Raw genomic sequence first — 70,759 nt, 5'->3', positions numbered from 1 at the left:
GTTAAGCACGTGAGTTTGACTTTTCCCCAGTGGGAAAAGAGAACGGGTTATTCCCTTCCCTTCTGCAGTGACCTTTCACGTATTTGAAGCCTATTACTGTGGCTCCTCTCAGTCTCCCGTAGATTGGATGAAAACACAAGCCATGCTTTCTAGACCTCCCATTGCAGTCAAGGGGCAGCTGTGATGGGAAAGCAGCTGGGCAACCCTTTGTGCAATTCTCCCACTGTCTGTGATGGTGATGATACAGAGGGAGTAGATCAAACTAGGATAGGTCGAATGCCACCCATGCTCTGTACTCACAGAACTCAGCTGGGAGCAATTCACGTGCATCAGCACCAAGATGCCTTTTTGCAAACCATCCAAAGGCCTGAAGCTACGGTTCTGCAAAACTCCCCTTGTCCTCGTCAGTCATGGGATAAAGGAGCTACTGAATTTGGACTCTGTTACCTGGTCTGTACCCTCTACTGATATGAACCCTGTGATCTCTTCTGCTCTGACTCTTACCTCTTACACCACGGAGCTTCCAGAAGGGCTTGGACTGAGACTTAAACACCCGCTCTGCGAGGGCAAGTTCAGACACGGGTTTTTGCAAGCAGGTCTTTGCTTCACCCATGGACAATTTTTGTCGGGATGGTTTGCCTCCAGCCCCATCTGTTGTTGCGGCCTCACACATACAGCTCGTGGCTTGTTCTTGCCTCCTACTCCTTGGCCTGCCAAAGTCCCATCCCTGTTGCAAATACCATAGACCTGAAGCAGCCGGGTACAGCGTTCCCCTCATGTTACAGGAAAATCGATCATTTTCCTCCACAGAGAACTAGAACTGCATTTACCTATTTTCTGAGTCAGCGCCACTCTCGAAGGGAATGAAATGTCAGGATTTGGCCCATGGTTCTGCAAGGCTGTATTATGGTAAAGCTAGGCTGATCCCTTCTACGTAGGTGAGGCCAAACTTTGTTTACGACAGGGCATTGCTCCATATCTAACCTATTGCATGGACACACTTTCTATCTCTAGTGTTACTGTCTAACCCTCCTACGCTTAAGACCCAGTGTCACCCCGTCAATATTGCAGTGGAGTGCAATATTGTCTCGCTCTATTCAGCATGACAAAATCATGTTTGCAGGTAACATTTCAACAGCTCTCTTTAGCCAGGCTGAAGCCTGGGGCATGTTTGAGGTGTTTGGCTGACTAAGTGCAGATAGCTTCATTTTAGCATGCTGACAGGATCTAACGCTGTGGCCCCATCCTCCAAACGTTTCCGCTTAGCTGCAGTGCGGTGTCACAGCATCCTTTCTGCCACCACACAGACATCCCTAATGGCATGCCTTGAGCTTCTCCTGCAGCCAGGACCGTGGCCTGGATCACCTATGCATGCTTGTACTGGTATCATCCTCTTCGTGCACTTGGAAAGAGGAGCCTCTGACCCTCCAACAATGTGGTAATGAAATGGTGGGTTTGGTCATATAGGTGGCCTGGGAAATGCCCAGCTATAGGGTTCCCTCTGCCAGGTGTTCCTTGCCTCTACTAGAAAAGATTTTGCTGGTGTAGCTAGGCACGGCATCCGTGCTAGCATGGAAGTGCTGCTGCTGGAGAGTTTCTGCCTGTAGAAGGCCCTGGAAAGCCAGTCTGAGGCCTCTGCACTGGTGCTTTTGCTGGGATGCAGTTGTTGTTGCGTAGCAGACCTTTGTAATTACCCCCAGTACGTACTCACGCAAGCTTTCAAGAGCAGGTAAGTGTTTTTCACAACTAGAGCAATTGCGTGCTGCAAATCAGGGTGTACTTCATGTTGGTGGTTGAGTGCCCCCTCCCAATGGCAGTTATTGGTCGGTCACTGACACACGTGGGGACCTCGCCATGTCCTCAGCAAGTGGCACAGCAGTGCCTCTGACAGCTCGGCCTCTCTGTGCTCGGTGCTGAACGGCTTCACCTCCATCCCCAGAGCAACCGTTCCACTGGCCTCGGAGCTGTGGTCAACCTCACAGGTCCCCGCTTAGGGTGCATGCAAAAGAAACATCCTCAAAACCATAAATGATCATGTATTACTTCTATTGAGGGCACAACTGGGAGTCCCTGCCCTGAGAGGAGAGTTTTCCGGTGGAGCTCTGTGCAAACGGACATGCTCTGTGCAAAGTCCTGTGCTGGTCTGCTTTCCACCTGGGGTCTGAACAAGTCACATTGCTGCTGCAGAAATGCAGCTCTCCTCATGCATACAGACCAAACAGTGCCTGTCTTGTTGGGTTCCCGGTTCCAAATGATGATTTTTGAAGGCCCTGCAAAATTTATTCTGAATTCATATTCTGAAAGGGCAGAAACCATTCATGCATTTTCTTATTCCAGAAAAGGCGGAAAAACTCTTGGATAGCGACCTACCCTTTGACATGCTGCTTTTGTTTGGAGGGTTTCTTACACCAAAAGCCAGGTGTGGTGCTTGCTTAGCTGCTCTGAGCAGTGTGAAAATGTTGTATTATGTGGTTGTCAGAAAACCATGATGAGGCTTGTCCACTTGGGAAATTTTACTGACATAATTTCTTTGACTGTATGAATTATGCTGGCGTAGCTAAACAGATGATAGATATGACCACATATTATATGTCATTCCTTAGCTAACAATACCGTGCAAAGAACATGTTGTGGGCAATGCCCTATTTTGATGTCTCTGGCCTGCACAGACGGCGGCTTCCTCAGACTGCAATCAATTCCCAAGGTTGCACAAGGGTTATGGACTGCCTCCAAGCTTCCACTTGGGGACCACTGTTGTGTGTAGGGGTATAGTAATAGCTAAACTATATAATAACTTCTGATCACATTTACATCAGGGACTTCAGGACCAGGCCTTCGCTACATCTGCTATCAGTTAAGGCTGTGAAGAAGTGTGATCTTTTGCTTACTGAGCTGTGTCAGCAAGTCCCTGCTGTGTTGTACATGGAGGAGTTGAAATAAACTACAACTGGTAGTTAGTGTAAAGCCCAGTGTGTTTTGCTGTAGAATATAGCAGCGAGCTACCCTGAGTTTCTTAGCACAGACCTTGCAAGTGAGTGGCCAGCCAAGAGAGTTTTGCAGCTAGCAGCCTGCAATCAGCCTCACCAAGCACCTGCATGAAGAAAGGATAAGGGGTTTGTGGTCTGAAGGGCAGCAGAGGCAGGCGCCGAAGCAAACGAGTCCTGCAAAGTCCAAGCAGGGCTCAGATCTGTGCAGTGAGCTGTTTGATAGCAAAGCCTAACAAGTCCTTGCATCTTGTCTGGTCCTCCCTGCCCATGGACACCTTGCCAGCTTCACCAGCTGACGGGGGAAGCCGGCTCCCAGCAAAGAGAAGCGAGATAGCCCCCTTCCACACCACTCAGTCCCAGGTCACTTAGCCTGACCAGCTCCATCTGGACACCCTCATCTCCAGACACGGGCAAGACACAAACACAGCTAAAGTAGAAATGTAAAACTTTTTTTTTTGCTTCAAGGAACAAGTAGACTCCGGTCTTTTATGTTCCCTTATGCGAGAGGGCTGATTAGGAAAGGACAAAGCCGGGAGGCTGAGCGCCCTGGGTGTAACCGAGATCCGTGTTATGCTAACGAGGAGCTCTGCTACACACGGCGCCATTTGTTATGCCGCTGTTTGGCCAGGCTCCTGCTGCTCAGCCGGTCACACAACAACCTCTCGCTCTCATTAATGCCAGATTGGGTTCCCGCCGCCGCTCTCCCACTGCTTTTAATCATGTGGCCACCGGCCAAGGACTGCTGGGGAAAACCCTACCCCGTAGGCTGGGTGTCAGCTGATCCTAAATAAACCATAGAGCTCTCGGGATGGGGGGGCACATAAAGAAAAACAGCAGAAACGGGGACAATTCATGGGAGAAAAAGGACGAAGGTCATAGGGTTAAAAGTGCAAGAACAGAGAGCCAGGAGGGGGGGACAGAGCAGAGCCCCACCATTCGTGCCCACCTCTCCCTGTGAGCATCCAAAGTGCAAGGAGAGAAATAGTCTCTGTAGCCCCCCCTCCTCATCCTCCTCCTCCTGGGGGTGCGTGTGGTCAGCCTGGCCAAGGCCAAGAGGAAGCTGCCAAGGTCTTGTGACGTGGTGGGGCTGCAGGTGGAGGGAGTGTGAGTAGAAAGGTGTGGAGAAAAATACTTGGGCTTTGGGAGAGGTGGGAGAGGGGCTGGGGCATGCTAGGTGCATGTGTGCCAGCGTCTTTCTCACTCTGCAGAAGGGATTTGTGTCCAGAGAACCCATAAACCATGCTGTGACCATGCCTATGTCTGCTGCTTCTGCGAGGTGTGGAGCTGGCTCATGGAGCTTAGCAGTCCTGCTGGTGTCCTTCAACATCTTTTGAGGATAAGGGCTTACTCCACTTGAGGGACTGCGAAAAGGAAGCAAGTGGAGTCCAACCACTTGCAGTCCAGAAAGGCTGTGATTTTGATTAAACCTGCCAGGCCTGTCCTCTGGAGCAGTAGGGTCTCTCTGCCATCTGCACACAAGAGGCGGAGGATGCACAGTGGTCACTCACCAAGGACATCCCTCTCTGCCTCTTGGTGGTCGCAGGAGACCTGGTTGCACTGAAATATGTGCTCTGGGCTGGAGAGGAATCAGTGGCAGAGGCAGGCCTGGGCAGAGCATAGAGCTGGTGTTGCCCTTCAGCACGTGCCATGAGCAGCACCTACCAGCCCAGTTCTCAGCAGGAGCCCCCTCACCTCGCTGTGCAGAGAGATGGGGGGGGTCCCTGGCGATTCAGAAGGTCTGGCCCAGCAAGGCCAGGCCAGAGGCGCTTGCTGTAGTGGGGTACCGCTGTAGCATTGGTACTGCGGTGGTATTTTTAGGGGCAATGACACTTGTGTTCCCAGGCATACGGACACAAGGTCAGTCTGACCCTGGTACTCCTTCCTATTGCCCGGCCCCAGGCAGTTCCCCACACAGACCCTCTGAATTGCTCACCAGCCCCCTAAGTGTCCCTAACAATCCCTGCTGTCTGCAGATGGGGGCTCGGGAGGGACACAGGCCACCTGAACGAAAGGACAGTGGTGGTGTCGCGGTGGGCTGAGCATGGCCAGCTGCCAGACGCCCACCCAGACGCTCTCTCACTCCCCCTGCCTCAACAGGGGGAGAAAATAAGATGAAAAAAAAAACCCCTCGTGGTCAAGACAGCGACAGTTTAACAAGAAAAGCAAAAGCTGCACACAGAAGCAAAGCAAAAAGAGGAATTCATTCACTACTTCCCATCAGCAGGCAGATGTCCAGCCACGTCCTGGGAAGCAGGACCACAGTACGCATAGCGGTTGTTTGGGAAGACAAATGCCATAATCACGAACGTCCCCCATTTCTCCTTCTTTCCATGAGCTTTTATTGCTGAGACTGATAAATGGTATAGTCATATGGTATGGAATATCCTTTTGGTCAGTTGTGGTCAGCTGTCCCAGCTGTGTCCCGTCCCAACCTCTTTCCCACTCCCCAGCCTACTTATCTGTGGGGGGCAGCAAGGAGAGAGACAAAGCCTTGGCTCTGTGCAAGCACTGTTCAACAGTAGCCAAAACACTGGTGTGTTATCAACACTGTTTTAGCCACAACTGCAAAGCACGGCACCATACGGCCTGCTGTGAAGAAAGTTAACTTCCTAAATTCATCCCAGACAGACCCAGTACAGACAGTAGGCATGTCTTGGCTCTTTTGCACATCCATTTGCAATAGCTTTTTTTTTTTTTTTTTTTTTTGCACACTCTTGCCATCTCACTCGGACCCGGGTCTGCCTCCCCAGTGATACCCATTTTTAAAATGCTATCATGTCAGCTCCATCATGTATACAATGAACCATTCTCTGATTTCCTCAACAACCTCAGGAGTGCTCTCACCCCGCTTAGATGCATGCTACCACAAACACCGGCAAATGAGCCATCACGCACATGTGCACATACATGCCCATTTTTTCCTATTGCAAATACAGCTCGAACACGAATTTGAACCTCTGTGCTGTCAAGCTACTTAGTAACCCGAACTCTTAACACAAACTAGACTGACTGCACTAGTGAGCAGCACTTACTATAAAAATCACGTTAGCTTCCCTTCTGGCTTCCCAGCCGGACAACGTGGCAGCCTGGGAGTCACATTAGGTCAAGAGATGTAGAAGTCTGAACTAGCTGCAGCTGCCTCGAACAGCTCTGGAAGGATCTTTGTCTTTGTTCAGTTTAGATCCTGCTTTAATAGGCAAGAGTAACTGGTTTACAGCAGCAGGCTGAGTCCCCTGGAAACCCATTGCTAGAGCAGATGCTTGGCTTTGTCCGGCGCCTGGGCACCTCATGCAGAATGGAGACTTTGTGTTTGCTTTTAGAAGGTAACTAATTCATATAGGAGGTTCATGAATATTCAGCTTGTGCTTAGGGTTGGGGAGAACAATCCCTAAAACAAAGAGGCAAATTCTTTTACCCTTCATTTGGGGGAATGCAGTTCTCAGCCTACGGGCTCCGAGCAGCCTGTGGTCCCTGTCTGTCACAGTAGGATCCATTAATGACCTGTGTTTTTCCAAGCCTGAGCGTGCATCGCTTGTGAAAAACGGATGCAGTCAGCAAGGGCTTTGGAGTTAATGTTTCTGGATGAAGGAGAGTTTGGAGGTGAGTCCAAGAGCATAAGGAACCAGGCTGAAGTCAGTCGATGTAGCTGTTAGAGCCTCTCTGGTGTTGTCCCTTTCTGTGACTGTACCTGTCCTGGGAAGCTGTAGCAGAGAAGTCTCCCAGCAGCGTAGCCATGGCTTTTTCTGCATAGCTACTGTAGCTATTCTTCCTTGCGGTAAAAAACAGCCAGTGAAGACTTTGTCTTCACCAAAGAGGTTTGTCGGTAGCATGCTATTCCCAAAGTTGTATATGGCCTCCTCCCCCATTTTCCTTGCACAGCACACATTTTAGAGCTTAGACACACTGTCAACGTATTGATGCTAACAAACTACCAGTAAATAATGTTTGCACCTTGTTTGTCTATGTTCAATGACCCAGCAAGTGCTGCAAACTCAAAATTCTGTCCCAGGCAATATGCAGCTGATGAGCAGGAGTTTGCTATGCCACAGCGACCTGGGTGCGTATCCAGGCTCTCGTATACATACTTCTCCATACAAAGCAGTTGTTGACGTTGTTTGCAGGGATTTCCAGGTGAAATAAACTTTCCTGGTAAAAGTGCTCTTTTGCAGCGTAAATGTACATACACTTGGGTTGTTACTGCTCTGACAAAGTGCTGTCTTCCCTCCTTGTCCCAGCCCCCTTCCAAAGTGATTAGAATGGTAACACTTTTAAGTACAGCCCTATTTTCCTTGTCTTCACCCCCACAGACACTCTCCAGGCTCCTGTGACTGTTCCGTGTCGTCCGACCAAAGCAGTAGAACAAGTTGGGTGACCACTGTGTGACTGGGTTGCCACCCCACAGCGGGGAAGGCAAACAATCGGGCTGGAGCTGGGCAAAGCGGGCACTGCTTGCACCAAATGAAGGCGGTGTTACCTTTGTGAATCTCTGGTCTGGCCCCAAAACTCTGCTCCAGTGGTGGCAGGTGAAGATGGTTGCTAAATGTGTTCATCAGTGCTACCTCCTGGGTGTGCAAAGCACCTGCCTGCAGGTGAGCGTGTTTGGAAGGAGGCACTGTGTGACCTCTCCTCTCTGCTATATTTTCCCACTTGCCAGGAAATGTGTGCTACACCAGCTCCCATCTCCAGGCCTTCCTCCGTACTTCCACCTGTTGCCTTTCTTTTGCAAGGGTGTCTGTGTGCTCCTTTCTCCCCTTCCCTCTTTTACCCCAGGATCTCCGCTTTCTCCTTCTGCTCAGCTCTGGCTTTTCCATCTGACCCCATACTGAAATCCCTCCATTCCCCCTGCCTTCCACCAGCCCTGTCTTTCCCCTCCATCACCATTCATCTTTTTGTTTTCCCGGGACAGGGGACATCCAGGCTGTCCACTTGCTGACCAAGGAGGAGGAACAGTGATGAAGGAGAGACATGGTCTGTGGGCAGCAGGACCTGGTACAGCATAACTGCACGCTGCCTTTGCCTGGAGTGGTGATGGAGAGGGCTGTCACACCATTATTGTTGTGTTGGCATGGTAAAGGTGGGAGGGAGGAGGCAGAGGATGGGGAGGAAGGAACTTGAAACTTTGGCTGCTCCTTTGTCTTTTCACCTCCTCTGGTTTATCTGATGCCCTGTGGAATTTATGATCCTCCCTGAAAAAGGCTGTTGTATTTCAAGTCACAGAGTGCCTTCCAGCCGGGTGATAGGTCTCGCATCGTTCGGCCAGCTAGCCTGCCTTTTTACAGCCTCAAAGGGCTTAATAAGCAATAGCAAACTTTCTCCCAGCAACAGGTTTGAGGAAGACTGATTATCTCTGTTTTACAAGTGGGGAAACAGTGTCGATCCAGTCCAAGTCTCTGTGGCGGAGCTGAGCGATGGATACAGCGCACAATTTCTCATGCATTCCTCTGCGGCTGCTAACGATCCCTTGTCCTTTCTCCCTCTCCATGCTCAGCTGGATATTTGCCCGACTTAGGGAGAATAAGGATGTTAAATCTTGTCATTTGAAAAGGCAGAGAACAGGTAAAGCAGAGGAGAATGGGAGTGAGTCTGGCAGAAGTCAGCCAGAAAAATGCCATCTCAGCAGCAGGGGTTGTCATCTAGGTATTGCTTTTCAGGTAACCCAGGTGAAGCACCTTAGGAGCATCAACATTATGTGTTTCTTGTCTCATTGCTATAGTGTGTTGCAAAGGGGACAAGAGGCATGGTTTGACAGGACCTAGCCCCTGTGACATGCACTTGGAAATCACAGCTTCCGGAGCAGCTCTGCCACCGCTGGTTTTTACAGAGCAGCCCCTCAGTGAAGTCCCAGTGTCAGCAAGCACGAGAGGCAGCCTCCTGCCCCATCACCCCGTGTCAGATCATGACCTTGCATGGAGAAGGGAAGGTGAACTTTGAGGTCATATGTGGGATGGGCCCTGGCAGCAGACTCTTCCCAAGCACTGGGCCTTCTTCTAATTAAGGAGACACAGCTGAGAAGTGTTGGGAATTAGAGATGAGCCCCAGCACTGAGAACATATCTCCTGCCAGCCTTGTAGCATGGTGGGAGGGGTAGAGGAATATAGAGATGTGGATGTAACAGCCCCTGTGCAAGGTCTGAGGTATCCCCAGCTCTGGAGGAGGAAGGTGAGCTCTGAGCACCTGGGGATGTGGCAGGCTGATCAGAAGCTATCTGAGGACATGGGTGGATGCTGATGTGGTCACCTGCATGCTGGGTGAAGCACCAGGTGCCCCAGCTACTGGGGCAGGTGCAGGGATGTAAGGTATCATGTGTTGCTGGTGGCTCTGTTCCCCTTGCCAGCTCAGTCAGGGGTGGAAGGACACAGACCTCAGGTGAGCATGATGCCTGCCAGGTATGGCTTTCTCTCTGAGCATTATCAGCTGCCTGCTTTGCATGGGGACCTGGGGTGGTTTTGCTGTGCTGGTACAAAATGCAGCTGCACCAGTGCTGCTGTGTGCTCCCTTGAGAGCGCTGGGGTGTTGCCCTGCAACTGTCCCTTTCCCAAAGTACAAAGCAGCCTGAGAGCCCCATCAATCTGCTCCTCCTTTCTGTCTACGCATGTACAGTGCCTTCAGGCTGTAGCAGGCAGCTATAAGACTGTTAACACCTTCCTCCCCATCCTAAGAGTGAAATGTACAGATGCGTTCATGCCAGGCAGAGCTCCCATGCAGCTAAGACCCAGACTGTTGGCTTGACAGGAGTTGCCCCTTCTATATATCACCTGGCACTCTGTATGTGTCAGTCTTCCTCCTGGGTGCTAGGTTTCAGAGGTCAAGCTGATACCCATGAGATTCAGCTTTCTAGCTATTGCTTTCTTACATGTGGTCTCAGATTCTCAGAGACAGGGACACATACACTGCAAACTTGTTGGGTTTGCATTTATTTTGCTTTTTATATTCACAAAATGTAAAAGGCTTGGTCTTCAGTGGTCTCCAATACCGCTGTACTGACATCCTCTCAGTGGGATTTGCAACAGGATAGCTAATGGACTACATGTTTCTTGGATCAATTTCAGCTTGCCTTCCTCATGACTCTGCTACGGCTTCTCTAGTTACTACATGTAGATGTGCTGAAACCCAGACCAGTAACACACACCGTGCCTTCTGCCACCTGCACTTGCAAGAGATGGAGAAGGAAAGCCATCTGCAAAGGCTCCTCCACCTCTGCTGCCACAGAGGAGTCATGCAAGCTTTGGTGCTAAGACCTGCTACTCAATCCGTGGGCATGACCTTTTTGGTAAATCAAGCCAAGCGTCCCAAGTTTTTAATTCTCCTGCATTATTAATGTTTTGGTCAGGAATTAATGTGGGTCAGGCTCTGCTTATGGGTCTGTGTGCTCATTTCAAGTGTAAGCTTATCCAGAGTTTGGAGATGGCTAAAGGCAGGATTTTGGCTGTCTTTTTTTTTAAAAAAGACCCTATGAAGTTATGACCCAGGGACAAGTATCATCATAGACAGATGGGACTCATGTTTCGGTTTTGTTTCTGTTCCCTCACTAGGGAAATTGTTCACTTAGGGCCACAGGGAATTTTATGTTGGGGTCAGAATTCAGACAAAGTTTGCATTATATCAGGTTAAAGACTTGGAGAAGTGAGCAAAAACTTTAAGAGAAAGCAGCAAGCTGGGCAGAGGGCTCAGAAAACACAGCCTCTGAGGAACATGTGATAGTCTGGCATGTTTTCCTCTGGACATAACTGGGGAGTGACCAGAAAACCTGTCCTTTTGTAAAAGTTGTGATGCATTATTCTCCATGCCCACAGAGGCAAGGCAGGCCTGGCTTGATTTACAGTAAGGATGATTTATGGTAGGCATTGGGGAAATACTTTCAAGTTTTTAAGGGTTGCTAGTCCTCCAATAAGTACCCACAGCCTCTGCTGTGGAGCACCACCCATCAGTTCTTAAAAGTCTCTGCGGTTTGGGCAGGGTGGGGTAGGTAACCTTGATCCTGTCTCAGAGCAATGGGTGGGTTAGATCAGCATGAACTAATTGATGAGGCAATTGGGTACGGCCTATGCCCTTTTTCCTTGGAAGAAGGTGGCTTTTGGGGTATGCGTTCAGTCAGCATCCCGTTCGTCCAGCTGTGTGGGGCTGGGTGACGAGAGCCAGAGATCTCCCCGCCGTACCACTGTAGGAGAAAGCATGGGGGCATCCCGTATGCAAGTGCATGGCCCAGTGGGGAACTACAGTTTTCCATTTAGGATGTAGCTGGAGTTTCGTAGGCTCCATGGTGAATCCTCAACAATTAGTACATGGTAGTTTAGAATTGGTAGTTATGGCTAGAAGCAGGGCAAAGCTTACAGCCATGGTTCAGCTCTAAACCCTACCCTTTGGATCAAACTTCTCTTTCAGATTTAGAGTAGAAATCTAGTCTCATAGTCAAACTGGTGTAAAGGTCTAGTAAGAGTGAGTAACATTTCAGCTGCACAATGCTAAGCATAGAATTAGGTGCAGTACTTGGATTACCTTTTTTATTACACTACAATCTTCCTTCAAGGCATTCTCTTTTATAGTGGCAATGAACCCAGTTCATACTCATTAACTTGGATGGAATGACAGCAAGGAGCTTGGCTTTCCTGCCCCAACCACATCAAACAAACAAACAAACAAAATCCAGCATCAACAGAGGCACAAACACTACTTGCCAGCAGGAACCAGAGGTGTAACCTGCATCCACTTGCATGGTTGTTTTCCACCTCAGCTTTCTCTGACCATTACATTTGCTAAATGGCATTGCATCTGTGAGAGACCTTTTGCCATCTACTGCACTGTTCCCAAGCAGAGGAAATAAGGCTCCACATGGCACAACAGGAGAGTGGAAATTTAAAGAGGTAACAGCACGAGGTAGAGTACCAGTTATGCCCAGGTTCCTCTGCAGTCCCGAAGACCTTCAGGTGAAGAGGGGGAGCTGACAGCTTTCCATTGTGCTCCAGCTTGCCACAGCGGCCTCATGGCACCCTGCCTGAAGTCCCTATCTCTGATCACACACTGGTACTTCTTGTGCTGTGATTTTTTTAATTTTTTTTTTTCTTGCCATCTTATAGACTGATTTCAGGATTGCTAGATGGCCACGGATCATGAAGGCACCTGTGTTTTGCTGTCAAGGACTCCGGAAGTGCTGCTAGAATCTAGCTGACCCCTGATACGCTGCTGCCTGTGTTGGCAACATGGACAAAAAGTATTTCCAAAACTCAAATGCAGAGCAGACTCCCTCTTTGGAAGAGCAACAAACAAATCTCTCCTCTTTTATCCAAACAATTCCTTTTTTTCTTTTTTTTTTTTTTTCCTCTCCCTTCCCCTCCTACTTCTTGGGGGTTATGCCCTTTTATCACCCTGTCTGTCCTCTGTTGCCTGGGAGAGGCAAAAAACCCATCATGACAGAACCATCTTTCTTAGGGTGGAAGCTCTCCCAAAAGCCTCAGCATATTCATGAAATCCAATACCTTGGAGAACCACCCACCTCACTCATGCTAAAACCACTTCTTGAAAGATTGCATGAAACAGTCTGTTGCGCAACTCTCAGAACATCAAATAACCCCCTTATTTAGAGTATATACACTTACAACAATAAACCTCCCTTTTGAACTGCATTGGCCAATATAGATTTAAAAGGCTTTTTTACTTCTCATCAACATCTCAATTTGTTGTTTAAGCATTCAGTGCTTTGGCTTGAGAGGAGCTGGGTGACTTCCTGTAGGGCTAGTTGATTAGGTTTGCAAAACCTTCTGTTTCCTCTGCTGTGGTTCTTCAGGAGAAGATGGTACCACTCCAATTTAGTAACACCAGCTTCTTGCTCAATATGCTCATCCTGCATCAGGAAGCCTATGTTTTGAGTTTGGAAGTATACCTGGGAAATGTTGCCCTGAAAATGAAGGAAGAGGAAAAAGGATATTTCTTCAAGCTGTTAAGCAAGATATAAAAAAATATCTGTAAAATTTGGAGAGGCCCTTTCTGTAATAGCTCCAGCCTGTAAAGGCCAGCAGCAGAGTGTCAATCGCTTGCAAGCAGTCCCCTCCATGCCCACTGCAGCTCCTTTGGTCAGTCAGCTGAAATAATGTCTTTCTGCCAGTGCCCTGGTGTTGTGGTTTAACCTGGCAGCCGTTCGCTCGCTTCTCACCCCACCCCACTCAGTGGGATGGGGGAGAGAATTGGAGAAAAAAAAAGGTAAAACTCATGGGTTGAGATAAAGACAGTGTAATAGGACAGAAAAGGAAGATAATAATTATAAAAGAATATACAAACCAAGCGATGCGCAGCACAATTGCTTACCACCTGCAGACCACTAATGCCCAGCTAGTTCCTAAGCTGTGGTTGCCTACCCCACCAGCTTCCCCCCAGTTATATACTGAGCATGACGCCATATGGTATGGAATATCCCTTTGGTCAGTTTGGGTCAGTCGTCCTGGCTGTATGCACCCCCAGCCGCCTTGCTGGCGGGGCAGTATGAGAAGCTGAAAAGTCCTTGACTTGGTGTAAACATTGCCCAGCAACAACCAAAACATCAGTGTGTTATCAACACTATTCCCATCCTCAATCCAAAACACAACAGCACTATACCTGCTACTAGGAAGAAATTAACTCTATCCCAGCCAAAACCAGGACACCTGGGCACTAAGTCAGGTCCCAGTATACACATATTTCTCTTAGCTCCAAGCTGGTGGCCTTGGCCGAGGGCAGCTGTCCCTTGGCCAGATGAAGTCCCTCCGTGATGGCCAAGAGAGCCAGGCTAGCTCAGGGTGGGTGGCAGGTCCTGGCCAGGGACAGTACCCGAGCCACCCTGGTCCTGCTGGGTCTGCGGCACCCTGAGCCCATCCAAGGCCCACCGCAACTGATCAGGTTGGGGTGCACTGAGCCAGGAGGGGAGCCCTCTGTCCCACTCCCCAGTCCTGCTGGCCAGCACGGCGGTTTTGGCTTCTCCATCACCCAGCTCGTTCCAGCCCCCTGTTATTTCAGCTAGAGAACAGCCCATCCCCTCCACTTCTTCCCCAGTCTTTTCCATCTTCCATCTCTCTATTGCCGGTGACTTCCTCAGGGCAAGGAAATACCTTCTTTTACGCGTTGGTACAATACCTAGGGAATGATTTGCATGCTTTTATGGGTGGTTCGTGCCCTTGCCTGGAGATGCAGGAAAACAGGATTGCATGGGCGTGATGTGCATTAGCTCTTCAGAACATACCTGGGGGAGGCCGTCTGGTGAGTTTGGCAATGCCCTTGGAGAGCCTTGTGTGCACATTTGTGAGGGTAATAAGCTGCAAAGAATGAAGACAAGGCTGGTGGTGTTTGTTACTGCTGTCTTCCTACTCATCAGAGCATAAATAACAGAGAGGAAGCTCCCACTGTTTATGTAGGAACTGGAAGCAACGCACAGCTTTCTCACCTGTCTGCTGGGATAGACTGGAGGTGACTCAGGCTGTTTTCCTCACTACCTCTTTGCAATATATGTATATATGTTTATATGTATTTACTTCAGCAAGGTCTTATTCTTAAAATTTCCAGGTGTAAGTATTCCAGAAGAGCTATCCCAGCAAACCTTCCTCGTGGGAGTACTGCCTTTGCTGTCACAAGGGAGTTCTGTTGGTTTAGCTGATTTTGATAAGTGAAACAAAAATGACCATATATTGGCAAAAAGACTTATAAGTGGATTCAACAGCATTTGCACTAAGGCTTTTGCCATTATTAAGATTTCAACATCTCTGCCAAAAAAAAAAAAGGGTGAGGAAAAAAAAAAAAAGATGTTCCTTAACAATATTGCTATTCTGGCACAAAAAAAAGACTTTTACAGACCTGCCTTAAAATGATGAGCCTCTTCCCACTAAACATTTTAAATGTAACTACAGACTAGGCTTGAAACAAGCTAAGGCATCCAGCAGTCCTCCTGAACACTAATGCACAGGAACAAGACTCTGACACTGAGCCCCCAAACCAAAATAAAATCCTCAGGAGCTTTAGAACTGGGAAAATTCAGCTCTGGTGTTTTTTGCTTTTATCTGCAACAGAGGAATCTGCTGGATTTGAGCATTAGATCAGAACATCTTGAGGCTTAAGGGTGGATCTCAATTATACAGCTCAGGTCTATCACTAACCATAATGGGCTTTCTGCATTGTTTCTTGAGGACATGCCCGTGCAGACAATAGCTACGTGCTGGCAAGCCAAGGTCTAAACGTATCTAAACACTATATAATCATTAAAAAAATAATAATAAATCACACTGGGGGATAGGGAACTGGGCTGCTGTACTGTGTGTACTTGGCAGATACCTGTGCACTGTACAGAGCAATGTCACTGGAGGAGCAAAGCACGTTCTGGGACATGCTATTCCTCAAAGCTGCTCCCCTGGTCTACTGTCTCCACTGTAATTGCCTCTTGGAGAGCCACATGTTAATGCAATGGCCCCAGGGAACGCTGCTTTTTCAGCAGCCTGTGGGAAAGAACAAAGAGGGTGACAGGAGAGCACCAGGAGCAAAGCACAGTGGTAGGCACCTCGCTTTTCAGCAGGGAAAGACCCAAGCTACAAGTCAGCAGATTTACCACCATTTCAAGCACTGCTAAAATTTCATTGCAGTCCTGGTACAAGTATATGTGGCATGAAAATAAAGCTGCACTCGCCCAAAAGCAGCCAGTGCCAGAATGACATTGAAAAGAACCATTAGCTCCTGGTGAAGAGCTGGTATCCACCTAAGAAGACGATGGGCTTTTAGGTTAGCACGCAACTGGCATCCCAAGCAGAATATGGGCAGATCTTAGCTCTGCCATGAACTTTCCAAGAAGCTCAGGCAAGACAAGTTTTGGTGCAATTCATTGCCCCCCCAACTTTAGCTTATTCAAAAGTTTAGGTCTTTGAACAGGGCCAAAGTTGTTGGAGAAATATGAGGACTTCTACAGTGACTCACCTCACTCTAGGTTCGGTGGTGGATGTCAGAAGAACAAATGGCTCTTTGGAGAGGTGCTCTCTAGCGAGTACAGAAGCAACATGAATCCTACCCTTGCCCCTCTGTGCTGTGTTGCTTTCTGCCTCCTGTACAATGTAGCTAATGGCACGATGAGTCTCTTAGTGTGGGACTATACTTGGAGATACAGTTTGCCAGCTGGGTAAATCCCCAAGATGCTAATGCAGTACATTAAAGCATCTATGAGAGCATGAGCGAGCTCTCAGAAGGGTGTACACACGCACCTCTTGTTACTCATGGCAAATGGACAGCACCTTCCCCTCAGCAGGCATGGGGTGGGACACGTTATAAATCCATGTGATCTTCTGCCCAATAACTTCTTCCCATGTGCATGGTCTGTGCTCCTGCTGCCCAGGACTTTTGTTAATTTGGTTAAACTCAAGACCACATTCTCTTAACCTGGGTGTAATCCCTCAGACAGAGCCTATCACAGCCTCTGGCCTATGTGCAACTCTTTTATCTAGGGCAGCCAGAAGCGCTGCCCAAGAGTGTCATGGCTGCATGATAGTCTGCCTGGTACAATGGGCTGGAGATGGGCGGCCCCCAGCCAGCAAGAAAGGACCTGCCACCCTGTTCCCCTCAGCAGCACGGAGGGACCGCCGAGGTGCCTTGCTGGTAGAGGGGAGTGCCTGGGGCAGCCCAAAAGCACATCTGGACAGGGAACTTGGAGCAGCCTTTTGGCCATCTCAGCCTGCAGAGTCCCTTTTGGACTTTTGGAAAGATGATGAGCTCCTTGCTGCTCTGCTCTGCAGTCAGACCACGACTATGCTCAGCGTACGGTTGCGCAGGGGTACCAGGCTGACAGTGTCCAGTGGGTATGTCGTACATCTGCGCCCACTCAAACCCCTTCTTTGCAACACATGCTGAAGCTGATTAAAGTATGAGAGCTTCCATTTCCTCTGGTCTCTACACAGAGTAAGCAGCAATACAGACAACACTTGCTAGGACTTCACTCTAATTTTCCCAAGTCTGATGAAATTCATCCACGCTGACAGTGAAACTGCAGGTTTATGCAGGTTCTGAAACTGTAGGGGAACTACATCTTGTCCTTCCCATTGTGATAAGCAGCCATCCCCAGCTTATTTAAAAAAATGAAGCAAATACATAGGCATGCATTTGTGTGAAACACTGCTAGAAAAAATCTCAGGGCTAGCACTTGTCCTTGTGGACACCAGAAATCCCAAGGAACGCCAGTGACAGAGTGAGGGTGAGGCCACGCTCTTGTGACAAAGGACAGAATGGATTTCTAAGTATTTGCTTTTAAAGAGATGCTAAACCTCTCCACCACGCAGAGGAACCTGTTTCAAGATCTCACCTCTAGTTCAGGCTGCTTTTTAAGCTCTCTTGTTTGGGTTCTAAACACATACACACAAAATTTTTAAAATGACATTTTTGTAAAAGCCAGCAACCTTGTCAACTATGCCTGTTACCTGAGTTGTCTCTCTCACTCATCAATTCTCTTGTAATTAATTTCCTTACTTTTTTCCATTGGGTAATATTACAGACTGTTGTTAAGCAGCTCTTTTGCTCCAGAACGGTGATCAGCGCAAACAGGTAGGGTTTCAAATCTTTGAAGAGAAAGATGTTCTGCAAACAGAACTTGTTGCTGAATCAAAATTTTGTTGCAGATAAGGAGGACTCACAAACTGGAAGCACAAATCTATAGCTGGTCAGCACTTTGCTTGCTCATGCCTATTTGAGTTGCTCTGGGCAGTAAACACTGGGAATACAACACATCCTTGGGCTATAGGCCATCTGCATAGAACAATTTTGCTGCTGAATGTGCGTTTCTTACTAAAGCTAACTGCTCATCTCAAGGCTATAATGATACTGATGCACTCACGCCATGAACTGCAACCCACTGTTCTGGCAGTTCTCTTGTTTTATTTCCCCGCCGCAAAAGCTGGAATGAATTGTATTTGTTGGTGAAGCTTATTTTTGCTGGCTTTCCATCTCAGGCAGCAGAGGATTTTATGGAGCTATCTTGTCTGTTTCAAAACCTTTTTTTAATCATCCTTTTTCCCAGCAGTTACATTGTCCTGAAATAGCCCTGTATATAAACACCAATCATGCGTATGTGCTTCATGTTTCCCAGGGTACAAAACTCCCTCTACAAACACAGTTTAGGAAAACTACTGTGAGCCTTGCACCTTCTGGCCACCTGGCTGGCTGGCTGTAGCTGGTATAGGTGACATCCTTGCTTTTTCCTAGATTTCTTGTGCATCTCAGCTGAGGACACAAGCAATTTCTCTGCCATAAACTGCGGGAATCAGAAGTACTTCTGAGCTTCAGTGATTTGAACCATACCCAGACTGTCCCAAATCCAGACTGGGGTGAGATTGGGGTGTTTCCCAGCACCTTCTCCTGCTCCGTCACTTCTGCAGGACACCAAAGGCGTCTTACTTGAGGCCCTACCTCAGTGCCTTAGGGAGAGAAGAGCATTTCCTTACTACTTCCAGGTGGACAGAATGCTTTTCCGAACAGCTGTGAAGCACTTGGCCATTATAAGCTATGGGACCCATATTGGAACTATACTTGATACCCCCAGCAAATCTGGGGTCTCCTGGCTCACATGCTGTGATGGCAGTGCCAGTTTACAGCAATGCTGCCATGCGCTGGCACTGGTGTTTGTGGGGACCTGATGTGAAAGCAGATCCCTGAACAAAAAACTCCAAGGAAAAAAAAAATGGTGGATGCTTTCCACATGTTTGTTTCAAGTGGGATCACTTCTCCAATCCGTTTCACAGTGTTTGTCAGCAGCACTTGGGCCAACACAGCTGCTAGGAGAGATGCAAAGTGCCTGGGGATTATGGGCATAATGTAAAGCTTTTGCCCTGCTAGTGCTGACGGATGTTTTGGGACATCCAGGAACAGCCCCAGACTCCTGAATGATGAGATTACCCTCCCTCTTTCTTAGTGAGGCATCCTTTGAATCTACTTGGGAGATATGCCCTTTTTAATTTTGGTTTCCTCTTTACCATGCCCTGCTTGTTAGACAATTACATAGAAGTGCTATTAAAATGTCTGCTCTGTAGCACTTGCCTTTTCACAATATCCGGTTTTGTAGCTTTTTGCAAAATTCTTTGTGGGGGCTGGATCATCCCAAAGGTGAATCTGCACAATAGCTGACACTATTTCTGAGCCCAATACTTTCAATATTTTCTCTATAAGCCTGAGGCTCTATAGAAGAATTTCCCTGGTTCAGGGGGGAAAAAAATAAATCAGTGTCACTTCTAACCAACAACAAGTTCCTTCCCAAATCTCAAGCACTCCCATGCCAGTTTGATAACTACCAGCTGAAAAATGCATCTGGTGGAAGACCCAGAGTGAGAGGTTGGGCCTTGAGAACAGGGTTCTAATCCATAACCTATTACTGTGCGCAGCACTTGCCAAGAGAACCCACACAGTGAGGTAAGGTTGCACCATGCTCTCTCCTTCCTTGAATAAAAAGTGCCTGCTCTAATGAGAAGCAAGTCCCTGATTCAGCAAAGCATTTAAGTGTTTTGATGAACCAGGGCCAGACTGAACATCTTGTGCAGAACCCAGTTGTCTAGCGAACAATATCAAATATTTTATCGATGGATGCAGACTTAAATGAAAATTAAAGACGTGGCTATTTAAGGCTGTAGGTGCCCAAACTCATATTGTTCATTTTTTATTGTATTAAAGTAATCATTCGTACGGGAACAGAAGCAGCCACCTCCAGAAAATCCATCCCTGTCATGCTGGGAAGAATATTCTCAGTCCTCCCCCAGCGCCCTGCCAATTTCATGGCTTATGTAGCTTGCTTAGATGCAATTTCAGATCAACAACTTTCAGCCATATCCCCTCTTTTCCCACCAGGAACGCCCAGCTTTAGTACCCCTATTGGCTGCATAAGGTATGGGGAAGTGAGGCACAGCCTCCCGTAGGACAGATCAGATATTAGAAGGTATGATCGACATGGTGGAGCACCACTCAACAGGTCTCAAGATCCTGCCGTCGGTCAACAGGCAGGGTGCTGAGCTCTGTGCTGACCTCGGTCTCTGAGGTTGCAGCCAGTGAAGGTCCCTGCTCAGCCTGCTCTCCTTTCTCTAACACCTACGGCCATCCTGCTAAAAGGGGCTCTCCAACTCAGAGAACATTAGTCTTGGAAGACAAAGCATTATGGCAGGTGAAGCTAAACCTCGGTCTATTAAAGCTGGCTCCCCCTCATTCGTTGCACAGCGTTTCACCTGAAAGGCTGGATGCAGCAGCGGGTTGTAACAGGAGGCTGCACCACAGCGCACACAGGCAGGTGGAGAGAGCAGAGGTTGGACTTTGGCACATCCTGACTTCGGGGTGTTTCTCTTTGCAAACGGTGTATTTTTCTAATGAAAAATTTAAATGGAAAGTTAGCAATGCTTTTTATATGTGTGAAAACTTATCTGTAGCAGAGTAAAATGTCAGAGCTGTTCCTAATATGGCAATGTATACTTTATTTTTTCTCCTTGTCCACCCTAGAGCACCAATCTTCAACTCCCGTTACTTATCAATAATACACCCACTTGCCCTCTCAGCTAGGTAAAAACCAGTCAAAGTATGGATTAAAAAAAAAAGGAATCTGGCATTTTTCACCACCTTGTATATACTTAGCTGCAATCACCTCCCTGCCATGGAATACAGGCAGGTGCAAATAGGAGGAAAAGGTTTTGTTTTTTTTTTAAAAAAAAAGAACAGTGTACATGCAGACATTTCTGGCTCAACCTTATGCTCTTTTAGATATATTCCCATACAGCCACTCGTGCTCAAACGATTTACAGAGAAGGCGTAAGTTACATAGCACTCGGTTTATCTGCTCTGGAATGGCAAAGTGCACACACAGATATACACTGTGGTTCCAGAGAGTCTAGGGATTTCAAAGCTGCTTTATCTCCCAGATAACTCACTGGCAAAGAAGGGCGAATTAAAAACAGCGTTGGTAACTAAAAATGGAATGATAGATTATGATTATGGGCTTTAAAAAAGAAGTGTCACTTAAATGCACGTTACATATTTGTTCAGAGCAAGAGTTTAACCCTTTAGTTTTTTTTGATTGGAGGATTCCTAAATGTTTTTCCTGGAGAAGCACAAATCCTTGAATAGTGTACTTCCATCTATTGGCGATGGCTTTACTTTTCATGCTTTCACAGCATCCCCCCCTCCAAGTAGTCTTTGGGGATTTCTGAACCAGTAGTAAAAACCCGTCTCCTAGCAGTCAGACAGGAACCATGCTCTCCTAAATCCCACACGTTGATCCGATTCACTGCATGACTCCAGCAAGCCTCCACCTCCTCTCTGGTAAAACACAAAAAAATCTACAGTTTTTAAGTTCTCGGGCTGAGGCACTTTGAGCTTACTATTGAGAAAGGCTGAGCAGCTGAAGTTCCCACCTACGGAAGTGCCAAGAGCCCAGGAATTTTGTACAGGCATAGCACTAAGGCACTTGAAATGACGGGAATGCTGCATATTTCTGCCCTTCGCCTCTGCAGCCCGCAACACCATCGCTCCGAAGGAAGGTCATACCATTTATATGCAATGGCGAAGGCCAGAGCCCTGATTTTCACAGGGCCTTTGAGAAACCTTTCTCATGTTTTTGGCAACAGTATTTGAATGACTCGGAAGGCTTCCGAAAAATGCAAAATACTGTCAAAAATGCAAAATGTTTGTATCCCTCAGACAAGGGGAAAGAGAAAAAGCATAGAAAGAAGCTTAGCCAAGCCTGACCGGGTGTAGTGGATCTTGATCTTTGCTCACCCCATAGTTAGATATTGTTTTCCTCCCCCCATTTAATGGAGTCACTGCCTTATCTCTTGAAAGTGATCTCATTAAAGACAGGGGAGAAGCCAGCAGGGGGTGTGAGACCAGCAACTACAGGGGGAACGTCCATGGAAGTATAGCTACGTACAATCGCCTTGTCTTCTCTGGGTCCCTTCTTAAGGGAATCACCCTTCAAAAACCACAAATCCCTTTTGACCGCCTTTCTGAACCACACTGATCACATCTCCCTTTATCTGCACTGCTGCTGCTTGCATTGCCTGCTTTAGACTGTGCTGTAGGTAACCCCATCCTCTGGAGACTCTTGAGATAAAGTACAAGTGGATGGGGGGAAATAGCTTGCTTGCGCCCAGCTCCATTCTTTTTTTGTTATTTTCTGAGTAAGTGGGAGTCTCTGCTGTGAAGGGCACTTTACTGTTCACAGGCAAACTGCCCCAAGCTGTGGATATGAATTGCCGCTGAAGAAGCAGCTGTGATTTTCAACCAAAGCGTGGCTCTTGTTGCAACACATACAAAATGCTGGATGTGGGAGATGTCACAGTAAGAAAAACCAGCTGGGGGATGACGTAGTATCCACTACTGGGTTCTAACATTCCAGTTTTCCCAGCAAATGCAGCCAGTCATAAAGGGAAGATTTGCTTCTGCGAGTCAATCTACGTGTACTCTGTTACTGGAAGCAGGAATATACCAGGCAGAAGCTGTCGTATCTAGCAGCAAGAGCAAAGGGCTTTCAGACCCTTGGACTCTTCACCTAGAACCTGCTAAAGCTTTTCTGCATGCCTGCCTTCCCTCTCTGTGATTCCATTTTCCCATCCTTAAAACGGCCATAATAAAATTCCCTGATGTAAAGCACTCTCAGCATGTCAAAGTGAACAACGCTGCAGAAGGGCCGTGTGATGTACAGAGCAGCAGGCATTCACATAATACCCTGCACTGTTTACCTACGGCCCACCCTTCTCCTTTCATTGTGTCCCGTGCTACCTACCCCTGGAATTCGACTACTGTTCAGCAGCCCACAAACGCACCACAGTGAGAGGTCTGAAGAGAAACATGACATATTGCTGCAAATCTGCAAAATAGCGATTCACAATTACTCCTGGGATGGGGACATACAAGCCAAAGAGCAGGAATTTTCAGGTATTAAAACCTGATTTGGATCTGACCCGCTGGCAGGAATGAAGTTCCTTGTATGTTATCTCTGCTTCTCTCAGTCGCCCTGCCAAGGTATCAAAAAGAGTTTGTAATTGCTTGTAGATACTGAAAACAGAGCTCTCCTGATTTTTCCTAAACTAATCTCTCTGATACCTGTTATGGGAGGAGAACGCAAGTACTCTACCCTCCCTGCCTGGTTTGACATCATAAAATTTCCTTTGACCTGTATGGATTTGTTCTCTGTTTAAATCACTGCCAGTAACAGAACTGAGATGCATTTTTCTCTTGATAGACACACTAGGTCTGAGTTTACAGCACCATAGTTGCATGCTACAGTTTCAGGTCATGAAGAAAAGGCTACGTATCAACTATCCCAAGGCAAAAGATGGATCAAATTGATAGTGTGCCCAATCTTCTGCACTGGTTAGATAGCACTTCAAGGGGGAGTATGGCTCAGAAGTTGTCTGGAGGTCTTCTTTTAGGGTCCTATTGATGCTGCTTCACCACATTGAAAGAAACCCAAGCTTGGTACAGTGGATTGCTCTTAAGGATTGAAATACTGTTAAGGAGCGAAAATGAAATGAATAGGTAATTTCAGGCTCTGAAATTTCTACCCAGTTCCTAATACCTACCCCCTTCTTCCTGCCTGCTGGCAAGAGCCAGGACTTTCATGAGAAGTCTTAAAAGAAAACCTCAAAGATGAGTAATGAGAGCTAAATGAGAGCGCTGCCTCGGGCTCAAGACAGTGTAGCTTGAGAGGGAAGACAGCTGCCCAGGTGCCCTGTATTTTCTAGGTAAACCGAAAGCTTCAGTCTCCCAGTCTGTCAACACAGTGACAGAGCCAATAAAGACCATCAAAGGCACAAAACGGAGCTTATGCAGAAGACTAAAAAAGTGTCTCTGAAATGCTGGCCTGCCATCTAAAATTGCATCTGATCACTGCTGGTTTTTACTTTAGAGTTCACTACAGTCAGACCCAGCAGCACCTCAGTACTGAGCAGGTCGAGCTGTTTATAAGTCCAGCTGGAATCACAAAGATGGGAGCGTCCTGCACGTCTGCAAGCATCAGATCCATCAGAAGCTCTGAAAGCAGTCACAGAGACAGGACCAAGCTCCACCACCGATACGGTGCCTCCACCACCTTTTAAAAAACTCTGATGGTTGTAGTGACATCCCTTCCCCTTACATGGGTCTGTGGGCAAACAGTTTGATGAGCAAGCTCTCGTGCAGGATGTTTAAGGCCTGAATTCAGTCCTCTTCTCCTGTGGAGGGGAATTTCAAGCCCTGCTTAGCTGGGAAGTGCCACAATTGCATTCCTCCTCTGCAAGAAAGTTCCTAGCTAGTTTTTGGGGCCCTCGGCAGGTGAAGCCTCCTGCAGGGAAGAGGCTACTGAAACACTTTCTCATTTCCAAGCTCATACAGGGACTTGAGAGGTTCTACTAAGCTGTCGAGAATGAAAAAGAGCAGGAGCTGATTTTCTGTGCCAGAAAATCTAGACAGAAGTAAAAACCACAGTGATCACACAGTCACAGCTCCTGCATCCATCTTTCCCTGAATTTGAGGCGTTAAGGATGACGGGTCCCTTAGCCAGGCTCCGTGAGCAGCTGAGGGCACAGAACGATGCCCTGTAACTCTTCACCAAGTCCTTGATCACCAAGTGTAGCGATCGCCACGCTTTAAAGCAGTTTCTGGCAGGTGTGCGCCCATCTCCCAGCGTACGGAGCGAGCTTCAGCCTCGGCAGGTTTGAAGCACCGCGGGCACCATGCCACCCACGCCCCCCCCCCCGCAGCTTTACCAACGCAGCCCCCCACACAGCGGCGCGGCTCAGGTTTGGGTGGCAAAGCGCCTCCGAAGGTCTTGTGCCCCTCCGTGAGGGGCGGCAGTGACAGCAAGACCCGCGGGAAACCCACGGGGCACGCGAGACGCGACGGTCACGAGGGCTAAACCACCAAACCCTCGGGGGGGAGCACACAGCGTGGGGCAGGCACGGCGCCCGGCGCGGCTCGGCATGGCGGCTGCGCTGGGGCCCGGCCCGACGCCCCCCCGGCGGCCTCGCCCCCCCCGGGAGGACGTCGAGGCGCGGCTGGGGCAGGCGAGGTGAGCCCCAAGGGGCACCCTGGGCAGGGCCCGCGGGCAACGCTCCCACCCGCAGCCCCGGTCCCATCGTCGTCCCGTCCCCGCCTGCCGGCCAGCCAGCCAGCCGCCTCGAAGGGGCGGGACGACGGGCCGTGCCGGGGCGGGGCGGTTAAGGCTCTTTATCCGGCGGGAAGCCGGCGACTCTCCGAGCTGCGGGTGGCTGCGGCGACAGAGAGGAGCGATCCGGCCGGGGGTAGAGTGGGGCGAGGCGAAGGAGAGAGAGAGAGAGCCGCGGAGGAAGGAGGAGAAGGAGGAGGAAGCCGAGCGGCGGCCGGGGCGCTGCTATTGTTCCGCACCTGCCGCCGGCCGGGACACGTGGCGCCGCTGAGCCCCGCTTCTCGCCCCCAGCCGCCTGACCCGCACGCAGCCGCCCGGCACCATGGGCAAGGGGGTGAGTGGCGGGGCCCGGACGGACGGGCTGGGGCGGAGCGCATAGCCGGGGTGTGGGCGTGCGACCGGGAGTGGGAAATTCAAGGAGCCGGACCGTAACCGGTCCCCCTTCCCCTCCGGCTGGGGCGGGCGGGGCTCCGCTTTGTCTGTGCCGGGCCGGGGGAGGGGGGAGTAGCGGGTGTCGGCCACGTCGTGTGTGAGGGCGGCGGGGCCGGCGCGGGTGGTAACGGCCGTTGGAAGGCGGGGCCGGTGCCGCCAACCCCCGAGCAACGTGCCCTGGTAGCCGCCCGCCGCCGGCGGGAGAGGAAGTAATGTGCCGAGGGGGCGGGAGGCACACACGGCGGAGCGAGGCGCCGGCGGCCTCTCCCCGCGGGCCGGGCCGCAGACATGGCCGCGGAGGGGGCGCCCTGTGCCGGTGAGCCCGGCCGGGGGGGGTAGGAGGTGGCCCAAACCCCGCCGCCTTCTCCTTGACGTCGATTCTCCCCGAAAAGGGGCCTCTCGCCCCCGGGCGTGTGGGGCCCGCAGCCCCCGGGGCCGGTGTTATCTGATGCCCTCTTGGAGCTGAGCTGCGGAGCCTGGCTGCTGCCCTGTCTCCGAAGAGTACTTTAGACTTCTTGAGACACGAGGGCCCGGGGGGGGGGGGGGGAAGGGAACGGGAATTGTCAGGATTATTAGGGCCTATTAGGGCTAATTTGCCTATTAGTAGTATTGAGGAGGTGATGGGAGTTGGTGGCAGGAGGAAAGTGATCGCCCCCCGACTTGATGTGTCTATCCTGTTAATTAGGGTGATAAAAACTTCGCAGAAGGGTCGTGCAACAGTTTCTACCCTCTACCAGCATTGTTTCTACCTTATAGCCCGCAAGGAGAAGTCCTTAATTCAGATTGCATCCTTTAACTAAAGAAAAGTGTACGTGAAGGCTCTTGAAAACGGGAGTGAAGACTTTTTGAAGTTGGACGTTGCAATCGAGCGCCCATGTGTGGAGCACAAATGCCTCTTGGGTTGCTCCAATTTTATTTTATGTTGAAAAAGTAATGACCAGTTTCTGGGTTTTATTGTTTGGATGTTTTGGTTTTTTCCCTTCAAATACTTCCCTGTGTATTTAGTGTAGTTGGAGGTGTGTAGACCTGTATTTACTTTTGGTTTAGATTCATTCCTGGAAAATTCCCAAATTTCTCTGCTTCTCGAGAAGAGGGTGACCACGCAGGGCCTTGAGACACAGAGGCAGTAGCTGTCCCTGCCTACAGGTGCTCTGTGCTTCCCAAGTGCTGTTCAAACATTGACTTGACTTTGCATTGTCCTCATTGGTGCGGTACAACAGCGGCGATGTGGACATAACTGCATGAATAGTAGGGGAGCTGCAAGAGCATGGCTGAATGGACAGTTACATGGAAAAGGGGGTTGACAAGAGTGTGGGGTGGGTTTTTGGGACCCTTTTTTTGTTGGTGTGTGTCGTCGCCCCCCCCAGTGAAGTCCTCTTGATGCTTGGCAGCTTAGCATGGCATGTTTCAGTCTGGTAGGCAACAGGCAGTGTGTGCAGTAAGAGGTCATCTAAGAGAAAAAACATTGAGGGGGGATTTAATGGTGTTGCAGTCTTCTGGGTGCTTTAAATCATCAAAGAAACCTTAGAGTTGTGTGTGTATACATGAGTGCAGTGCAAAGGGCTTTGGGGGCTTAGGCTACTTTAGCTGGACTAATAACAGGAGGTACAAACACCTTCTAATATAGAAGGCTGTTGGCTCTCTATTCCATTTCAGATTTCATAGGTTGCATGGATAATAAAGCAAGTGGCCTGAAACTGAAGTGCCGACACGAGGAATAATTTGGCAGTGTACGGCTGCCTCAGGCTTTCTGGTAGCAAGCCACAGGATTTGTTCATTTTGCGGTGAGAACGCATGCGGGTAATTGGGGACCCCCTGAAAAAATGGGGATGTGAGAGAGCAAGGCTGTGAAAAAGGCAGTGTGTGGATACAACGCTGAACAAGCATGTGCCTGCCTTGAGTTAGGGTGCCTGAAAAGGAAGCCTCTTTCCCATGGGAGCATGGGATGGAAGACAAGAGTGTAAGTGTGAGAGAACCAAGTTTCTTGTCTCTGCGGCTGCGAGGAGAAGCCGAGCGGAGCGTCTGTTTTACTTTAAATGGTAACGGGACGAGGGGAGGGCCGTGAGCTGCCCGTGTATGTTGTTCAGCCCAAAAAGCAGATTATCCAAGGGGGTGTGTATAGTGGAGGAGAGCAGACGGGATTTCGTTTCTGTTCAGAGCTGCCTGGAAGCTGTCTACAGACAGCAGCATGTTTAACTCCATCTCCCTCACTGCACAGGCACAGCACGCAGTTGTTAGTGTGCTTTGAGTTGCTTCTGGACATCAGTGCTAATGCCTGAACCCCAATTAAGGTTTGTTTTCCTGTCAGAAACTAGGAAGGCTTATTGCATAGTGGACCAGCTGAGGGAAAATTATGCAAATCAAAGCAATCCTTATCTGATGCAATTAAGAAATCTTAATATATTGTTCTTTCCCTCCCTCCCCCATCTTTTTCATTCCCACTTTTTATTACTATGGCTAGAGGATACTCCTTTTGCCAAAGAAAACCCTGGGCCTAGTCAACACACGTTTTTGCAAAAGTGGTGTAATGGGATGAAGGGTCTCTGGCCCTGGTCTCTGGTGTGTACCTGCGGGTTGCAATCCCACAACCCAGTGGGATCCTGACCTGCTGAAAACTGCAGAAGGTCATGCTTCACCCACGCCTTTTCAAGGTGTAGCTGAAGTCACCAGCCCTTCTAGGGGAGAACTGTGTCCAGTCCACTCATCTTCATGTGTTTGATGACTACTGGAGATGTCCGGATTGATGGTAAAGATGCACTAATATTCCAGGCAAAGTGTGGGAGATGACACTCCGTAGTTGGCACAGCACCAAAAAACCAGGAAGGGCTGCTCAGCTGTGCAGTGGTGGCATTTGGAAAGCCAGCTCTGCACTTGAGTCTTCGAGCAGCTCCACAAGCAGTAGCGATGTTTGTCCTAATATCCAGAGAAGACTTAAGGTGTGTGGGTAGTCCTGTTTTTACCCTGATGGTGAAAACTCTTGCAAGGTTTAGATACCTTGTCATGGGAGAAGAGCTTGTCCTTCCGTAATTTGGGAAGCAGCAGTCTGCTCACAAGGAGCAATTACTAGCCGTTGAGTAAAAACTGCTTTGTACTGTCCTAGATGCTGAGAGTCTGTTCAACTGATGCAGTTGATTAGACTTTTGATTACAGATGGGAGATTGAACGCAGCTCTTGGGAAGGAGTGAGAAGGATCCAGAGAAGGCATTAGCATCCCTTGTAAGATTACGAAGGGTCATGGAGCTGTGTTTCCAGTCCAATAGGCATAGCCCGTATCATGCCTTGTCTGGTTAATATATTTACTGAAGACTGTCTCATGAGGCAGCAGGACAGTAACTTTTCTGTTTTCTCTGCACAGTTGATTATAATGACATAAGTACTAGAACAGACTAGGCCTCCAGAGACTGCGTAATTTATTTTGGCTCTTACTTGACATTTCTTGTTGGATTAGGTGATGTTAGAATAGGGTACTTCTGAGCTGTCTGCTGATTTGTACCCCTCCCGTTTCCTGGTCAATCATGACTTGTGTTGAGAACATCAGCCATGAATGGCTCAATTAGTCCAGAGCGGAAAAGCATAAGCTGTATCTGAAAGACAATAGGATTTTCCGCGGGCTGTATAAAACTTCTTACACTGGTGTGTACAAATGTTGTGCTTAAGCCAATGGAAAAAAAAATCTTGCATGGAAAAAAAAACCACCCTGTGTTGTTTTTTCTGTGGCAGTTTTGATGAGTCAGAGTTCCTAGGCTATGTCAAGTAATGGGTGACATTTCTGATGAGACAGACCTTCCTTTGTTCAGGCCATGCGATTAATTCTTGGTAAGATGCGGATCTGGAGTGCCATCGGCCTTCTTATTGTACGTCGGGAAAAGGAGGGGAGAGTGGGGAAATCCTACAAGCTGAGGGGTGGGATGAACCCCTTGTCCTCTGGCAGTCCAGCCAGCACAAGCCTTTGTTGAACAGATTGGGCTCATCTTGTCAGAAGAGAGGCAATGGCCCTAAGGCACAGAACAGGGGCAGGGATTTGACTTTAATCTATGTGTCAAGTTCAGATTTGAATGATGGAGCAGGAATTTCAGACTCTGCACGAAAAGATCCAATGCAACCAGCACTCCTGATGCACCTTTTCTGTAAGGGTGGGATGCAGTACTAAAGCAACAGAAGGGAAGGTATTGTGCTTTTTTGTTTCGTGAGGTTTTTGGTTGGTTGGTTTTTTAAACTGAGGAACTCTGAGCTCCTCAGTAAGATGGACTCCATTAAGACCCAAATACTTAGATGCTTAAAGAAACAAGTAACTCTATCCGCTTTTTGTTCTGACTGCTTATCGCCTGGGGTTTTTGTTCAGGTTTTTTTTAAGCAAATCATGCTTGAACAAGGGCAGTGAGCCTTTTCATGTTTGCCCACTTATAGGTTTTTCTCTGCAGCTGAAAGAGCTAAACACGCTTATATTCTTGGTCTGTTCATTGCTGCCCCTGATAAGCTGAGTAACTGTACTTCTCATGGAAGTTTCAAAGAGCCAGGAGGCTTCAGATCAGCTGCAGGAGCTTGCTGAGCTTTTCTAGGGGGAAGGGGTGAACCTGAAGGTGATGGACTGCTAGTCAAGGCACCAGCTCCTTCGCCTTCATTAGAAATCATTTCTCATCTCAAGCAGTAATCAAAAAGCATGTGTTTTGTGCAGGACCATGTTGGAACTTGTCTGCTAGAGCTCTAGCAGAGAGATGCTTCATGGTGACTTTTTGTGAGTTGCCCTGTGGCAAATTCTTGTGATGCTGGAATGCGAGGACTGTGCTGGTTTAAGTTCTGTGGCTTTCTTCTTTTTTAAGAAGTGAAATGGGAGTTTAGGTGCAGGGAAGAGAATGCCAGGAATGCTGACAGTCTGTGGTTCTGTGTCCTTTTCCTGGACAAGAGGAGGCAAACAGCTCGGCTCTGCTCCACTTACTAAAAACTGTTTCCATTGCACAGCTCTGTAGCTGCATGCAAGGATATGGGGGATGCAAAGCCTGCCTTTACTGTACAGGGCAAGAGAGGGCTTCGGTGTATGTGAAATGTGTCACTGTGGCTGCAGAGTGGTGTGCACAGAGCTTTCTCAGAATAATAAAAATCCTTGTCTAGATATGACTGTGTTCTTTTCTAAAAGTGATCTTTTTCTTTTTTTTGGTGTAGTTTCACTTTTGGTTTTGGTTTTTACTTCTCTTGGAGAAAATAATAAAGATTTCACATGCTTGCTGCTCAACAGGACAGTTCTTGGATCCTAACAATAGTTTCCGTGTCTAGATAGCTCTCAGGATTCCAGTTTGTGATTTGAGGTGCTCATGCAAAGATCAAGCAAGGCAATGCCTTTGAAATGTTTTCTTCATCTTGTTAACGGTTTGACTCTGGTGCCACTAACTGCTGTTTAATCTCAAAATACTTCTCGAGGATCTTATTGGGTGAAAATCTCATTGCATAAAACTTGGCAGGGATTTAATAGGTCCCATGCAGAAGGGAAGGGAGGGATAAGCTGCTATTGGAGGCTTGTGAGAGTCTGGAAATGTATGGAGTCCTTAATGAAGGAACTGCACTGTGAGGCTCTACTGGTGCCTGGTTTTGGTACCTTACTGAGTGTCCAGAGTTCTTGCAGTTTGAGATTATTTCTGCCTGTAACTCTTGTGTACTTTTTTTCTTGTCTTTTAAGTAATGTTTATATGTGCTACATCATGATTTGTTTGTCCTTAGATGCTTGTTTACCCCATCATGACAAGATCTAAATCTCTGCATGATTTCACATAGAATTAACCATAATGAAAGTGAATGAAAATCCATCTGAATAAAGAGGCTTTAAGTGCATCATCTGCACTGTGAAATGTAAGCAGGACTGAGCACAGATTGAATCTGCGAAACTGTACTGCTGCTTTGTATACCTTTCTCGCTGGTAAAACTACCATAAATTCAAGGCAGATTTCTGTTGCGTAACCAGCTAGCTAGAGTGCCAAACTGAGAATGAAAGTGTTGGAGCTTATCCTCCAGATTCGTCCAGTCAGAGATACCACCTCTTACTTATCTTACTTATATCAGTTCATAGGCTGCTGCTTGCCAGAGGGTGTGGAAGACTGAGAGGGGAAGGAGGAGTTAATGCTTTGAAGAGAATATATGTATGCACTCAGGAATTGATTTCTTCTGCTCTTCATCACTTTTTCAGCTTGATCTGGGGCTCACACATCCAGACTGAATAGCATGTACCTTGCTTTCCTCTTAGCTAGACTTGCACAATGGCTGTAATCTGTGTATCGGGGATGCTGTTGAGCAGACCTGTCTGCTTGCTAGTTCATTTTTTTTATTTATTGAAGTGGCATAACTTTAATAAACCATAATCACTTTGTCTGCCTGGCAGTCTCGTGTGCATGTCTACTGCTGTAGAAGTTGACCATAAGGTGTTGCTAACGGTACTGCATCTTCTCTTGCAGGCTGGAAGAGACAAGTATGAGCCCACTGCTACATCAGAGCATGGCGCAAAGAAGAAAAAGGGGAAGAAGGAGAGGGAGAGGGACATGGATGAACTTAAAAAGGAAGTCTCAATGGTAAGAGTGTAGAGCATGGCAAGAGCAGCTTTAAGAATATTCACTGCCCCCAAAGTCCTGTGCTTCATATGACTGAAAGAGAAAAGACCTGGTGTCCTGACAGCATGGTGTGACTGAAGGTGCTGATCTCCCTTCTGGTCCCCCTCTGTCTCCAAGCCAGACATGCTGCAAGTGTTTCAGCATCGAGATGATCATACAGCAGCCCTAAAAACATCACTTCTCAAAAGGCACTTGACACAGAACCCAAGTCTCTGCTTGCCTGTGTTATCCATAGCACAGTGTAGCTGCATTTCCTCACCCAGGCAAGTGCTGTCTGGATAGCAGCATTGCAGGCTTTATTGTGCTGTCATGTGAGTGAGACTGCTGTTTTCATTCCAGCTGAGGAGTCGAGCCTGTACAGCTCCATTTACTGCTGGCCTCTGCTCAGACTGACCTCAGTAGTATTATTGCTTCTAATCATGTTTGAGGCTGTGGGGAGTGTCTCCCACCCCCATCTGTGAATGCTGGATGATGCTATACATACATGTATGCACATCATCCAGCTTAGATCTGCTGTCCTTGATGTTGATAAAGATTTTGTTTCTGTTCTGTAGTTTTGAGTCTGGGCTCTCAGGTTTTGGCCCCCTCTGTTAGGGAGAGGGCATACTGAAGCTTGCTTGAGATTTTTGTGTTCAGTAGCAATGCTAACTTAGAGCATCTGCTCCCTCCTCTCTTTGGGGGAAGAAGCACTGCTTAAGCTTGCAGAATTACTTAAAAATGTGTAAAATTATGGGTTAAACTTCTGTATATTCCTACCTTCCTTTCCCATTCCTTTCCTTTCCCCTCCTAGCTCACACCCTCCAAAAAAAAAAACCCAAAAAACCACTGAGGCTTCACAGAATGCTGCGAGCATAAAGACTGCACTTTGTTTGAAAAGTTGTCATGTCGTACCCAAGTAGTCACAAGAACAATAAAGATGAGACTGCTTTGAGTTGTGGAATGAGATTGAGATTCTCTTTACGGAGAATATGAGCTAGAGTCTTGCTATCTCACTGAGCTGTTACAGATAGGAAACCTGGGGTGGGGAGTGCAATTGCTGAGCTCTTGCTGATCGGCCTGCAGGGACCGTGATCTCTCCCCCTGCCCCCCCAAACAATTTCTTGTCTTTCAGGATGACCACAAGCTGAGCCTTGATGAACTTCATCGTAAATATGGAACGGACTTGAGTCGGGTAGGTAGACTTTGTTTTCCTTCACTCTTTGCCATGATCTAAAAAGGAACAATCTCGGCTCAGAGCACTTCACAAAGGGAGATCTGGGTGGTCTGGGTTTTTTCTTTTTTTGTTTAATCTCCCATCCTCCAGTTAAACTTCCCAGGCTTTGGGAGAATTGTTGAGCTTACAAATACTTCTCTTTGTCCTTCCACTGTACAGCCTGGCTGCAAAACTTTAGTGACTTTATTTCTAACAAAGTCACTGTTATCTGCCCCTGAGTTGTTCCAAGGTCAAGTTGATTCTTGGATTTTTTTTTTCCTGAGGAGCTTGCAATAAAGGCAAATGTTTGTTATATTGCAAATGTAGTCCAGTGAGCTAGCACGTGGCCAGAGACTTAAAGATGGCTAGTAGCAGTTAAAATTTTACCCTTTTATAGTAAGAGGTGTGCAAATGTCCTAGCTAACCTCAAAGTCCAGTGCAGAAGCACTGCAGTGATTTTGCACCTTTGCTCTTGTTTGCTTTGCTTAACGCATTTTTTGCATGATTGTATATAGCAACAAGTCTGTTCTTACTCTATAACAGCACAGAGATTTGCTTATTTCTGTCAAAGACCTTGGCTTCTGAAAGATGAACTTCCTGGAAGGCCAATCCAAAATGTCATCACCTTTATGGCCCCCAGCTTTCACTCATTCCATAATTTGATAGCATAGGCTGTTCCTCGGAGCTCAAAGTCTGCTGCTGCAGCCTTCTTGTCATGCCTTTCTTTAGTGTTTGTAGCCCCATGGCCTGCAGCTCCTCAAGTAGCATCCAACATCCCGTAGCTCCTCTTTTGGCATTCAGCTTTCACATCCTGCACTTGTGTTGCAGAGCCCTGGCAGCAGCGGAGATCTACGTTACCTGTTAGCATCTCCTTACTGCTGTGGCAGGACTGCCTGCCTTTTTGAGCAGAACATAGACAAATTCAGAGCTACCTTCCCTAGTCAGTCTTGCCACAATGCCTATAAAAGGAACCTCTCTTCTAGGGTTTAACTACTGCACGTGCAGCTGAGATTCTGGCTCGTGATGGCCCAAATTCCCTCACACCCCCACCCACCACTCCTGAATGGGTCAAGTTCTGTCGGCAGCTCTTTGGAGGATTCTCGCTCCTGCTGTGGATTGGTGCTATTCTATGTTTTATGGCTTACGGCATACAAAGTGTGATGGAGGAGGAGCCCAACAATGATAATGTAAGTAAAAATGTCTGGTTTACCTCAAAGGCAGGGTGAGCAGCCTCTTTGGCTCAAAGTAGATTAACTTCCTCTAAGCATTTAGTCCAGAAGCTTTTTCCCATAAGCACGGGAAATTCAGTGGGTGAGCTTAACACAACTTGGAGTGTTTCCACATAATGAAATGAACAGTCAACTTCCTTCATGTTGTGTTAACAACACTAGCTTGTGAATGGCCTTTGTGTACAAAATGTACAGAGACTGCAAGCACCCCCATGCTTTGTAATGGCACACTTAAATACCAAGCAATTTACCTGGACAAACTGGAAACCTTTCAGGCAGATCATCCTCTGACTCACTTTCTCTGCTCCTTGTAGCTGTACCTGGGTGTTGTGTTGGCAGCTGTGGTTATCATTACTGGCTGTTTCTCTTATTACCAAGAAGCAAAAAGTTCCAAGATCATGGAGTCTTTCAAGAACATGGTGCCTCAGGTATGGAATACCTCATTTCCTTGATCTGCCAACCTGTAGCTTGCTCAAGGTTATTCACTGTTATAAACATGGACTTCAATTGCAAAAGGCCTGGCTGTGAATGGTATGTATTGGCCTTTAGCAGACAAGACGTCTCTTGTGTCAAGCTGTTAGTGTGGGTTAACATTGAGGGGTCTATGAGACTCCTTTCTCTTTATGCTCCAAGTAACTATGCTGATAGTCCAGGGCAGTTCCTGGCACCCCATGAGTTCTGCCAGCTTATTAACATTCATAGGATACTTTGTTTATAGTCTAGGGAGTTCAGTAACTGGTGTGATAAGCAGTAAAACTCAGATTCCTTCACAGACAGGGTCTGTATCATACCTAACCATCTTACTGTCACCTTGGCAACAAGAAAATTTAATATTAGAAAATAAACATAGCTACTTTTCTTAAATAACGTATGTATCGGAGATAAACATCTTGGTACAAGTAGAAACCTTGTGGAACCATAGCACAACTATTTTAAGATACTTGGATCTCTTAAACCCCTTCTTAAGAGTTGCTTTTGACACACATTGTTTCTTTACTGTTTTTCAGCAAGCTCTTGTAGTCAGAAACGGTGAGAAGATCAGCATAAATGCTGAAGGTGTTGTAGTTGGAGATCTAGTGGAGGTGAAAGGAGGAGACAGAATTCCAGCTGACCTTCGGATCATATCTGCACATGGTTGCAAGGTACAGCAGTGACAGGCTGTCTGAAAACTTCTTTATTAAGGATGATGAATTAGGAGACATTCTTTGAAACCAGACTATACTGTGAATGGGTGGTGGAGTGGAAGAGAAGGGTAGAGGGGCAGTGCCTAGCGTTTTATCTGCTTTCATTTCTGAAGGCATCTACCTGCTTGTGTATGACAAAGTACTCTCTTTCATGTAGGTGGATAACTCCTCACTTACTGGTGAATCAGAGCCTCAGACCAGGTCTCCAGACTTCTCCAATGAGAACCCACTGGAAACCAGGAACATTGCTTTCTTTTCCACCAACTGTGTGGAAGGTATGTGGCTCTCCTGCTTCCTTGAAATACTAACAATGCTAAGGATTGAACTGCATAGGTAGTAATGCAGATACTTTGTGAATTTAGTGTATTAGTTGGTAGCCTACTCCTACCATGCAAGAGCAAAGGCTTCGCCCGTTCCAGCTGCAATACTGTACAATGGGCAAAGAAGACCTCACGGCACTAGTGTGTTTTTTCTTTCTTGCTCCTCCTAGAGGAATGTCTATTTGGTGTATCTTCATAGGATCATTTGAGCATGACTGCCTTCTAACAGCAGTGTTAAAGTGCAGATAACATAATGTGACCCAAGATGGTTAGGCAGAGCTATAAGAAATACTACAGCTGCTGCAGAAAGCAGGAATTTCAGACACCTCTGGCAGAACTTGCTGCTGCAGTTCTCAGTATGGTGGTAGGTACTCTTTGTGCTGAAGCCCAGAGCATCTTTTCTACACCCACGGAGTGTCAAGGTGTAACTGTTCAGTGACTGAACTTCTGCCTGACTTCTATTGTGTCCTCTCCTGACAGAATCTCACCAGCAGACTGTCCCCTGCTCTTCCTCCCACCCCCAAAAAAAGCCCAACCCAACAAAACTGAAGGATATTTGTATCAGAAATAGTGTGGCTAGCAGCACTAGGGAAGTGATCATCCCCCTGTATTCGGCACTGGTGAGGCTGCACCTCGAGTCCTGTGTTCAGTTTTGGGCCCCTCCCTACCAGAAAGACATTGAGGTGCTGGAGTGTGTCCCAAGAAGAGCAACAAAGCTGGTGAAGGGTCTAGAGCACGAGGAGCAGCTGAGAGAACTGGGGTTGTTTAGTCTGGAGAAAAGGAGGCTGAGGGGAGACACATCACTCTCTACAACTACCTGAAAGGAGGTTGTAGCCAGGTGGGGGTCAGTATCTTCTCCCAAGTAGCAAGTGCTAGGATGAGAGGAAATGGCCTCAAGTTGTGCCGGGGAGGTTTAGATTGGATATTAGGAAAAATTTCTTCACTGAAAGGGTTGTCAATCGTTGGAACAGGCTGCCCAGGGAAGTGATTGAGTCACCATCGCTGGAGGTATTTAAAAGATGTGTAGATGTGGTGCTTAGGGACATGGTTTAGTGGTTGGACTTGGCAGTGTTAGGTTAATGGTTGGACCTGATGACCTTAAAGACTCTTCCAACCAAAATGATTCTATGATATTCTTGATCTTTAAGAGCCTCGAGGAGAGAAAATGGGCCTCCCATTAAAAAAGGGAAGGGAATACTTGTCTACTTCTTGAAGATGGCTTCCTCTAATTCCCTGCAATTAGCATGTGATTCCCTGGGATAGAGGGGAGAGGGCACACAGCTTGATTAGTCACATGAGAATCCTGTGCAGCACTTGTCTCCATTTATTTCTCATGTTGCTAGAGAGTAAAAGAAACTATGGTAGGAGACTTTGGCCATTGGAATGCCTACCTGCATTATCTTAGGCAAAGCTTGCTGAACTCTAGGATGGGCTGAACAAACTCAGTGTGTTTTGGGAAGGGTTTTTGTTTTCTAAAACCTGTCTCTCTTCTAGGCACTGCCCGTGGCATTGTTATTAGCACTGGGGATCGCACTGTGATGGGCCGTATTGCCAGTCTGGCTTCTGGACTGGAAGGGGGGAAGACTCCAATTGCAATGGAGATTGAGCACTTTATCCATCTCATCACTGGAGTGGCTGTGTTCCTGGGTGTCTCCTTCTTCATCCTTTCACTCATCCTTGAATACACGTGGCTGGAGGCTGTAATCTTCCTCATTGGGATCATTGTTGCCAATGTCCCTGAGGGGCTGCTTGCAACAGTCACGGTGAGTGAAGTTGGAAAAAAATATTGAATGAGTTAAATGTGTATGTGGTTCTTGTGGAGTGCTTCATGCTTGGTGTGTATTCAGAGGTAAACACTAAAGTAATGGAAGGTACTCTGTGGTGAATGTGTAAGGCTAGGCTTTATAAAGTTGGTGTATTCAGGCTAGTTGCCCGAATCAATGTCAAGTTCTGCAGCTGTTTATCTAATGAAGATGGGCCCCTGAGCTAGACCTACAACGCCAAGCCTCTGTGCAGAACTGAAGTGAGCAAGACTAGGAGTTCTGGACTGGTCTTGCCTTTTTCTGTGGCAAGAAGGGCCACAAACTGTTCAGGGTTTTTACACCCACGTGCACACCAACCCCTCCAACTCTGAAGGGCTCGCAGGGCATCCAGCAAGCTTCACTCCAATCCCAGCTTTTGATCAGGGACCTGGCAGAGGTTCTTGTAAGTTTGGTTTCCCGAAGAGATGGTGGGGAGTATCTAGGTGTGCTCAGTTGTCTAGAGGGTGGTGGTGGACAAGGCTAGAGGCTTCCACGCAGTCTTAAGAAGCAGAGCAGCAACTGAGTCAGGGAATGAACAGTTGGGAGTGGGAACCAAATAAGAGCCTGTGGCGAGAAAGGGTAACTGGTGCTGCTTACTTCCTACACCAGTAAGTTGCAGCCCTATCATCAAAGCTATTTTGGGCCTTCTCATATGTGTCCTGCGTCCACCTATTTTGAGTGGTCCTATGATTAAGGAACTTTAACTATTAGTCCGGGGCATGTTATTTCCTTCCTGATGTGCTGAGAAGCAGGAGACTGAAGCCTTGCAAGTTATTTTCTGGAGATTTTGTTACGAGGAAAATGTGAGTTGGGTAGCAGTGTATTAGTGCACAAGCACATGTAACTTGTTGTCATCTTCCTTGTCTCCAGGTATGTCTGACACTAACAGCCAAGCGTATGGCTCGTAAGAACTGCTTGGTGAAGAACCTGGAAGCTGTGGAAACCCTGGGCTCCACATCCACCATCTGTTCTGACAAGACAGGCACTCTGACACAGAATCGCATGACGGTTGCACACATGTGGTTTGACAATCAGATTCATGAGGCTGATACTACAGAGAACCAGAGTGGTAAGACCATCTCTTTGTGTTTGAGGCATTTCATTAAAAAATGGCTTTTTTCTGGGTCTTCCTGTACACCTGTACTTCTAAGAACCTGTGTCTAGTGCTCCAATCCAAGTGAAGTTCACTGTGCAAGGACTTCTGACATATGATCTACAATGAGCATTAAAATTGAGGCAACACATAGAAAGCTTTGCACTGTACTACGGTTCTGTTTAATCCTTAAACTCCATATAGGCTGATTTTGCTCAGAATTACTCCATTGGAATTTGAACCTCTTGAATGTTCAGCCCCTTATGTTTGTCCTGTACATAAGAATATTTGCTGTTCTGTACTTCAAAGTACCTGATTATTTTTGCCAAAATGTATCTGATAGAATTGCCCATCTTAAGTCTTCTGAAGGTGTGGACAGCAGAGGTATTGACCCTAATAATAAATTACTTGAGACTGGACATAGACGGAAATTTCCCATGTTGAACTAGGTGGCAGCCCTTCAGTGGGGGTTTTCCCAGAACATTCTGGTTGCGTTTGCAGAGTGGTAGCAATGAATGAAATGACTGTAAGACTTCAACAGGAAGTTTCTTTTAGATATTGATAAGAATCTGAAATCTGTGTGCTGTGCAACTGAGAGAGGTACTTACCTCTCCAGAACTGTTCAGTACAACCAAATTGAGGAGTTTCCTAGCTGTCATCTACCTTTTGGAAATGCTGTGCTTGCAACATGTTACTAGCATAAACTTTTTCCAGTGTTGCTGCTGCACCCTGCCCCCAACCACTCCAAAACATTGTGCTTGTCTGAACCACTTCAAGAAGAGTAAAGCAGCTTTTTTGTCTTTAGTGTAAAGTACCAAGCTATAAATAAAGTGTTATTTGGAAGCACTTGGTTTTGGCCTGGCAACGGTTGGCTTGGCTGCAGTAGAAATAAACCTAGAAGATTTCACTTCATGGAAAGTACATTAGCTTATCAGTTAACTGTCTGTTCAATTCATCTCCCTTCAAGCCAATTTAAAAGCCAGCATGGGAGAAAGCAGTATCTATTAAAGCATTGTTCCTTTGGGAGCTATTTCATCTAATTCCTGGGTGATGGATAAAGTGAGACAACCTGGAGGTGGAACCCAGCATCCCTTACTCAAGCCCCTCAAAGAATGTTATCTGTCCAGAATTCTCTGGCTTTGTCAGCATGGCCTCTGCAGTTACTGGAATTTTGAAAGCAGAGGTGTTTTCTTGCGCTGTTGCTATTTCACCCTCAGGTCTTAAAATAATCAGCTGCTTGTCTTGATGGGGAAGGGAGGCGGATTGAAAGAGATGCAGTGTGCTAACATACTCTAAGTGTTTCCTATTTCTGAACTAAAGGCTTCTTGCTCTTAAGCCTGTGGGATTTGGGGCTTATTGACATTCTTCCTCTGCTTTCAGGTGCTTCCTTTGACAAGAGCTCAGCTACGTGGAGTGCTTTGTCCAGAGTTGCAGGTCTCTGCAACCGTGCTGTGTTTCAGGCCAACCAGGAAAATGTACCAATTCTTAAGGTGAGTTCCTAACAGAAACATTTGTCCTGTTCCCCACCACCACCCTCCCATAATGGTAGTGAGATAATGTCCTGTGGGTCACAGGAACCTGCAAAGTAGAGATATCTGCCACTCTTAATCTTTTCTGCAGTCTAGCACTCTTACAGGAGATGTGCTATGAGCAGAGGAGATAGGACTGGGAAGACATTTCCCACAGCAGACTCCCTGCCATCCACTAGCATCTAGTCTGTTTGTGAGGGCAGATACTTCAGACAGGGCTAGGAAAGACCAGAAAGCTTTCCGAGGCATTTCCCAACGTCTGGCTGTTCCAAGAATCGTTATCTCTGGCATTGTAGCTTTTAAGTGTACAAAACACCCAGTTCTGGGAGCTGGGAGAAGTAGGTGCCAGAGCTGGGGGAGCAACGGGCGTGGGAGGCTGTCTCTAGCCAGCCTGTTCTCACTGGTAAGCCTTGGCTTTTTAAGCTTTTGCTGGTTCAGCACTGGTGCATATGCCGGCATAACATCAATTCAGATTCCTGCTTCTGAACTGTGACCCAGCCAGGGCTGAAATTAACTGTACAGTGCTTATAATCTGTCAGATTCTAGTCATGTTGCTTAGTAAACTTCTTCCCAAGGGTGTTCTGATGCTGTGGTAATAGAAATGATGGAACAAACTATTTTTTTTTCCCTAGCACTCATCTGACTATAACTTCAGGTCATGTTTTTTAGACCTAAGATAAAAAGCTGGAGTTCTTTCCATCTAAGGAAGACTTGGGAGGGGGGAGCTTTGAAAAGTCTTTAGATACCACAAAGCAGTATAAAAAAAGAAAAAAATAAATTTCTCATGGACAGACAGACCAGAAGGGCAAGAAATATTTGGTTTAAATTGCAGCAAAGGAAACTCAAGCAGGACACTGAGCACACACAGATCTCCAGGGCTGAGAACCCCCATCTACAATCTTGACCAGTGCTAACCTTATGGGGGAGGAGGCATGGACAGATTAAGTCTTCTCTGCCAGAGGCTTGATAAACTGATGTTATATTGCAGTGGGAGAGCACGCACAAGTGTTTCTGCGTGCATGTCAGTCTTCATCTCACACTTGCTTCATGGCAAGCAGCTTACTGCAGTTCTTCTCAAAGTTTACCCTCTAGCAGTCTACCTGACTGCACCTGGTTTTCTGAATTTCTCTGCTCTTCAAAAGGGCTTCTTGACTTTGGCAGCAGAAGACTGCTGCTCTCTCAGGCTGAGAGGCCCAACATTCTGAAATGCAGTATTTGTGAGTATGAGATAATAGAATTATTTAGTCTTTGCTCTCATATCATGTTATGTAGAATCTGGGACTGAGCTGTGTACACTTTTTTAAAAATATCTGATTTGTGGTGAGTCCACTGGGATGTACGCTTTGATAGTTGTATCTTTCCTCAGAGAGCTGTGGCGGGAGATGCATCTGAGTCTGCACTTCTGAAATGCATTGAATTGTGCTGTGGGTCTGTCAAGGAGATGAGAGAAAGGTATCCCAAAGTGGTGGAAATACCATTTAACTCTACCAACAAGTACCAGGTAAGCATAAGTCCTATTGAGGGAGAGTCGCTGTGTGAAGTATTTGCATAAATTTGCACGCAGTGTGCCTCAAAACTTGTTTTGGCACCGAAATCTTGTCTAGCCATTACTTGCTTGTGGACTGCTCAAGGCTATAAATTTAAGTTAATGGACCATACTTAGTTACACTGTGTAAGAGCTTCTGGAGCTGCCTTGATGCTAAGGTGTCAGCTGCTGAGGAAAGACCAAACATGCTTCCCACCTGTGCAGCAGAAGTGCACAGAGAATGGAAGAACTCAAACCTGGGAATAGGAATGAACTGCTGAGGAATTACCTTAACAGGTGGAACATGGATACAAAAAAGGGTCATTGCAACACCTGTGGTTATGTGTTAATGTTAAAGAATACATAGTAATTCCTTAGTTTGTGAACATCTTTAAAGTGCAGGTGAATTAAAACTAGAGCAGAATATCACAAACTATCCTGAGCTACTGTAGGCACAAAACACTGAGTGATGGTGATTACGTACTGTGAAGGTCACAAGTATCTATAAACCAGTTTCATTTCTTCCACCCTAGCTGTCTATCCACAAAAATGCAAATCCATCAGAATCCCGTTACTTGCTGGTGATGAAGGGAGCTCCAGAGAGGATCTTGGATCGCTGCAGCACCATTCTCATTCATGGCAAAGAGCAACCACTGGATGAGGAAATGAAAGATGCTTTTCAGAATGCCTACCTTGAGTTGGGAGGCCTTGGAGAGAGAGTGTTAGGTAAGAAAAAACAGCCTGAATAAATTGGAAAAGATTTGTCCCTCATGCTCCTATGCAGAGTCCCCACAGATTAAGTGGCAGGCTGTACTCTGTTCTTGCAGTGCAACCACAGTGTTGATTCAAGGTCCCTTCAGCAATTCATATAGGAACAGTCCTGCCTTTAATCTAAGAGGCAGCCTGCAGGGTTTTGTCTTGCCCAGCAGCTGGGTCGCCTAGATCAAAATGAAGCAAAGCATTTGGGGCCTTCAGTCTCCATGGGGCCACGTGGTATTAGATTTGCTCCACTGCATGTGAACCAAGCTGTGTCAAGGCACCTAGCAACAGCTATTAGTTATCAGAATCTGAGTGTGACTCCTGCCTCAATAGCCCTGGTCAAACCTCTGATGATGCCCTATTATTCTTGCATAGCTGTTACAGAAGCAATAAGCATTTGCACTCTCTCTGTCTCTTGATGTGTAGGAGCAGAGTAAACATGGGTTTGATGTGTTACAGGATTCTGTCACTTGGCTCTGCCTGATGATCAGTTCCCTGAAGGCTTCCAGTTTGATACAGACGACGTGAACTTTCCTGTAGACAAACTCTGCTTTGTAGGACTGATGTCTATGATTGACCCTCCTCGTGCTGCTGTGCCAGATGCTGTTGGCAAATGCAGAAGTGCTGGGATCAAGGTATTTTATTCCTGGGTTGAAAATAGCCTTGCTTTATACCTGTGGATATAAAGGGCTTCCCTTACTCTCTGTGTTGCTGTAATGTGAGTGAAGTGTTGAACAGGATTTAACTAGTACTACTTCAGGCTTCATTTCTGAGTTAAATATAAAATATTGTATGTTAATGCACTGATAAATGAGTTATACCCCATACTGCTAGGGCACTGGCAGGTGCTGATGGCACAGTGTCCCAAAGCATGTGATCTGGCTTGGGTGTGTTCTGCATGTCCCACAGTACTGAGATAAGAGAGCAAAGCATGGGCTGGAAACGGAACTGGACCTGTTGATTCAGGATTAACAATTTCCTTTGTCTCTCATCCACCTTAATCCCTTGCATGCTGGTAACAGGTTACTGCCTGTATCTCGGGCTTGCTCTGTGCCAGGGCTCACTAGTAGAACAAAAGCCACGTGGCCTTTTCAGTCTTCAGGGACCCAGCCTTTTGGGCAGTGTTGCTCTGCAGTACAGGCAAGGCTTTCATGGCAGTCTGTTTTGCATTTCAGGTTATCATGGTTACTGGAGACCATCCGATCACAGCCAAAGCCATTGCCAAAGGTGTCGGCATCATCTCTGAGGGCAATGAAACAGTAGAAGATATTGCTGCTCGGCTCAACATTCCTGTCAGTCAGGTCAACCCTAGGTACTGACTGGTGGGGAAGGCTGTTCAAAGAATTAAGCATTTGCCTCTCTTCTTGCCTGGGATAATCCCTCGGCATCTCTCCCTAGACATGAAAAGCTTGGCATCTGCTTAGCTCAGTGTGTTGTGGCTCTTCAATGTGTATCATGAGTTATGTGAAGAATGCACAAGACTCTTGAATGTGCATGGGAAGTGGTTAGCCCTTACAGAGAACTTGGGCAGTTTCTCTGTCCTTCATCTGCCCTGTAGCTGCCTGTCCTGATGGCCTGTCCCCACACTGGGGGAAAGAAACACAGTTGGCTGGGTGGAGTCTTGATTTCCCCCCCCCCCACCCCCGAGCTGAGCATTTGACCTGCCTGGTTCATGTCACTGCACAAGCAGCATGTACTGGCCAAAGTAGCAGGCAGAAAAAGTATCTGAAGTGGCATGGGGGAGGGAGGTGGCTGTTTGGGGACTGCTTTGAGCAATGCTGCTGCAGAGCCTGAAACCATGTACTCCTGTAATTCCAGATCTTTAAAGATAGGCTAGGTCTAGTTTTGCCCCCAGACATATACTTGGTCAAGCTTATTTAGTAAGATAACTGAGAGATTCATGGGAAAACTCTGGTAAAAAAAGACATCTAGTTTGTTAGTCACAATCCAGACTGAATGAGCTACCGAAAGTGAACTCTGTTTAACTGTTCCGTACTGTTTAGAGAAAAGACCTGAAACGCCACCTGTAAACTTGATCACTTAAAGCCCAGTTCTGCCCCTCTTGCTCTTAAACTCTCTTCTGGGTCTGACTGCAGGTGGGTGAATGGAGCAGGACTTGGGCTGAGTAGAATTGACAGTAGTCAATGGCTGCAAGCAGAATGAATGTGAAATGGAATTCCTTTCTCTTAGGACTTAATGTTTGCCCTCATAGCCTAGCACAGAACTGAGGCATCCTCAGAAAATGTGCTTTGGCATAAGCAGGCTGTTTGCATTGCTTAGCTTGACCCAGCCTGTGTTTGGGCTGGAGGGTAGCCATGTAGCTTATGAACTGTGAATAGAGACACCCTGTGGAATGAAATTGCTTGGGGAAGACAAGTATTGTGGCTGAATTCTGCCCCTCTTTTTTGAGGGTAACTTCACAAGCTAACAATGCAGGCCAGGGATCACTGGGCTGTGTGATGGAGCAGGTCAGCAGCTGGCCATAAAGACAGGGAAGGAATTTCCCTGGCTAAACTGGCTGATGTCATGAGCTGTGTGGATAGTCTCCTAGACCTATAAGGGATGGTATGCTGGGTTAGAGAGGTGGTATTTTGCTGTAGCGTGCAGGGTACCAAACCAGTCTAAATATAACGTTGCATGCTTTTGTTGCTGAAGAGTGTAAAATAGTCTGAACTGGCATAGCGTGAGCTTTTTCTGTGAAGAGCCACGTGTAGATCATCAGTCTGTTGCAGAAAGGATTGCCTGCAGAAGACCACAGCATCTCGTGATGTTGGAAGCTAACTGCCTGAGCCAGGGGTTCCTTTCTTGCAGAGAGGCCAAGAGCTGTGGAAACAACTAGTCTTTACCTTGATGCATTTTAAAAAGCCATAGAACGAATTAGTCTGCTCATGGGGCTTTTTGTCTGTTGCTTGGCACTGTTGTCCTCTCTCTTTCTTTGTGTTCCCCATCTACCTTTTAAACATGGAGCATCAAACTTCTGTGCAGAGGCTGCCTGGATTAGTATTTAGTCACAGCAGGAGTTGGTCTTTCCCTAGAGCGCTAAAGAGTTATATTTTTATGGGGCAAATACAACTAATGAGAAACTTAGTTTAACTTGTGAAGTAAAACATTGTATTGTCTCTTGATTGCAGAGATGCCAAAGCTTGTGTTGTTCATGGCTCAGATTTGAAGGACATGACTAGTGAGCAACTGGATGACATCCTGATGCATCATACAGAAATTGTCTTTGCCAGGACATCTCCTCAGCAGAAGCTTATAATTGTGGAAGGCTGTCAGCGACAGGTAAAGAGAGGGAGTCCAAGGATTTCATATTGGAGAAATCCCCAGACAAATATCTACAAACTACCAACCAGTGCTGCCTTCTGAAGTGGCACAGCTTAGTCTTCTCGGTGCCCTCAGGTAAAGGGCCAGACTAGATCTGAAGTCTGTCAGCAGCCTACAGCTGCTGCTGTCAGACCACTCTGCAATACATAAATATAAAGGTCTTGCAGGAAAACAGTTTCAGCTTGTACTGAGGCTTTCTTCTGATCCTAGGGTGTTTAACACACCTAATTCCTAAATGCTCTGGAGGTGCTTGGGAGAGCAGGATTCAATGTGTTTATATAATATATTGTCCAACATCTCCTTTGGAGAGGGCAGCATGGTTTTCTGATAAGCCTGATCAGAACGGGCAAAGGGGTAAGGGGAGTACAGGGAGAGACTGAGATCCCTTTACAGCGAAGTGAACTAGTTTTTTATGCTTCATCTCTTCAAAGATAGGAGAAAGCTTCTCTGCCCAAAACATCTTAAATGATGATTTCAGTCTTTCTATCCTTCTCTTTGTGACTAGGGTGCCATTGTAGCAGTCACAGGTGATGGTGTGAATGATTCCCCTGCCCTGAAGAAGGCTGACATTGGTGTTGCTATGGGTATTGCTGGCTCAGATGTCTCCAAGCAGGCAGCTGACATGATTTTGCTAGATGATAACTTTGCCTCCATCGTCACTGGGGTTGAAGAAGGTGAGTTTGTAACTTGTGTGCAGTGGTGGCGAAGTGGCATGCTTCAGCAATGTTACTTACTGATTCCCTCTGAAGTAGAGGTCTCTGGAGGGCTCCCTTTTTGTTTGACCTTGTCTCTGTGACAAGTGTTTTCAAGGAGGACAGCACTTTCCTCCTCCCTTCAAAGTCTTCTCCCTTTCCAATGGGACGTGCGTGACCCCTTTGGGTTGGGTAGCAATAGGAAGCAGCTGACTAACAAAAGCTGCTTTGTCCTTTTGCCTAACACTGACCCTACAGTCATCTTTGCCAGCTGAGTCTGACATGTTTTGCTCCCTGATGGAGCAATAGCTCTCAAACAGGAGCAGAACAGAGAGTACCTCCAGTGGTTCCTGATGATCTTCAGAAACCAGGGCTTAGTATCCTACTGCTGTATGCAGTGAACCCTGAATGCTGTGACAAAAATATTACTCTGTATAGGTGATGCCATGCATGGAGCACACAATTTCACTCTTACATGTAAGAGAACTCTTCAATTTGCTGCACTAGCATTTTCCCTTTCAGTGTTACTGCCTGGAGCTACTTGGCTGCCTTCTGCTGCTAAGTGTGAGTTCTGTTGTTCTCTCTTCCTTGCTCCAGGGCGTCTGATCTTTGATAACCTGAAGAAGTCCATTGCTTACACCTTGACCAGTAACATTCCTGAAATCACGCCGTTCCTGATCTTCATCATTGCAAACATACCCCTTCCACTGGGAACAGTCACCATCCTCTGCATTGACTTGGGCACTGACATGGTGAATGTCTTTTTTTTGTCTGAAGAAATATGGGTGTTCATAAGTACCCTCAAGAAAGGACAGGTGGAAGGAACATGCTTAAATACAGTTTTCTCTAGTGTTCTGATTTAAAATAAGTGACCATTTGATACTCCCTTAACCCACACTCCCTATCTCGTGGCTCTCCAAGTCTGAGGATCCTTTAGTTCCACGTAAGGACAAATTCAGGATGGGGAGGTGGGGTAAGGTCCTTCCTGAATACTACAGCTAGGGTTTCTGGGCAGTGCTCTTTCTCAGGCTGAAAACATGGGGCAGGGAAGGCTATATACAGTGGAAAATTGAAATGGTTTTAACAGCAGTCCTACTACCTCCAAAGGTCCCTGCTATCTCCCTGGCATATGAGCAAGCAGAGAGTGATATCATGAAGAGGCAGCCCAGAAATCCCAAAACAGACAAGCTGGTGAATGAACGGCTGATCAGCATGGCCTATGGGCAGATTGGTAAGCTGGTCTGTTTTCTCTGGCACTGATTTGAACTCGGCGGTAGCAGGGGTTATACACCATCCCAAATCAGCGACTGTCCTGCTTATTTTGGTAGAGTTGAGGTTTGGAGATGTATAAACCAGAACCTCAGGCTGTTAAGAACTTGCCGTGATTCTGCCCCCATGGCACATAGCAGTGGCTTGTGCAGCTTGATCCATTGAATCGCTTTCACAGTAATTTTGTTTAATTGCATGGCGCTGTAAAGGAACTGGCTGACAACCAGGTCTCCTCTGGTTCAGACTTGTTCAGCAAGAACATAGATCCCATTGTTAGTTTAATTAGAAGTAAAGGATTCTCTCCAGCATATCCCTAAACACACAGTACTGGGAGGCTTGATTAAAGGCAGCTACAGAGACATGCCCAGTTCACAGGATGGGAGCTCATACTTAATTGCAGCAGACCTTGGGAACCTTCTTGACTGTATTTTGCAAGGGTTGGGGGTGGGCAAGACTTAATGAGAATACAAAGGGAGTTTTATCTTGTGTCCTTGAGTACCATGCCATCGCAGCACAGGGCAGAACAGAAGTAACTGTACAAAGCTGGGAGCAGAAGCTGCTCAGCAAAAAGGTTGCAGCTGAGTTTGTTAGTGTGAACTATTTCTATAGCTGCTGCTCAGGAGACTGAGCCCCACAAGGAGTAATCTTTTAGATGGCTGGGATCTCCTGCAAACTGCTTTCTGTTATAATTGCACTGCACGGTAGCTTCATCAGTTTTATCATCCTTTTTTTATCTGCTTAGGTATGATCCAGGCCCTTGGAGGTTTCTTCACTTATTTTGTAATCATGGCAGAGAATGGGTTCTGGCCTTCTGGCTTGCTAGGGCTCAGAGTTCAGTGGGATGACCGATGGATTAACGATGTGGAAGACAGCTATGGGCAGCAATGGGTAAGTTTTTGAGGCACAGCTTAAAGGCTGCCAGCCAGAATACTAATGCCTACTGAGCTTGATGTGAGCACCAGAGAGCAAAGGCAGCATCTCTGAATGAATGCTCTCTGCTTTGTCTGCTTCCTAGACCTACGAGCAGAGGAAAATAGTGGAGTTCACTTGCCACACAGCCTTCTTTGTCAGCATTGTGGTTGTGCAGTGGGCAGACTTGATCATTTGTAAGACCCGAAGAAACTCTGTCTTCCAGCAGGGGATGAAGTAAGTCAGGCTCCTTCATGAAGGATTTGGAATTGGATTCCATGTATTCTCCAGCACATGGCATTCTAGTTCTTTGACCCAACAGTGTCTGGTCATCTTGGCATAAGTCTTGAACAGTCTGGTACCTTGGTATAGCGGATAGGCAGGCTGGGTGCTCTCTTTCTTGTAGTACCTGCTATGGGGTTGTCAGGCTGAGACAAAGTGAAATGCTGGCTTTTGCTGGCATTGTCTGTGGGAGCTAGCCCACCTCAAAGGACAGTGACATACCCCAGCACACAGCCTTGTGCAGCAGCAGAGCAGCTGATGTATCAAAAGATCTGGTGGCATGAACCCCAGCCTCCTCCTGAATTTGTGATGAAAGCAATTTCTGGTTGACTTAGTTGTGAACGGGAATGTGTCAGTGTAGAGGCATAAAAGACCCTCCTAACAGCTGTGCCATCAGTGTGGATGAGCTGATAGTCCCCACCTGATGGACTTCTTGGCTAGACCACAGAGTTTGTTTCCATTCACTATCGTGGCAACTAGGTGTTTTTAGGATGTCACCTCTGAAAGTACTTTTGTCCCTGACTGCTTTCCTATTTCTACTAGGAACAAGATCTTAATATTTGGTCTCTTTGAGGAGACTGCTCTGGCTGCCTTCCTCTCCTACTGCCCTGGGATGGATGTTGCGTTAAGGATGTATCCCCTGAAGTAAGTCTCATCATGCTTTTTGTGCAGCATAGAACAGTAGTGCTTGGGTGGGGAGATGGATCAAAGTAGTTGTGAGCTTGTAGTGCATGAAACCTAGTCTTAACCCAGAAGAGCTCAGGCTAGCTAGAGGGTGTGAGAGATCCTTTGCTGCGGTGTGGCACACCAGGGGTTTGCTTTTCTTTACCTAGGGAATGTTTATGGGGAGCCTGCACTTCAGTGCCCCACTAAAAATTAGGAACACAACTTCAGTTGTACTAGTGTGCTGCAGTGCAGCTGCTCTTGTACTTACTTGCATGGGGCATTTTTATGGGTAGGGGACTGCACCTCTAAAGAAAGCCAGTTGAATCGCTCTAAAAGATAGGCCGGGTGACTCCTCTTTACTAAAGAACTGGTGATGACATCATATGCCTTTTTCTACTTCCCACAGAAATAGCACAAGTAGTAAAGTCTTTTGAAAGATGCTACGTAGATGCAGATGACCAGTTGGTGCATAGTAACTTTCCTAACAGTTTGGAGGGTGCCAACATCTTAAGCGTTGCTTAACAGTATTGCAACATTTTTCAGCAGGGTTTAGTCTCAAATTTTGAACAGCCCTCTGGCTTAAGTGCCACAAAATCTTCATGGCAAAAAAAAATTCCTGGTCCATCTTGCATTCCATTCAGAAGTGTTGTCTGGAATTTGGTGCTGAAGTGTGAGCATTTCCTAACAAGAAAGCTGGCCTCTGCCCAATGCCTGCAGCAGCTAGATGTTAGCACGTGTAAATCATAAGGGAAACCAATGCAGTTCAAGTAAGCAAGGCTGTGGGCACAAAGGTTATGTGTGCTTAGAGGAAATATTGCCTGATTGATAGGTGGGGAGGTGCTGGTACAGAGATGAACAAAGGTGCTGTGACACACCTTGTGTTGGAATTAATACCCAAAGGTGGATTAATCTATTTCAGCAGAAAACTTGGTGGTAATTCTTGGCTTGGAGGATTCTCGGCTGAACCACAGCCTTGTGGGAGCTGGTGCACTGGCAAGCTGGGACACACCAGCCTTCCTGCACTCTTCTGTGCTATGAAGTCAGAGCCCTGCTAGGCAAAGAGCATCTCTGCTGCCTGTGTTCTCACTGTCTCCTCTCCCAAACAGGCCGACCTGGTGGTTCTGCGCTTTCCCATACTCCCTTCTCATATTCCTATATGATGAAGTCAGAAAGCTCATTATCAGACGCAACCCTGGTGGTAAGAATATGCTGCTAATCTGTGTGTTTCCTTCCCCACCTCTTCATGCTGCTGAGCTCTAGAAGCTTTGACAGTGCTCGGGGACCTCCAGAGCACTATGCAGGGGTGTATCTTACTGTTTTCCCTTCTTCAACATTAATAGTGCAGTTAGTTCAAATTAAGGACTTCCTCTGTTCCTTCTCCTGCAGTATATGAAAGTACCAATGTAGTCAAGTAGATGGAAAAGACTGATTAATTTTTGGGTAGCTCTAGAAAGCTGGAACAGGGCCTGAAAGCTGCAGCACATCAACAATTTGGCAAGATTTTTTCCATTGTGATGGGTCACTTACTAGCTCAGGTGCTACAGTGCAAGTTTTCAGAGCCTATAAAGGAGCTTTCATGAACCTCATACTTGGTGTACCTTAAGACTAACTCTGCTTTCTCCCTCCTCTTCCTTTAGGTTGGGTGGAAAAAGAAACCTACTACTAAAAAGCGCCTGTAAAACATTCCACGCACAGTCCATGTCACCTCTCCACCATCTCCCCTGTGTGCGTATTTCATCTTTGCAAGCGCAGAACTGTGCCTGGGCAGGAGTGAGCTGAAATTAAAGGAAACATGAAGAAACGTGGACTGGAGGAGAAAGCAAGGGGGAGGTTGGGGTGGGGGAAGTGTTCGACCATCAGTCCATGGGGATCAGAGTTTGAGTAGTTTTATGTGCCTTTTTGTTTTTGTAAAAGGAAATCGAAGATTTTATATGTGGATTTTTACAAATAAAGATGGATTATAAGAGGATGCCCCCACATGGTCTTAGATGGATGTTTTTCTCAAGGCACAAACTGCTTCAGGGTGGCTTCCCCTCCCCGCCTAGGGTGTGGTGGTGACAGCATGGGTTAGGCCCTGGCTTCCCATTTTTGTAGCAGGGAAGCAGAGCTGCTTGACCTGGAGACAACAGCATATGTGGTTTTTAAAAGCCCTGGTGCATCCCACTCTGTAGCTCAGTGCCCCACATGACAAGCTGCTTGCAAGTACTTGCATGTCAAAGCTCAGGAAGCTTGCTGGCCTCTAACTATGCATCTTGGCTACTTTCAGCAAATGTAGCATTGAGGGGAGAGGAGCTGGGTGCTGGATGTCTGCTCTGGCCTGCTTTATGAGGCGGTGACTTGCTTGCTGGGTTCAGAATGAGAACAGACTTCCACTGAATGGCATTTGCATTCAGGCAGCCTTGTTCTCAAAATTCTGACATCGATTTTCCTGCTTGCTTTGCCAAGCAAGGGATAGTGTTTCCTAGTGCCCTCTGGGCGTGCATGCACACACTTGTCCCAGCATGGCACTCGCCCCATCCTGATACTGGCTCGTGCCTGCAGTGGAGTGAGGGCAGAGGCTGATCATGGGTACAGGATCCTACGTCTTCCACTCTTGAGGAAGACGTTGCTGTTGTCTGGGCTCCAAGTTGACTCTGGCTTGAAACAGGTCATGCTGCTTCCCTCTGAGTATCTAGCCATTTTCCATATGTTTTGATTTACTGTTTAATGTTTGTATCGCTCACTTCTGAGAACTCTGTGGGAGGGCTGGCCTTTTGCATGTGGACAGCTGCCATGAAGCCCTAACTTCATGCTCCTAGTGCTGTTGTGCTAAAGCCATCTGGAGATGTTTCAGGCCCTTGGTCTTATGCCTGAACTGCTGGTCTGTGCCTCTCCTAGATACATGTCTACCTCTGCGAAGGATCACTCTAAACCACAGCAACTGAAAGCATCTGCAGTTAAAAGTCCATGTTGTTACATGCTCCTTCCTTGTTACTTTTTTTAAGGTGTTATTTTAAAGCCAAGTCACTTCTCTCATGTACTGAACAATATAAACTCAAATAGTAAAGAGAGCACTATGGAGGGGAAAAAGAGAGGCTGAGAGTGGCAACTGTTTTAATTTGTCTTGGATGCTCTAATATGGAACCCCCAGTTGGAGATCATTAAAGAAAAAAATAAAGTTTTCCACTTGTTGGAGTCTGACCATACTAACAGCTGAATTGATGCAACTGGGCTTGAGGTGATCCTAGCTGGGAAGGGGAGATGGTGGGATGAATTTTACTGGATCTGAGGACAACAGAGCGGTGATGCAGCAATGACACTTGTTCCATTCAGGTGTGACAGTTGCTTGAACTTTTTGACTTGTCTCTGAGACTTCCTCAGAGTTCCACTGCAATGAAATTGCAACCAGTGTTGGTTGTCTGATGCACGTGAAAAAAAAAAAAACAAACCCCTATTCTTCCCCCTGGCATTTTGGCTTCAAACAGCCTTAGCAGTGGGTCTGGCACTAGAATGAAAGATGTAGGTGAGGAGGTACCCCTGAAGGTCCAGCTGCCTGCTCAAAGCGCAGCCACTTTCAAAGCGTCATCAGGTTGGTGATGCTGGCCTTGAGCTGAGATGTGAATATTGTCAGGGAGGCTGGGTTTCCCATACCTGTGCACTGTGAGCTCACACAGTTCCTCGCTAGGCTGTCCTTGTGCTCTAGTGTAGCTGAGGCTCCTTTGCAGCCAGGTTCAAGCCAGGTCTTGCAGGAAGGCTTCTTGGCTATGCTTGCTGCTCAGGAGTAACACCTCACCTGGACATCTTGCACCAGTTCAGGAGCAGGGCATCTCTCACATTTCATCCTGTCACTCGCCAGCCTAGTTGCGATTCCCGAAAGAAAACTAATCTGAAGCCAAGCCTGGAGCAAGCGTTGGCTAATGTTAAAGAAAAGCTTCACCCTGCTGTGACTGCTTCAACATCCTTGCCTGGATAAGGGACTGAGGGAGCTGTGACTGGGGCAAACAGGGCTCCAATGCTTGGGGAAGGGAGCAGGTAACCAGGGCCTGGGGTGGTGGTGAAGGCAACACAAGATGTTTTATCTTGGCCCTAGATGTTGGTCAATATTTACAAGCTAAGCAATAGATAGTAATTAGAGACTAAAATTATTAAATGTCACCAAAGGTGGAGTATAAGGTTCAGGCTAAAATAGTTACAGGCTTTTATAATGACTGGAAAGATACATCAAAAGAATTCCAGCCACTCCAGCCAATAAGTCAACCTCAACAGGGGGACAACTGAAATGCCTCTACGTGAATGCACAGAGCATGGGGAATAAACGAGGAGCTGGAGACGTGTGTGCGCCTGCAAGGCTATGACCTTATTGGCATTACAGAGACGTGGTGGGATAGCTCCTGTGACTGGAGTGTTGGGATGGAAGAGTACAGGCTCTTTAGGAAGGACAGGCAGGGCAGGCGAGGAGGGGGGTGTCGCCCTCTATGTCAATGACCAGCTGGAGTGCATGGAGCTCCACCTGGGGATGGAGGAGGAGCCCACCAAGACCCTATGGGTCAGGATTAAAGGGAGTGCTGGGACAGGGGACATCATAGCGGGGATCTGCTACAGGCCACCTGACCAGGGGGACCGAGCAGATGAAGCCCTCTATAGGCAGATAGGAGCAGCCTCATGTTCACAAGCCCTGGTCCTTATGGGGGACTTCAACCACCCTGACCTCTGTTGGAGGGACAATGCAGCTGAGAGCAAGCAATCCAGGAAGTTCCTGGAATGTGTTGATGACAACTTTCTCCTCCAAGTGATAGAGGAGCCCACAAGGAGAGGTGCCATGCTGGACCTTATTCCCACCAATGAGGAGGGCCTGGTAGGGGACGTCAAGCTCAAGGGCAGCCTTGGCTGCAGTGACCATGAAATGGTGGAATTCAAGATCCTCAGGGCAGTGAGGAGGGCGCACAGCAAGCTCACTACCCTGGACTTCAGGAGAGCAGACTTTGGCCTCTTCAGGGATCTGCTTGGTAGAATACCATGGGACAAAGCCCTGGAAGGAAGAGAGGCCCTAGACAGCTGGCTAATATTCAAGCATCACCTCCTCCAAGCTCAGGAGCGATGCATCCCAACAAAGAAGTCAAGCAAAAACACCAAGAGGCCCCCGTGGATGAACAAGGAGCTCCTGGGCAAAGTCAAACAAAAAAAGGAAGCCTACAGAGGGTGGAAGCAAGGGCAGGTAGCCTGGGAAGAATACAGAGAAACTGTCCGAGCAGCCAGGGATCAGGTTAGGAAAGCCAAAGCCCTGATAGAAATTAATTTGGCCAGGTATGTTAAGGACAACAAGAAAAGCTTCTATAGGTATGTTAGTGATAAAAGGAGGACAAGGGAAAATGTGGGTCCCCTCCGGAATGAAACGGGCAACCTGGTTACCCAGGATATGGAGAAGGCTGAGGTACTCAACGATTTCTTTGCCTCAGTCTTCACTGGCAAATGCTTGAGCCACACTGCCCAGGTCACAGAAGGCAGGGACTGGGAGAAGGTAGAACCAGACACTGTAGGAGAAGATCAGGTTTGAGAATATCTAAGGAACCTGAAGGTGCACAAGTCCATGGGACCTGATGAGATGCATCCGCAGGTCTTGAGGGAACTGGTGGATGAAGTGGCCAGGCCACTCGCCATCATATTTGAGAAGTCCTGGCAGTCTGGCGAAGTTCCTGCCGACTGGAAAAGGGGAAACATAACCCCCATTTTTAAGAAGGGAAAAAAAGAAGACCCAGGGAAATACAGGCTGGTCAGTCTCACCTCCGTGCCTGGCAAGATTATGGAGCAGACCCTCCTGGAGACTATGCTCAGGCACATGGAAAATAAGGAGGTGATTGGTGACAGCCAACATGGCTTCACTAAGGGCAAATCGTGCCTGACAAATTTGGTGGCCTTCTATGATGGGGTTACAGCGTTGGTAGGGAAGGCCAACTGACATCATCTCCCTGGACTTGTGCAAGGCATTTGACACTGTCCCGCATGACATGCTTGTCTGTAAATTGGAGAGACATGGATTCGATGGATGGATCACTCGGTGGATAAGGAATTGGCTGGATGGTCGCACTCAGAAAGTTGCAGTCAATGACTCAATGTCCAAGTGGAGAACAGTCATGAGTGGCGTTCCTCAGGGGTTGATAACTGGGACCGGCACTGTTCAACATCTTTGTCGGTGACATGGACAGTGGGATCGAGTGCACCCTCAGCAAGTTTGCAGACGACACCAAGCTGTGTGGTGTGGTCGACACGCTGGAGGGAAGGGATGCCATCCAGAGGGACCTTGACAGGCTGGAGAGGTGGGCCCGTGTGAACTGCATGAAGTTCAACAAGGCCAAGTGCAAGGTCCTGCACGTGGGTCGGTGCAATCCCAAGCACGACTATAGGCTGGGCGAGGAATGGATTGAAAGCAGCCCTGAGGAGAAGGACTTGGGGGTATTGATTGATGAGAAGCTCAACATGAGCCGGCAGTGTGCGCTTGCAGCCCAGAAAGCCAACCGTGTCCTGGGCTGCATCAAAAGCAGTGTGACCAGCAGGTCGAGGGAGGGGATCCTGCCCCTCTACTCCACTCTGGTGAGACCCCACCTGGAATACTGCATCCAGCTCTGGGGGCCCCAGTACAGGAGAGACATGGAGCTGTTGGAGAGAGTCCAGAGGAGGCCATGAAGCTGATCAGAGGGCTGGAGCACCTCTCCTATGAGGACAGGCTGAGAGAGTTGGGATTGTTCAGCCTGGAGAAAAGGCGGCTCTGGGGAGATCTAATTGCAGCTTACCAGTACCTGAAGGGGCCTACAGGAAAGATGGTGAGGGACTGTTTATCAGGGAGTGTAGTGACAGGACAAGGGGTAATGGGTTCAAGCTGAAGGAGGGTCGATTTAGATTAGATGTTAGGAAGAAATTCTTTACTGTGAGGGTGGTGAGGCACTGGAACAGGTTGCCCAGAGAGATTGTGGAGGCCCCATGCCTGGAAGTGTTCAAGGCCAGGTTGGCTGGGGCTTTGGGCAACCTGGTCTAGTGGAGGGTGTCCCTGCCCATGGCAGGGGGGTTGGAACTAGATGATCTTTAAGATCCCTTCCAACCCAAACCATTCTATGATTCTATGATTCTATGACTGACCTGAACATGCTTTTCATACCACTTTGGAGGACCTGGGAGGTCACGAAACTCTGTGAACAAGGCCAGGCAAAACTCTTCCTTCCCTCTTCCTTCCTGTCATGGTGCAGAAGTGGAATGGCTGAGTGCAAGTTCATTTCAGCATTTTCCCAGTGCTGAGATGACCATGGTAACAGTATTTGCTCTGTTCTGCTCGCATTTGTAGAGCCAGTATCAACCACATGGGACTGCATAGCTGCTGCCATGATGTTGGGCTACTGTAGATGGGGCAGGTCCAGCCAGATCCTGGTCCCAGCCGGAGTAGCAGGCACAGATCATCAGCCAGACTTATGGTCACGAAGGTGACGAGCCCGGGCTGGGCCACAGGGGACTGGGCACAGCTTGGAGAGTACCTGGGCATTGTGCTTGCTGTTGGCTTGAAATCCAGATGCAGAGAGCAAGAGCAGCAAGTCAGCAAAGGCATCCAGAGCCCTTCGGCCCTTCAGGCCTGCAGGGGTGGGAGCGCGGTGCTGTGGCTGCACCGTCCCCACTGCTTGGTCCATGGCCATGGCTGAACCAAGCCGCTCTCTGCCTGCACTCCTGCTGCTGGACTTGGAGCACTAGCAGATGCAATGTCAGCTGGTCCCTGCCAGAGCGTGGCACGGCATGGCCTCCCACTTCACTCAGTCACCCCACGCAGAGGTGGGTGGGTGGTGAGACAGGGCTTTGACTCAGCGGGCCATGATGGAGGGGCTCAGCACCCGCCTCCGGGTGTCTTCAGGGGCGCTGGCGGCGCCCAGTCACCACCCTCTGTGTGCCCCTGACAAAGCTGCTGTGCACCCCTCACGCCTGCAGGCTGAGGCGTCGCCTGCAAAGCTCAGCTCAAGCCTCGCAGCCCTCCTGCTTTTTTTTGGGAGGCCAGCTTGGCCACCTCATGGCACACGGAGGCACGGGGCCAGCCACATCTGTGGCAGCAGCACACTTCGCCTTTGCTGGCAGAATTGAGGTGAAAAAGCCCAACTGGAAACCACCTGAATTTGCTGCGCTGGTGCCAGGCGTGGAGGTTTAATTGCTGCCCCGCAGGCTTGGAAGCGTGGCAGAGCCTGAGCAGTAGGTGCCTTGCACAAACAGTACCAGGGAAAAGCTGGAGCTGCTTCGCTCCCCTGGCCTTGGCTTCGACAAGAGGCTCCTTCACCAGCCAGGATGAGTTAGGCTTCGAGGGCAGCCCTTTTTGTGAGAGGTTATGTGCACACAGAACCCCCACCTGTCAATGCACAGGCAGGTCAGCAAAGCCACGGAGCGTCCCTGCTGGGTCCCTCTGCAGCCCTGGCAGGGAGGGGAGGCAGGGATGAGTTGTGGGCTGCTGGACGGCCGGGGTGGCTGGGGGGTGAGGTGGCACAAAGATGGTTTTGAGTAACAGGAAGGTTGCATCTGCTGTGATTAAACAGCACCAGACTTTGAGTGTCTGTTGCCATTTGGCTGAGTGTCATCACACCACCGGCGTTGTTTTGCCTGTGATTTTGTCGCCTTGCTGGGGAGAGCTCATGCAAGTGGCCCTGAGGGCAGCCTGGGTTTTGTCCTGCCCCTTTTTATGTAACTTATGTGCTCTGAATAAGGCTTTGGGCTCCCTTTTGTTTCCCACCCAGGACCTGAGAGCTTTCTGAGACGCTCTACGTGTTGTCTCCTCTGAGAGACTTGCGGGATGAGCATTGCAGTGGTTTTCTAGAAGAAGGAAGGCTTTCTTAGGTACCAGTTTGGAAACCAGCTTGTGTGGCACACTGAAGGGGTCAGACCCATCCTTGACTTTGCAAGCACAAAGACATTAGAGCAAACATCTGCTTCACAAAGCCTTGAGCTCGGGAGGTCCAAAGTGGTGGAAAAGCCACTGCTGGCATGTCCCATGGCTACACCACAGGCCCCACAAAAAGCACTTTACATGCGGGTCTGGCAGGAGGGGCAGCATTTACAGCAGCTTCCCCTTAGCACAATGGGCTCTTGCCACACTGCTGAGCTCATCCTCTTGGTTCTGCTTCCACCCTCAGAGGGCGGGATGTGCTTCTGGTAACAGACAGTGTCTCCTTTAACCTAAAGCGACAAGGAAGACTTTGCATGAGATACCCGTGACTCACCCACTCCCAACCCGGAAAGAGGGACCTGAAATAGCAACAGTTCCCGAGCAGATGGGTGCAGGAGGGCTCCCAGAAGACAAAGTTCACAGGAGACAGATGGACAGCAGACGTGTGTGCCTGACCCATGCATCTCATTTGCTCAAGGTGGGGCCCCGAGGCAGAAGGGTGAGGCAGGCCATGGGGCCAGCTGGGAATGGTGCCCACCAGGATTTGGGAGCCTCAGCAGACCCCTACAGAGCAGTTACCTCGCTTAGTGCCAGGCTCTTGCCAAGGTGGTTTGTTTTTTTTTTCCCCAGTAATCCTTCATTTTCATGAGACCCATTAATTAGCGAGAAGAAAGGCACTAGTCCCTCCTGGGGACCTGCTCCCCAGCACAGTTCCTCAAGGGATAAAGCAGTTTTCTGCCAGACCTGACAGCAGGCAGCTTTGAGCCCCTCCACAGCCATCTCTCTCCCCTGACTCCATGGCCTGAAAACAGGAGGAGGGCAAAACACCCCCCTCCAACCTATTAGGCCTCTGAACCAGCAGATTAGCCAAAACACGGAGCAGATTAACCCCAATTAGGTGGAAATGTATAAACAAACATACTCAGTATCCTTTTGGATAGGCTCCCCAGGAGCCTGGCTTTGAACACACCTCCCAGGGACCTCCCATAGCTCCTGCTCACAGCTTCATACTCCATCAGCTCCCAAACAGTACTGATGCTTGGGGCCCCTTCTGTGCTCTCCCATAGCTCCCTGCTGCAGGCTTGCCCAGACCCTGCCTGCACTTGCTTCAGATGTTACTGTCTTCCCCTCCTCTCCTCTCCTCACCTCCAGCCTCCACAGCCCTCCTCCTTCTCTCTCCCTCTTACTCCTCGTGCCACCCAAGAGCCTCCAGACTCCTGGGCTTTGCTGATGAAAAGTATGGTGGAGGATCTGTATCTATGGAAAGTTTTACATCCCATAGGGAGGGAGAGAGAGAGAGATCCCTCTCATCACACTCATCTTTCCTCCCATGAGAGCATCTGTCTCCTTGCTTCTTTCAGCTGGCATCCCAAACACAGAAACATCTTCACTTGCATGAACCTTTGAGCTCTCTGACTCGTCAGAAGGCTGGAAAGCAAATACAGCCAGTTTGCCCAGCTCTGGTAACAGCAGCAATGGGATCTTGCATTTCTACGCTTCCTTTCACTTTAAAAGGCCCCAAATTTCCTGCAGGGTACATAAAAAATTCCCTCTGCCTCCAGGAGGCTTGCCCTGCTGTCAGGCGAACAGCCAGTTCAAACAGCCCAGAGGGGAGATCTGATGGGGAGGGAGATACTGAAAAATCTCTCCAGTGAAATGCCACCGGAACTTTCCTACTATAGCTGGAGAAAAGCTGTGCTTCCTAAGGAGCACAGGACGCCGGTCCCCATGCCTGGGAAAGTTGGTGTCACGCACGCCCCCTCCCACAGAGACTTGCCCAGCCGGCACCCCCGTGTCCAGTGCACTTGCCAAATTGTATCCCCAATGCGCAGAAACAAGCCAGAAAGTGAGGGATGGTTTGAAAACTGTCAGCCATGAGGAATGGGAAACTCTCCGCAGGCAGAGCAGCTCAGCTCCTCCCCGTACTGCTTCAGTGAGGAGGTTGAATAGCCAGCAGAAAAAAAAGTCACAGTAATTTTTTAAATGTTAAAGGAAGAAAAGAAAAAAAAAAGGATTCCTGACAGCGTATCACATGCGTGGACTGGGACCCACAGTTGACTGGAATCGGGGTTAAAAATAGACATCTGTGCTGACGGGCTCAGAGCAGCCTTTGGTGAATGAGTCCCAAGGTGAATTATGAAATCTGACACATGTTCTCTCCCTAGCAAGTGTGGTTTCTATTGAGCATTATTTACTTTGGTCTCCATATCTGCTGGACATAGGATACTACTCTCAGGTTTCACAACTAAACAGATCTGGCTCGATGAGGAGTCGGCCAAGAAGGAGACAGAAGTGCTGCTACGGAGGATGCAGCTCCACATGACTTGTCTTCAGCAACCGCACCAACCAAAGGACCTTCTGGTTGTGGACCCTTGCCCAGACAAACTGACCCAGCTAAGTTGCGATGCTACTCGGTGAACCTGGCTTTCAAATAACCCCCCCTGAAACCCTTCATTCATACAACACCTACCCATCTATCCATACATATATTTGGTGATATATTTTAGGTGGTGAGGCTCTGATCATTTACACCCAACTGATGCCCGCCTGCATTACCCATCCCTATAAATAAGGTCTGGCTGAGGCACGGTAACAGGGCTGCATTTCTGTCAGATGAGCCAGAGCATCACATGGTGCTCATGATGGCTTTGTCCCACGTGCAGAAGGATAGACAGCAACTGATCCAGAAGAAAAAAAGAAACAGAACAGCACAGGCATGAAGCCTGGATGTACAAGAATTATTGTCTCAAAAATTCACAAAAGATTTTGAACCAAGAAGTTTATACTCATCTGCCCTGTGTGTGGCATGGCAGGGATGTGTTTGATCTGATGCCAGGAGCCCTATAGTCAGGTTCACCACACTGTCAAGCTACAACCTGAAATGGCTGGAAGAGTGTCCCCACGGCTCGGGGCTAGCCCAGCGCCCAAAGCTGGGCTCACAGGCAGAGGAGAGGGGGAAGAGGCTTAGCAGGCAGTTGGATTTTCTTTTCCCTAGTTAGGCTATTTTCCCCTGTTGTTTTCAGTTGTAAGTACAGCTAATCATCCAGGCACTTTTTTCCTATTTTTTTTTTCCCCTTTTAAAAAATACTTTCTAAAAGAAAATCAGTGTGACTGCCAGTCTGAAATGTGGTTGTCCCCAGCCTCCTCTCTTCTCACACATGTTCACCCACACGCTCTTACTTCTCTGCTCTCCCAGGGTTTTTCAGAAGGCGATTCATCCCCAGAGAGATTAAAATAGAAGAAAGTTTTTCCTTGGAGAGAAGAATATTTTGGAGTGACCTTCTTTCACCTCCTTGGTGAAAAATGACCATCTTGGATTAATTGGTCCCAAAGCAACAGATATCCCTCACAGACTTTGAGCAAAGTCTTCTCATTACTGTAGACCAGAGGTCAGGAACGGCTCAGCTGCACTGCTGGCATCCAGTGCAAGCTGGTGGAGACAGTGTGATGACCTGGAAATATGAAGGTATAATAGGAAAGAAGACTTAATACCAGGAAGAGCACCCTCAGAATCTGCTGGGGAAAATCTGTTTCAGTCACAGATAGACCAGTCAAGGCAGGATCCCTGCTCCCCCCTCTGCAAGCGGCCGGACAGCTACAGTTTTTCTGACCCTTCCTCTTTCTTGTTCTGGATTTTGGCATGGTTTTATAATTAGCTGTCTGAACTCATTGACATCTTTAAACCCCCATGCATCATTACTGGCACCAAGGAACTTGCACGGGTGTCAGCAAAGTCCCTTTTCATGCCCTCATGACATAGCTGGTTTCATTTTATCAATGAGGTTGTGTGAAATCCCCAAATTACTACCAAATTTGGAAGAAGCACTAAGTATCTCTTCCTCCTCCCTGTGCCTCATCCTCGAGTTAGCCCCTCTTGTGAAGCTCTCCACTCACACTGCTGCATACATGCGATTGCTGGATCCTCAGCCAACACACACAAACCCATCTGCCCAAAACACACAGGTGCTATGTAAGAACCATGCTATAAGACAACTTCTCTGTTCGTATTATTCTTAAGGATTGCCCTGTCTTCACTCACATCAGTAGAATATTAACACCTGAACACTCAGGCAAGATCTAGTTATTTAAATACATGACCACAGATGTCTTACAGCTACAGCTGGATATATACAGCTACATAAATACTCTTTTGCCTGACCACCTTTCAGGCTTGAATAGGCTTGTCCTGGTATCTATGGAGAGCACAGCAATGGTATTGCTCCCAGGAGATCAGTAGGGCTTGACCCTCAGCAGCTGAGCATCCTGGCTGTGCCCTGAAGGAGAGCAGAGAGCTGGCTCTGGATACCCTCCAGCAGCAGCCTGGGAAGGGTGCAGCAGCCCTCAGGGACAGGGCTTGCACCCTCTGCTCAAAAACTGAGGGGGAAAGACGTATTGTGCCCAAGGTTTCATGGAAATTAACTGAACTGCCAACTGAGGAGCAGCTTTGGGGTCCATAAGTATGTGATGGCTAACAAGGGATGAAGGGAAGCAAAGCCTCCCAAGCCAGGTTTAAGAAAGGCACCCTGCTAGAGTCAAGCTGGAGGAAGGAAGGAATGCAGAAAAGCCTTTTCTTTCACAGCTTCACTTATACCAAGCCTTGAGCAGGAAAAGGGAGGTCAGTCCCTCTCTGAATCTCGGGCTAACATCAGCCTAACAAGGCTTGTCCTCACCTCACCTTGCTGAGTGACAAAAGTGCCCTCAGACGCCATGTGTTGTGTTACTGTTAGATAAACGGCTCTTCACACATCCATGGGACGAGTTTCCACGCTCACCAAGTATCGTGGGCACACAACCCTCCAGTCCTGCAGTGGTGAGACAGGAGTCGCACGCTCCCGGGAGGGCACAGTCAGAGGCATAGGTTTGATGGAAGGGCATGTGGCACGGGCAGGAGAAGAAAAGCCCTTGAGCCCTGCAACAGCCACACAAGGGAGCGCACCGTGTGTCCCACCTCGGCCCACTGGTTGCCCTTGAAGCTGTTCCTCTTCCTGGTGCCTGTCCTCGAGTCAGTGGAACATCTCCGGTGCACCCTGGACAGTTGTGGTGTAGGCTGAGGCTGTTCAGCACCCCACAGCTTGTATCCCCCTTCTTGCCAAAAAAAGTGAGAAAGGGGATTTTTGCTTTCCTTCATTGTAAAGCAGTTGGGAGCAGATAGATTTTGCTATAAATGGCAACTTCTTGCTGCTCTGTGGGGAAAAATATGTCACTCTTGGCCTAGGAGTGCAGAGCAAGTCAAATTAGAGGTATTCCTCTGTACTCACATGGCATTCCAGGCTATGCATCAGGGAACACAGGATGGGAGGTGAGATGTAGGAGAAGGGGCTCTTCAGAGAAGATCAAATCTCAAAACATCACATTTGCACTCATTAGGAGGCAGTAAAGAAGCTAGGCAGGCAGGACAATTAGAGATAAGGGTGAGCAACATGCTGTTCCCAGCCTGATGTCCTGCCTGCTGGTAAAAGTGGGGGTGCAGCTCAATGCATTCTTGACATTTTGTTCTCCCAACTGATGCCAGCTCAGTTCTTATCAGATATCTCCACGGCCAATGATTTTTCACAGTGGATAACGCTGAACCGCATAGGAAAAAATCATAAACCTCTGTCCTAGGTAGTTAAGCAGAATGTTCCCTTCCTGGCCTTCACTTGGGGGCATTTGTGGCTTTACCTTTTCCACTCTTCTTCACTTAACCTCTTCCCTGCCCTGCACATTTATGGCTCTGACCCACCCTAAATTGCATGAATGTGAGGAACCTCAGACCAGATCCTTCCTCCACTCTCCTGGTCCAGTCTAACCTCCTTTTCCACAAACAGCCCAGACTTACTCCCCCTTTTCTTTAAGACTGAACTTAAGATCTTTAAGATCCCTGCTGGTCAAGCCAACCTTAAATTTCAGGGCCAGCGTGGCCAGTGCACAGGCTCTGAGCTGGGGCTGTCGTCAGGGTCCAGCACGGCAGCGAGGAGAGGCTGTGCCTTGCTCCAGTTGCCCTGACTCTCTGCGGCAAGAGAATGCCCCTCACCACCCACCCCACTGAGGAAAGCCATCCCCATGCTCAGGGTTGCTCCCAGCTTCGTAGTTTCCATGAGGACACTGTGTCCACGGTCTTGGCATGCCGGCCAAGGTGGAGGTGCGCCAGCAGTCCACCACCATTTCAGGCTTAACATGAGGATCATCTTGCAGCCAACGGAGACACCTCTGACAGGAATCTGTCCTTGCACACACTGGCCTGACCTCCCAGCCAAAGTGGCACCTGAAGCTCCCTCCCAAGTAGCTTTTGGACGAATCTCAAGGATGCTTTTGCTGCTGTTCTTCCTTCATGCTGAACTACGTGAAACTGGGCTTGGTGTCACTGCACTGTGCGAGAGAGACATCCTCCTCGTTCTGCTCTGTGTCCAGCTCTCTGCTAAAGCAATATTTGGGCAGCTCAGTTATGTGTGCTGAAGCCAGGGGAGCTGGGGATGCAATCCAGCTGTTACCTTTAGATTCTGTGCTCCAGGATAAGAAAGCTTGCCAGTAAGTGATCACACCCCAGTGATAACGGTAATAAAAGCACACCCTTGCCTAGGGTAACACGTGATGGTACTGTTAAGCAAGCAAGGTGCTGCTCTGCCCTCCACCCATGAGTACAAGAGCCTGAGGCTTTTTCAGGACTCCCTGGGAAGGGTCCTCACAGATTAGGCAACAAGGAGGATGTTAATTTTGGCCAGGCAGCGCTGGCTTCAACCTACTCTGGGTTGCTCTGCCCTCGGCTATGCACCCCAGGAGCTCCCCTTTTGCAGTGCACTCACCCCCGGGCACTGAGCGTGTCCCTCTGGGGCTGTCGGTAGCCCTGGGGCTGCTCAGGACCTCAGGCTCTTTGCAAGAGATCTGCCTTTGTCTGTGTGGCACAACTCGCACTGCAGTTCAGGGCTGTATCTGACAGGCACCATCTTCTTTTTCAGATCAAAATGGGAGAACAACAGCAGAGTTCATTAGTGTAGGGCATCACTATAAAAAGCCAGAACAACCCACTGGGCGAGCAACGCCTGAGAGCTGCTGCAGCATCCACTGCTGTTGTTCAGACTTGCAGGGTTCCTCCAGGACATTAGCAATTGCCACCAGGAGCAGATGTTTTCCTCAGCTGGGTGTTTCATAGCCCCTGCGGTCAGGGATCTCGTTCTGCTGTAGCACCTTCCTGCTCCCTAACTTCAGATCCTGGGGGGTGTTTGTTGTTTCATCTTCCTTGTCTCTTTGTACTGCTTCAAATCCCCCTCGGGCAGCTGGGTCTTTCTCTTCAGGTTTTCGTTGAAAGTGAAGTCAACAGGCAGACACCCATTCTTCATTAAGTGCTCTGTTGTAACATATATAATGTATTATAACATATATAATAAGTATACTATATGTACGTTACCTGTGAGTGTGTGTATAAATACATATGTATACATACACATGTATACACAGACATACATATATGGCTGTAATCTGTATCTATATTTATACGCATGGCACTATACTCTCACGTTACCAACTGCTCTGTAGGGCTTTGCAATGGAAGTGTTCTTGAAACTGTGATAACAAGGTATTCGGGAGATGAGCTCTGTGGCAAGTTTCTGAACCAGTTTAGGCCCTTCTTTGGATCTTTTTCAAAATAAACAGGATTATTTTCCAGTTTGTCCATTCCTCCATTGTATTGACAATGATAGGCATCAGCAGTCACCAGTCTGAATCTCTCCTGCACAGACTGCTCCACCACAAACCCACTGAACTGTAGCTAGTCTCACGCATTATCATATTACAGCATCAGATATCAGCTATATCCAGCCATGTTCACATTTTCATGGCTTGCATGGCTTGCCTAGGGCCCGCAGGTCTATGTGCAGTCATCCTTGACCCACACACCTTGCTCTGCAGGTCCTAACTCCCTTTCTTGCAGTCCTGTGAATTCCCAGCTCTACAAACTATTTCAGGACCCTGTTTGTCCAGCCGTAGACATGCTTTTGGAGGGCACGCACTGTGTTGCTTGGCATAGCCAGGGTTAGTTCTGGCTCTCCAGCAGTCTTTCTTGTTTTCAGTTCCAGCCATGGGCTGGTCTCCTCTAAAGGAGTTAGCTATGATGCTCTTTTCCTTTCTCCTCCCCTAAAACTACCAAACCTATCAAGCACATCAGAGCCAGCCAGTGTAAGAACTAGGGTTATTTCTTGAGGCCTTTTTATTTCCTTGCACCTTGTACAGGCACAGAGTGAAACAGTCTTTGACCTTGCTCTGCTGCTTCCCATGGCCCCAGAGCTCCAGTGGAGCTTTAAATGCCCCATCCTCCTGCTCTGGTGTTTTCTCTCTGTATGCCTGGTACTGTGTGATCATTAGAGATTACTCAATAATTCAGATATTAATTTGCAGGACAGGGGTCTGTGGTCAATAAGGAGGCGCCTTTCTGTTTATTATATGCAAACTCTGCCCCTTCTCTGTACCAAGAAATGCTTCCCAGCACCTATAATTGATGGAAACCCTTCAATAAAAAAGCCTGGAAGCCACAGGACTGCCAGTTCCCAGCTCCTTGCAGGACTAGATCTGCCAGGTGTAGTCCCAAGGGAGAAAATCATATCCCCACAATTGTTCCCTATCTGACCAGGAAAAAGATTTTCTCCTGGCTTAGATCTGGATGCTGGTTTACCCTTGAATACATGAACAAGATGAACCAGGGAGGTCCTTGAGAGGTTTCCCAGCTCAACCTGAACACATACCAGCTGGTCTCTCTATCTGTGGCCAATCTTTAGCACTTAGATAGTCAGCCAGAAGTGTCCTGATTTTACAGGAATATGTAGCAATGGGGAGCAGTTGAGCAAGTGGCTTGCAGACAGAGACAAAATCTAGCCAGACTGCATGCCTTTCTCCTCACCATGCAAACGCTAAGTGTATCTATGATGGAGAAGGAGTCCTCACTCCCCTTCACCCCACCAGCTGCGTGGGGCCCTGCCAGTGTCTGGTGGGAGCCACATGGTCAGAATTGCCTTTTTCAGCAGGCGGGGGAAGGCACCCTTTCACCTTGGATGGCTGGCGAGGGCAAGGACAGGTCTCCTGGGCTAGCTGCTGTACACAGAGCTCCAGGTGAGCACTTTTCCAGGGGTTATCTAACAACACAAGGTCGTCAGCCAGCAGCCAAGCTACATCGTTCGAGACCCATTCAATGTCAACGTCCTGCATCCAACGTCACAGCCTTGCTTCCTCACCGGTGTTCCCTGCCCAGAGAGCAGCCCCCAGCACAGACCGGCTGTGGACTCTCTCCCAACCCCAGAGGAAACTTACTGGAAAACCCTGGTCCAGTGTCTACCCAAGCCCCCAGCAAAGGCAGCCCAAAAGAACATGATGCACTGTCCCACTCACGTGGGTGGACATGACACCATTGGTGCACACCAATGCTAATTTCAGTGGTAAACATTGTTTGCTTCTTTGAGGGCAGTGTTGGCAAAAACATTTCATCTTCCTAGTAATATAAACGCACAGCTGTTTCCTCCAAAATAGGAGGTAAATGGAAGTGAAAGGATTGAAAGTGTGGGTGCATTTGTGGTGTTTGTGCTACAGAGAAAGAGAGAGGAAATGAGTCTTGGTGCAAAATAGAGGAAGTGGGAGAAAAACAACACAAAGCAAACGCTGCCATCCATTGAACGGGACTTGAATTGGTATCTTGGCTTCTGTTTGACTAACTTACGGTATCACTAAATCCCATTCTCTTCTCAGGGAAAGAAACCCTGCAACTGTGCATTGTCAGTGTGACGGAAGAAACAACAGCAGCTGATGCTGGCTGGGTCAGTATTACTCTCGGTCTCACAAACTGGCCTTTGTTCCCAGAGCAATGACAAAGGGCTCCCTTCTTTCCTTTACCTCCCTCGAGTTGTTCATCGGCGTGTTGGAACAGTGCATGTTTTAAGACTATATCTGCTATGGGTGACATGCCTTGGCTACTGGGACCCCTGCCACCCCTGCTCCTTGGGAGGTGCTCCTCTTGTACACGGGTGCACTCCATGGAGGCCACAGGCAAAGGTTCATCTCCTTATCGCTCGATGGAGCTGTGTGCTCCTGGGAGCCCATTGGTACTAAGCACCACCACAGGCAGATCATAAGCCCTGAGCCAGCAGGTCCACAGAGGACCAGAAGCTTGCACGTTGCTCATATCACTTTCTGGTTCATCTCTCTGGTTACCCTCAGCACCTCTCAAACTTGTCACTTGGGCACTCTGCTCTCTCGCCTCTCCTGGCAGATGAGCACAGTGGAAAGGGAGGTGGTGTTGGTGAATCTTAGCTGGAGTTCATCAGGGTGACCTCTTTCTCCCCCCTGCATGGAAGAAAACACCAGAAGCTTTTGCCAGTGCCTGAGAAGGGCAAGTTACTGCTGCTGTCGTAATCCCAGCCTGTCGTGCATGCTTCTCCAAGAAGAGACAGCCTCTCAGCCGGAGATCTCTGGCAAGTGGCTGAGCCCAGCATCTGGCAGAGGGAAGGAGTCTACAGGACATTGTGGCAGAGCTCTTCCAGACAAGGGACTTAGCTGGAAGACGTTTCCCACGTTCAGCCATCCTCTGACTGGCAGTGAAGGTCTCCCCTCCTGCCACCTGTGTGTTGTATGTGGAGAACACACGCAGTGGGGCAGTATCTGAACACCTGAGAGTGCACCTGCAAGCCCATCTGATGTGATCCCGGTATTCCCAGTCTGCCCACTCTGCACAGCTCTAGACTGATAATTCCAGCCACATTTCTAGTGGTGGGATAAGGATTTCACGTTCATTACATTTCTCGCATTCTTGGTACAGAGGGTGAACCTGCACAAAGGCATGCAGAGACACAAAATAGGACCTGTGTCCTGATGTATACAGGTCCTGACATACAAGAAGACACATTCCAAGGCACATACACAGAGAGTCACTTGCAGAATAAGGATCTTGTATAGACAAACAGAACAGTACAGGGAGGTAGTGACTGACAGACAGATATCTTCTAGTGCTCTACAAGAAATCCTGTGTGTGTCAGTGTTCCCCAGGGGAATCTGATAAAAGCAGCACGGTACATTAGATTTGAAGTTGATGTTTCAGTGTCTCCCTTTCAGAAAACAGGAAAATAATTTTTCAACCTCTGAGAGCATCAAACAGCAGTGTATTGAGGAGCCAGCATAGGTGCCATAGCCTCCACTATAGTTTTGATCTGTGAAAAGACCTCAGGAGGAACATTGCATGCTGTCCACCATGTCTGCACACAGGTCACACCACTGGGAGATGCCTGCTGTCAAGCGATCCCAAATCTATCTTTGGAAGTTGTATCACCAGGTCACATTTGTATAAGGTAGCGCAACTTAGTAAGGCTTTTCATACTGTCCCTCACAGCACCCTTCTGGACAGGTTGTCCAGCTGTAGGATGAGTGGGTTCACGGTGTGCTGGGTGAAGAACTGGCTGAAGCGCAGAGCTCAAAGGGCTGTAGTGAATGGGGCTACATCTGGCTGGTGACCATCACCAGTGGTGTTCCTCAGGGTTCAATTCTAGGGCCAGTCCTGTTCAATACATTTATCGACGATCTGGATGCAGGAGTTGAAGGCACCATTACCAACTTTGCTGACCATACCAAGCTGGGAGGTGCTGTTGACTCCCTTGAAGGACAAGAGGCCTTGCAGAGGGATCTAGATAGATTGGAGCACTGGGCTATGATTAATGGGATGAAATTTAACAAGTCCAAATGCCGGATTCTGCACCCGGGACGGAGTAATGCCAGGCACAAGTATAAATCGGGAGAGGAGCAGCTGAAGAGCAGCCCTGCAGAAAGGGATCTGGGGGTGCTGGCTGACAGCAGTGTGCCCTGGCAGCCAGGAGGGCAAACCCCATCCTGGGGGTGCATCAAACACAGCGTAACCAGCCGGTCAAAGAGTGATTATCCTGCTGTGTTCAGCGTTGGTGCGGCCTCACTTGGAGTACCGTGTGCAGTTCTGGGCCCCACGGTTTAAGAAGGATGTGAAGGTCCTTGAATGCATCCAGAAAACAGC

The 70,759-nt window shown here is 48.1% G+C and overlaps 1 protein-coding gene across 2 annotated transcripts; it reads left to right on the top strand.

Moving 5' to 3' along the window:
- The first annotated feature begins 25,141 nt into the window (after positions 1-25,141).
- Positions 25,142-51,863, top strand: ATP1A1 (ATPase Na+/K+ transporting subunit alpha 1). Of its 2 annotated transcripts, none has more exons than XM_054837845.1 (23): positions 25,142-25,420; positions 31,959-32,072; positions 33,223-33,282; positions 34,287-34,490; positions 34,847-34,960; positions 35,540-35,674; positions 35,874-35,991; positions 37,531-37,799; positions 38,709-38,907; positions 40,312-40,421; positions 41,827-41,961; positions 42,519-42,711; positions 43,204-43,379; positions 43,920-44,056; positions 45,876-46,026; positions 46,574-46,742; positions 47,358-47,512; positions 47,868-47,991; positions 48,772-48,917; positions 49,045-49,175; positions 49,764-49,865; positions 50,993-51,084; positions 51,524-51,863. In XM_054837845.1, exons 1-23 carry the CDS (start codon positions 25,409-25,411, stop codon positions 51,550-51,552), a joined length of 3,075 nt encoding a protein of 1,024 aa, XP_054693820.1. In that variant the 5' UTR covers positions 25,142-25,408; the 3' UTR covers positions 51,553-51,863. The 2 variants fall into 2 exon arrangements, with proteins under 2 accessions (XP_054693820.1, XP_054693918.1); XM_054837943.1 differs by lacking the exon at positions 25,142-25,420 and adding an exon at positions 30,795-30,840.
- Positions 51,864-70,759: the final 18,896 nt, after the last annotated feature.

This window comes from Grus americana, chromosome 1 (assembly GCF_028858705.1).
Source record: "Grus americana isolate bGruAme1 chromosome 1, bGruAme1.mat, whole genome shotgun sequence".
Lineage (NCBI taxonomy): Eukaryota > Metazoa > Chordata > Aves > Gruiformes > Gruidae > Grus > Grus americana.
Note: the sequence above shows the minus strand (reverse complement) of the source record. Positions and strands in the feature narration are given on the sequence as shown.

What these genes read in the sequence shown, in the direction of transcription:
- ATP1A1 (XM_054837845.1), top strand. An exon ending in AAAATGTACCAATTCTTAAG is followed by an intron (nt 40,422 to 41,826) that starts GTGAGTTCCTAA and finishes ATCTTTCCTCAG; the next exon opens with AGAGCTGTGGCGGGAGATGC. An exon ending in CATGGCCTATGGGCAGATTG is followed by an intron (nt 47,992 to 48,771) that starts GTAAGCTGGTCT and finishes TTATCTGCTTAG; the next exon opens with GTATGATCCAGGCCCTTGGA.